At 44.2% G+C, this 72089-nt stretch overlaps 1 protein-coding gene and 1 long non-coding RNA gene across 2 annotated transcripts in view; both read left to right on the forward strand.

Moving 5' to 3' along the window:
• The first annotated feature begins 23582 nt into the window (after positions 1-23582).
• On the forward strand, positions 23583-27247 carry LOC141172710 (uncharacterized). Its single transcript, XR_012252527.1, has 3 exons — positions 23583-23673; positions 26575-26751; positions 26844-27247. It is a non-coding gene; the product is annotated as an uncharacterized lncRNA (long non-coding RNA).
• A 29595-nt stretch (positions 27248-56842) lies between these two features.
• Positions 56843-72089, forward strand: part of QDPR (quinoid dihydropteridine reductase) — an 18007-nt gene continuing 2760 nt past the window's right edge. Inside the window, exons 1-6 of the mRNA XM_073647120.1 lie at positions 56843-57023; positions 58311-58403; positions 60384-60480; positions 63487-63627; positions 66941-67049; positions 70954-71037. Of these exons, the coding sequence (XP_073503221.1) occupies positions 56928-57023; positions 58311-58403; positions 60384-60480; positions 63487-63627; positions 66941-67049; positions 70954-71037 (620 nt within the window). The 5' untranslated portion in view covers positions 56843-56927. The remainder of the gene's footprint in view (positions 57024-58310; positions 58404-60383; positions 60481-63486; positions 63628-66940; positions 67050-70953; positions 71038-72089) is intronic.

Genomic DNA, 72089 nt, shown 5'->3' on the forward strand with positions numbered 1-72089 from the left:
GCTCCAGCGCTGCTGTGTCCTCTTCTGCCGGAGGCCGGGGGAGGAGTGCGGCGCCAGAGCACCGTGCTGTCCGGCGCCATTTTGCTGAAGACACACTGTATATGTGTCTTCAGTAAAATGGCACCGGATAGCGCTATGCGCATGCGCCGATTCCGATGTCTTCACTCCGCTCCCCGTGTCCGGCCAGAAGAGAGGCGCCGCGGCAACGCTCCTCCCGGTCAGGTAAGTATGTAAGTATGGCGCCGGAGATTGCGGTATGCATTCAGTGTCTACGCATACCGCGATGTCCGGCACCATACACTCCTCTTACCTGTAATGGCTCCAAAGCGGTCTTCAGTCTGGAGCCAGACTGCGCGTCACGCATGCGCAGTCTATAGAGGCTTCAGACAGGGGGACGCTTGGCCGATTATATTATAGATATCCATTGGTATTTTGTAGCTACTATCATTATATGGTGGACCCATTAGAATGGAGCGGGAGTACACATGCTTGACCGCTGCTCCATTCATTCTCTATGTGGCTGCCGAGTGCTACACTCAGCCTTTTCCAGCAGTCCAATACAGAATAAATGGGGCAATTGTCGGGCATGTGTACTGCCACTCCATATTGTAACGAGGATAAAAAAAATTCCTCATTCTGCAAATTTTTGCAGGTCCAAACGGCCAGACCATCACCGATCAATGAGTTATCATATCCCACAGACAAATTCTGGTCTAATCATTTGATATGATAGCCTTCATAATATATTCTGAGTTAGAACATACCACTTTGTGCAGCTTCCACTGAGCTCAATACTAATTCCATATACAGTAAGCTAATAAGCTCCCACTAGTGATAACTACAGGCAGACATTTATTATTTAAAGGGGTAGTCACACTAAGTCATTTCTTTATAAATGGTAGCCCGATTTTCGTAACCTGTAGCGATCATCTGGTAATGGCCGGGTCATACAGCCTCTAGTAAGATATGCAATGTATGAACGGGTTTGGTCCGCAAAAGTAGAAGTTATGTCATTACCCACTTAGTTTTCCTGAAGCAAACCATTACACAGCTCTACATTTTGCTTCCCACAAGAGTGTCACAGTGGGGATGGAATGACACGTGCAGAGGTCACTGCAGCCAATCAGAATTAAAGAAGCTGATTTTATAACGGCAGTGACCTGGCAATTTATAACCGCATTCCGATTATAAGGAGTTTTACCCTAGAGAGGCTTCAGGCTGTCAGAGGTATGAGCGCGTCCATATTGCATTACCAGCAATACACTAATAATGTGCAAATCCAATAAAATATGAAATGTTCCGTAATGGTAAATTGAAAACGTTGGGCTACCTGGAATATACACAGTAAGGGCTCATTCAGATGTCACTTCTCATATGAGTGCTGTGCTTTTCAAGGGCCAAGGAGTCCGCTCAAAAGCTAGGAGACTTGTCCGATATTTAATTTTCAAAGACAGTTTGATAGGAGAAGTTGGAGAAACATTCATCTTTTTTTATTTCATCTAAGAAAAACCGATGAAACTCTAACCAAACTCTGATGGTAAAAACTGGCTCACTGATTAAACTCTGATGGCAATCTGATCAAAGACACAGATTGTGCCTAAATTCAGGACTCAATACAAACAGGTACAAAACAAAGCCAAAACCTGATGACTTGGACAATTTATCCATTCCAGACACAGAAGCATCTAACTGTGTCATCAATCCCTCAGATTATAAACCCAACAAAGCGGAGCTGACCGTTCTTTCTAGATGACTCTCATTTTGTCCTACTAAGGCCCTAGATAAAACTGAACTCTGCAGTGATATGGAAATTTTTTTTAGGAGACTGCGCCTGAGGGAATATTTCAATGATACAGAAGATTCAGAACCCACCCGAACTGAAGGAAAAGGGATCTTGACAAAAAAGAGGTCAGACTGGACACCTCTACCTGGCAACCTCATTTGGATACATATATAGACTCCTTCAGACATGTGATAAAATCCACCTTCATAGACACAAACAGGAGACAAACATCCAACATCAGTGCCCAGGAGAGAAAGGCCATACAATCTTTGAAAACCAACAAAGAAATCATCATTAAACTTGCTGACAAGGGTGGTGCAATAGTGATGATGAACACATCAGACTACATGAAGGAAGCAAACAGACAACAAGATACTACAAAAAACTGGAGCCTGACCCTACACAGGACTATTACAAGGAACTTAACAAATTGGTATCTTGTCTGCCTGATGAATCCATATAAGCCGATGACGTGATACCAGAGGGTCCAAGAATAGGGACCTTCTATATGGCTCCCAAAATTCACAAATCTGGAAATCCAGAGAGAACAACTATTTCATGTGTGGACACCCTTACTGAGCAAATTTCTGGATGGGTAGAGAGTGTTCTTAAACCACTGGTAAAGAATACACCCAGCTACATTCAGGACACGACAGACCTACTGAATAAACTAGCAGCAGTATGTCCTCTACCAGAAGGAACCATCCTGGCCACCATGGATGTGGAATCTTTGTACTCTAATATCCCACACCAGGATGGATTAAATGCCTGCAAAATCTTTATGGAAAATACAGGAATTGATGCTGATTCTGTGGTGAAACTTACAAATCTCCAATTTATTTATCGGAGATATTAAAATTTTGGTAACTCTTAATAAATAAATCACAGCCTATTTTCAATCCACTATACTTCTGTGTCATGTGAACTTATTTTAGTAAATAAGTACAGTACAGACCAAAAGTTTGGACACACCTTCTCATTTACAGATTTTTCTGTATTTTCATGACTATGAAAATTGTACATTCACACTGAAGGCATCAAAACTATGAATTAACACATGTGGAATTATATACTTAACAAAAAAGTGTGAAACAACTGAAAATATGTCTTATATTCTAGATTCTTCAAAGTAGCCACCTTTTGCTTTGATGACTGCTTTGCACACTCTTGGCATTCTCTTGATGAGCTTCAAGAGGTAGTCACCAGAAATGGTCTTCCAACAATCTTGAATGAGTTCCCAGAGATGCTTAGCACTTGTTGGCCCTTTTGCCTTCAGTCTGCAGTCCAACTCACCCCAAACCATCTCGGTTGGGTTCAGGTCTGGTGACTGTGGAAGCCAGGTCATCTGGCGTAGCACCCCATCACTCGCCTTCTTGGTCAAATAGCCCTTATACAGCCTGGAGGTGTGTTTGGGGTCATTGTCCTGTTGAAAAATAAATGATGGTCTAACGAAACGCAAACCGGATGGAATAGCATGCCGCTGCAAGATGCTGTGGTAGCCATGCTGGTTCAGTATGCCTTCAATTTTGAATAAACCCCCAACAGTGTCACCAGCAAAGCACCCCCACACCATCACACCTCCTCCTCCATGCTTCATGGTGGGAACCAGGCATGTAGAGTCCATCCGTTCACCTTTTCTGTGTCGCACAAAGACACTGTGGTTGAAACCAAAGATCTCAAATTTGGACTCATCAGACCAAAGCACAGATTTCCACTGGTCTAATGTCTATTCCTTGTGTTCTTTAGCCCAAACAAGTCTCTTCTGCTTGTTGCCTGTCCTTAGCAGTGGTTTCCTAGCAGCTATTTTACCATGAAGACCTGCTGCACAAAGTCTCCTCTTAACAGTTGTTGTAGAGATGTGTCTGCTGCTAGAACTCTGTGTGGCATTGACCTGGTCTATAATCTTAGCTGCTGTCAACCTGCTATTTCTGAGGCTGGTGACTCGGATAAACTTATCCTCAGAAGCAGAGGTGACTCTTGGTCTTCCTTTCCTGGGGCGGTCCTCATGTGAGCCAGTTTCTTTGTAGCGCTTGATGGTTTTTGCAACTGCACTTGGGGACACTTTCAAAGTTTTCCCAATTTTTCAGACTGACTGACCTTCATTTCTTAAAGTAATGATGGCCACTCGTTTTTCTTTACTTAGCTGATTTTTTCTTGCCATAATACAAATTCTAACAGTCTATTCAGTATGACTATCAGCTGTGTATCCACCAGACTTCTGCACAACACAACTGATGGTCCCAACCCCATTTATAAGGCAAGAAATCCCACTTATTAAACCTGACAGGGCACACCTGTGAAGTGAAAACCATTTCCGGTGACTACCTCTTGAAGCTCATCAAAAGAATGCCAAGAGTGTGCAAATCAGTCATCAAAGCAAAAGGTGGCTACTTTGAAGAACCTAGAATATAAGACATACTTTCAGTTGTTTCACACTTTTTTGTTAAGTATATAATTCCACATGTGTTAATTCATAGATTTGATGCCTTCAGTGTGAATGTACAATTTTCAGTCATGAAAATACAGAAAAATCTGTAAATGAGAAGGTGTGTCCAAACTTTTGGTCTGTACTGTATATGGGTCTTGTTCTACCAGGCAGTAAAAATCCACTACGATAAAGTGAGGGTGCACTGGCTGACAACCTGCTTCAAAAATGGCAAAATCTTGGTGGCTGACAGCATCAAGACCAGGAATTTGTCTCCATCCATCTGTGAGCAGATTAATAATATCTACAGTTAAGTAGTTCAAGAACCCCTGAAACATCTGAGGTTTCTCAATGTGGATTAGCAGAAAAACTGTTATGACTACAGGGTATTCGTTATATAGGGGTATTCGCTATAGCGTTTGCAGTAAATCTGAGTACCAGCATAAGCAGATGAGAGATCATGTAATATCCTGCCTGCAGAATGGGAGGATCACCGCATTTCCCCAAAAAGGTCAGAAAGTGACTCTGTGTCTCTTAAGGAAGTCAATTAGAGTTGAAGATAGGTTAAGATCGCCCTGACCTTCAACCGGCCATTACCCAACCATGAGACAGACCAGGATCCTCTATTTCACCACAGACCAGTCTGCCCCAGAAAGTAACCATGGGCTTCACTTAATCACCTTAAAATACTGAATGTAAAAAAATAATGGGGAAGAGGTGCTGCTACTATTGGGTGGCTTCTGATCTTCATTGTTTCTATTTCTTGTTTCATTTGTTATTTTCACTCAGTTCAAGATTCCTGTACCAGGTACATGTGTTTGACTATCAAAGATGGGAACCACATCCATGAGAAGACAATTGGCCTCATTTATCTAAACTGTCCATGTTGCCCATAGCACTAGTATGAACTCAGCTTCAATATCTTAACCAACTCTGGTAGAATGAAAGTAACACAGATCAGAGATCATGTAATATCCTGCCTGTACAATTGTAAAAAGGTCATAAAGTGAGTCTGTGTCTCTAAAGGCAGACACGTAGAGTCAAAGATGGTCTAAGAGATTACCCTGACCTTCAACCGGACATGACCCAACCATGAGACAGACAAGGATCTTCCATATCATCAGAGCTGCTAGTTCTACTTCGCATGACTACCTACATTGACCCCGAGTACCAGTCCAAGGCCCACAGACCAGTCTGCCCCAGTAAGTAACCATCAAGTTCACTTACTCATCTTAATATTCTGAATCTATAAAAATGATGGGGGAGGGGTGCTGCTACTATTGGGCGGCTTCTGATCTTCATTGTTTCTATTTCTTGTTTCATTTGTTATTTTCACTCAGTTCAAGATTCCTGTACCAGGTACATGTGTTTGACTATCAAAGATGGGAACCACATCCATGAGAAGACAATTGGCCTCATTTATCTAAACTGTCCATGTTGCCCATAGCACCAGTATGAACTCAGCTTCAATATCTTAACCAACTCTGGTAGAATGAAAGTAACACAGATCAGAGATCATGTAATATCCTGCCTGTACAATTGTAAAAAGGTCATAAAGTGAGTCTGTGTCTCTAAAGGCAGACACGTAGAGTCAAAGATGGTCTAAGAGATTACCCTGACCTTCAACCGGACATGACCCAACCATGAGACAGACAAGGATCTTCCATATCATCAGAGCTGCCAGTTCTACTTCGCATGACTACCTACATTGACCGCGAGTACCAGTCCAAGGCCCACAGACCAGTCTGCCCCAGTAAGTAACCATCAAGTTCACTTACTCATCTTAATATTCTGAATCTATAAAAATGATGGGGGAGGGGTGCTGCTACTATTGGGCGGCTTCTGATCTTCATTGTTTTTATTTCCTGTTTAATTTGTTCTTTTCACTCAGGACCAGATTTATGTACCCACAACATGTGTTTCACTATAATACATGGGAACCATATCCATGAGAAGATAGTTACCCGTAGCACCAATCTGAACTCAGCTTGCATATGTTAACCAGCTCTGGTAAAATGAAAGTTACGCTTTGATGGGTTGCTATAGGTAAGAGAAAAATTTCCCATCATTGTCATTGTATTCATTGTATATTGACGTTCTGTCATCTGTTTCACTATATTTTTGGTGTTCTCAGTTTTTGTTGGATACAGTGATGACCATGGACTCAACGCAGAGCATTGCAGCAGATCTGATACTCCATTTTACCAGAGTTCTGCAATGGACAAACTGAGGTGCAGAGTCCAACCACTAGAAGAAAAACCCCTGAGTTGCAGCTATAATGAATGTCAGTGTCTTGAGAACCACCCAACTATACTACACAATCACTGCAATTCCAAAAAAAGGTCAGAAAGTGACTCTGTGTCTCTAAATGAAGACATGTAGTGTCGAAGATGGTCTAAGAGATCGCCATAACCTTCAACTGCACATGACCCAACCAGTGAGAGAGACAAGGATCTTTCATATCACCAGAGTTGTCAGTTCTACTGAACCGTGGCTACCTATAACAACCCTGGGTACAAGTCCAAGGCCCACAGACCAGTCTGCCCCAGTAAGTAACCATTGACTTCACTTACAGTGGGTACGGAAAGTATTCAGACCCCTTTAAATTTTTTACTCTTTGTTTCATTGCAGCCACTTGGTAAATTCTAAAAAGTTCATTTTTTTTCTCATTAAAGTACACTCTGCACCCCATCTTGACTGAAAAAAACAGAAATGTAGAAAGTTTTGCAAATGTATTAAAAAAGAAAAACTGAAATATCACATGGTCATATGTATTCAGACCCTTTGCTCAGTATTGAGTAGAAGCACCCTTTTGAGCTAGTACAGTCATCCTCTGCCATTCTTCCTTGCAGATCCTCTCCAGTTCCGTCAGGTTGGATGGTGAACGTTGGTGGACAGCCATTTTCAGGTCTCTCCAGAGATGCTCAATTGGGTTTAGGTCAGGGCTCTGGCTGGGCCAGTCAAGAATGGTCACAGAGTTGTTCTGAAGTCACTCCTTTGTTATTTTATCTGTGTGCTTAGGGTCATTGTCTTGTTGGAAGGTGAAGCTTCGGCCAAGTCTGATGTCCAGAGCACTCTGGAAGAGGTTTTCATCCAGGATATCTCTGGACTTGGCCACATTAATGTTTCCTTCAATTGCAACCAGTCGTCCTATCCCTGTAGCTGAAAAACACCCCCATAGCATGATGCTGCCACCACCACGTTTCACTGTTGGGATTGTATTGGGCAGGTGATGAGCAGTGCCTGGTTTTCTCCACATATACCGCTTAGAATTATGACCAAAAAGTTCTATCTTCATCTGATCAGACCAGAGAATCTTATTTCTCATATTCTGGGAGTCATTCATGTGTTTTGAGCAAACTCTATGCGGGCTTTCATATGTCTTGCACTGAGGAGTGGCTTCCGTCGGGCCACTCTACCATAAAGGCCTGACTGCTGGAGGGCTGCAGTGATAGTTGACTGTGTGGAACTTTCTCCCATCTCCCTACTGCATCTCTGGAACTCAGCCACTGTGATCTTGGGGTTCTTCTTTATCTCTCTCACCATGGCTCTTCTCTCACGATTGCTCAGTTTGGCTGGACGGCCAGGTCTAGAAAGACTTCTGGTGGTCCCAAACTTCTTTAATTTAAGGATCATGGAGGCCACTGTGCTCTTAGGAACCTCTAGTAGTGCAGAAATTCTTTTGTAACCTTGGCCAGATCTGTGTCTCTGAGCTCCTTGGGCAGTTCCTTTGAGCTCATGATTCTCATTTGGTCTGACATGCACTGTGAGCTGTGAGGTCTTATATAGACAGATGTGTGCCTTTACAAATCAAATCCTATCAGTTTAATTAAACACAGCTGAACTCCAATGAAGGAGTAGAACCATCTAAAGGAGGATCACAAGGAAATGGACAGCATGTGACTTAAATATGAGTGTCTGAGCAAAGGGTCTGAATACTTATGACCATGTGATATTTCAGTTTTTCTTTTTTAATAAATTTGCAAAAATTTCTACATTTCTGTTTTTTTTTCAGTCAAGATGGGGTGCAGAGTGTACTTTAATGAGAAAAAAAATGAACTTTTTAGAATTTACCAAATGGCTGCAATGAAACAAAGAGTGAAAAATTTAAAGGGGTCTGAATACTTTCCATACCCACTGTAATCATCTTAATATACTGAATGTATAAAAATGATGGGGGAGGGGTGATGCTTCTATTGGGCAGCTTCTGATCTTCATTGTTTTTATTTTTGTTTTAGAATGAGTCCAAATCGAGTAAATTGGACACTCAAATGCAGGCACAGAAACGGATTGCATCAGAAGACCTTACGAAAGACTAAATCAAGTAAGCTCCTATTTATGCGGGTTCATGAAACATCTCTCTATTCGATAATACAGTATGTGTATATATGAGCAAAGCCGCAACCAAAGATTCTGGTTAATCAGACACCACAAAAGCGTCCCTAAGGCTCAGGGCCCCATAACGTTCATGTGAAAGGGGATTTTTCATTTGTTATTTTCACTCAGTCCCAGATTCCTGTAATAAGAAAATGTTTTTGACTATCAGAGATGGGAACCACATCCATGAGAAGACAGCTGGCCTCATTTATCTAATCTGTCTCTGTTGCCCATAGCACCAATCTGAACTCAGCTTCAATATCTTAACCAACTCTGGTAGAAGACTGCTTTTCTATATATTTAACCTGGATGATAACTTATCTCTTAAATAAAAACTGAACAACCTGGTATTGGGTGAAGAAATGGTCACAGCTTTATTAATTATTTATTGATCAACAACCATACCACAAAACGTTTGACCCAAATTATTTCCAAAAAGCCCAACATGCCAGTCACTGTAGATACGGTGAGCAGGTGAACTCAAGGGCCTAAATTTTCCACCAGCTGTGACAAATTAAACCAAAAGCAAAATATACCATAGAAGGGAGGGAGGGTGGGTGTTTCCTTCAGGACAGAGGTAGGAAGAGGGGCAATCTCTTCCCGCCTTTGTCCTATATACCCCTTTGTGACCCTCCCATTTTACACCTTCGGCCAATTAACTTCCGTGGCTACCCAAATCAAAAATAATCATCCATGGTAACCCTCTACTGCCCAGCGCAGTCCCTGGTCCCTTCATTAAGCATTATGGCGCCTACAATGAAAGTTTCACTTTGATAGGTTGCTAAGGGTAACAGAGAAAGATTTTCCGCCATGTTCATTGTATATTGATGTTTTGTCATCTGTTTCCCAATATTTATGTTTTTGTCAAATTCTGTTGTATACAGCGATGACTCCACGGCCATTAACTTCTGCTCTACATCATAATGTGGTGACTGTCTGTACCATGGACCCAATGTAGAACATTGCAGCAGATCGGATCCTCCATATTACCAGAGGTCTGTAATGGACAAACTGAGGTGCAGAGTCCAACCACTCATGACTTCTGGAAAGCCCTCAGGACCGAAAAGAGTTAGAATTAGTGATCTGACCCAGAAACAAAGATGGGTCACATCGCGCGCACCCAAAAAAACTTATATACGATAAGATCATCATTACATAACGGCCATGGTGCCATATAGTGGTATCACTAAATTCTTTACAGGTGAAATTGTTGAGAGGAGCAGGGACCATTAGTGGGAAATAATCCAAATTCCCTGCATCCCTTCACACAATTCTGATTAACGCCTGACTGCCTGCAGCCGCCACTAGAGGGGGCTCCCATTAACCTCAATATATAGGCCTCTTTGATCTATATGCAGTAAGTGTAACTGCTCCCTCTGGTTGCCCCCAGATTCATAACTAGTGACAGAAAGCAGAGGACTTGGAGCAGTGTGTCAGAAAAACTGAGCTCCAGCCCCTGTAAAAATATATTATGAGGTTAATCAGTGAAGGATTAGAAGGTGTTCTCTCTTATTTCATATTTAGCGATGTGTCTCAGAAGAACAAAGCCTGAGTCGCAGCTATAACAAATGTCGGTGTCTCGGTCATCACCCAATTATACTCCAGGTAAGTGGAATATAATGTGCAGTAGTGACCGGGTGTAAATTTTGTGCATATCTCTTTTATGTGATTTACGGCTATCATTTGTTCTATGTCCTGTATCAGCAGATCACTATTTCAGAGCTGGGGACTCACAGTGTTAACACAATGAAGATGCTGAACAAATGGAGGTGATGACTATGACAAGTCAATGATATGGTGGCCACCATGTCTGAAGCAGATGAGATGTGCTTCAGTACGAGGCAGATTCTGGGCTCGGTCTCTGTTGTCGTTACTTGACTTTCCGCAGGCAAATGTAATCATAGAATAAATGAGTCTTCTGCAGCATTAACCCTGATCTATGGCACCTGACTATATATTTCAGCACAGCACAGGGGAAAAGCAGTCCATCAGCCATGGTTCTCTAGAGGCTTCCTCCAATGGGGTTTTTACTCTCCTGAGTGCTGATGGATGACGACGACTGTTTATGAGCCCAGGACCCATCATCATCAGGGCCACATGACTATTGACCCACAAGTCTAGCGAGAACTTCTACATGTGACAGCTTGAATGAAGTTAATTAAAAAAGTTAATGAATATCAAGCAGCCGTGTATTTGAGCCTTCTTATATATCATAACAAGACTTAGTACAGATAGTGGTAAACCCCATTTGAAGATATACAAGGTTTGAGGACTTTGATGGACTGCAGCCCCCCCCCCCCCCCCCCCCACCGCTCTTCTAGTGCCAGGCTACAGCATACTGAAGAATGCAGTACAAATCTACTACGATGAAGTGAGGGTGCACTGGCTGACAACCTGCTTCAAAAATTGAAAAATCTTGCTGGCTGACAGCATCAAGACCAGAAATTTGTCTCCATCCATCTGTGAGCAGATTAATAATATCTACTGCGAAGTAGTTCAAGAACCCCTGAAACTTCTGAGGTTTCTCAATGTGGATTAGCAGAAAAAGTGTTATGACTACGGGGTATTCGCTATAGCGTTTGCAGTAAACATGAGTACCAGCATAAGCAGAAAAGAGATCATGTAATATCATACCTGCAGAATGGAAGGATCACCGCATTTCTCCAAAAAGGTCAGAAAGTGACTCTGTGTCTCAAAAGGAAGACACGTAGAGTCGAAAGCGGTCTAAGATCACCCTAACCTTCAATTGGACATGACCCAACCATGAGACAGACCAGGATCCTCCATTTCACTAGAGCTGCAAGTTCTACTTCCCGTTACTAACCACATTAACCCCGGGTACCTATCCAAGGCCCACAGACCAGTCTGCCCCAGTAAGGACTTCACTTAATCATCTTAATATACTGAATGTAAAAAAATAATGGGGGAGGGGGGCAGCATCTGATCTTCATTGTTTTTATTTCTTGTTTCATTTGTTATTTTCACTCAGTCCCAGATTCCTGTACCAGGATCATGTGTTTGACTATCAGAGATGGGAACTACATCCATGAGAAGATGGTTGGCTTCATTTATCTAAACTGTCTCTGTTGCCCATAGCACCAATCCGAACTCACCTTGCATATCTTAACCAACTCTGGTAAAATTAAAGTTCTGCTTTGATAGGTTGCTATGGCTAACCGAGAATGATTTCCCATCATCTTCATTGTATACTGATGTTCTGTCATCTGTTTCACTATATTTATGGTGTTTTCAGTTTCTGTTGGATACAGTGATGACTCCATTCTCTTCTGCTCTACATCACAATGTGCTGACTGTCTGTACCATGGACTCAATGCAGAACATTGCAGGAGATCTGATCCTCCATCTTACCAGAGTCCTGTAATGGACAAACTGAGATGCACAGTCCAACCACTATAAAAAAAAAACCCTAGTTGCAGCTATAACAAATGTCGGTGTCTCTGTCATCACCCAATTATACTCCAGGTAAGAGGAAAATAATGAGCAGTAGTGACCAGGAGTAAATTGTGTGTAAATTTCTTATATGTTACCTTCGGCTGTCTATGATCTGTTCTATTTCCTCTATCTGAAGATCACTATTTAAGAGCGGCGGTCTCGCAGTGTTCCCACAATGAAGATGTAGAACTGCTAGAGGTGACAACTATGACAAGTCAATGATATGGTGGCCACCATGTCAAAGGAGATAAGATGTGCTTCAGTACGAGGCAGATTCCGAGCTCGGTCTTTGTTCTCATTACCAGACTATCCACTGTCAGATGTAATGAGAGAATAAGTGAGTTTTCTGCAGCATTAACCCTGATCTATACATATATAAACTTGGCACTCGTATGACTCAAGAGTTATTTTATATATTTGTAACTCGTGTATGTGATTTATTTTTGTAGTACACCGATGAAAGTCCGCAGTGACCGAAACGTCTGTGTTTTTGTTCTTTTTTCTCCTTAAAAATATATAAAATAACTCTTGAGTCATACGAGTGCCAAGTTTATATATTTATGATTCCAGGTTTGGCCCCTACTTGAGCACCAACAACTCCAAGGAGGGCAGTAGTTTTTTTACGTATTATCTGGTACCTATATACCAGCACCCTGGTCTGTCACGACCTCCAACACTTTTTTCTACAACGCTGAGGAAACCTCGAACATCATCTCTCAGTCCCACCTGTCCTGTGACTTCCTAAAAGTACCACCCAGGGAGACAAGAGGACTTCATTGTGCTATCCTGACTGAATATATACACGTCCTACGCTTTTTAGTGATCAAGGAGAATATTGTGCTAAATTCGAACGCATTCTCAAGAAATGTTCATTCGATCTTATGACTTTAACGTTTGAATCTTTACAGACAGCTATTCTTACCTCCAAGGAACAGTTTGCCAACATCGAATCCCAACAGTCCACGACCGTCTCCACGGAAGAATTGGATACCCTAAGAAGCAAGATAAACCAATCGATAGAGCAACACAGACGCGATACAGAAAACAGGAAGAGACTCAAGTTCGTCTGAGACACCGAGGACTACCAACAGGACCGTGTCTACAAATGGAGAGACAACTCAGCCTCAAGACGCATTCCCGCACGCTCTGGCCACTCATCTACCAATCTGTCCATGTCTGGATCGGAAACGGACAGATGGGGACCCACCTAAACCTCTACTCATTTTTTAGGTTACCGCAAGAGAAACAAAAGAAGAAGAGGACCAGAAGGGGTGGGAATAACAAGAGGAAACACGGACTTCATTCGGGTGACACGATCCCAGGTACGGCCCCATTGGTAGTGAATATCTCATCCTGCTCACTCAGTATTGCTGAGCTATTTGTGTTACAAAAGGGCCTGTCCTTTTGTCCCACAAATAAGTGTAACACTTTTACTTTGGATATAGAACAACAGAGATTCTACAGATCTCTCAGACTGAAAGCACACTTTTCAAGGGAGGGCTTAGGGGATATTACATCTCAGACATCAGGTCCCCCTAGGACAGCCCAAATCACAACGGCTGACCTAGGCCTGAAATGCAAAAACCCTTACCGCCCCCCACAAAATAGCCATGCAGTGGAAACATTTATTGGGTTCATTAATCAATCTTTCCAACAATTACGTATGGACATAGACCTGGGTCGACTATACTACCACCAAAATATATCCGCCCTTGACAGACAGGTGCTAAAATCACTTGAATCCGACCCTTCCATCATATTCAAACCCGCAGACAAGGGTGGGGTGATAGTGGTAATGGACAAGTCAACTTACTTAGGGGAAATTTTATGACAACTGGAAGATACTACAGGGTGGGCCATTTATATGGATACACCTAAATTAAATGGGAATGGTTGGTGATATCAACTTCCTGTTTGTGGCACATTAGTATATGGGAGGGGGAAAACTTTTCCAGATGGGTGGTGACCATGGCGGCCATTTTGAAGTCAGCCATTTTGGATCCAACTTTATTTTTTTCAATGGGAAGAGGGTCATGTGACGCATCAAACTTATTGAGAATTTCATAAGAAAAACAATGGTGTGCTTGGTTTTAACGTAACTTTATTCTTTCATGAGTTTTTTACAAGTTTATGACCACTTATAAAATGTTTTCAAAGTGCAGCCCATTGTGTTGGATTGTCAATGCAAACCTCTTCTCCCACTCTTGACACACTGATAGCAACACCGCAGAAGAAATGCTAGCACAGGCTTCCAGTATCCGTTGTTTCAGATGCTGCACATCTCGTATCTTGATGGTATGGTGTAGTATATGGGGTACAAAGATAGTGGGGCCATTCTTCATCAATGAAAACCTCAATGCCACTGGATATCTGAAATTGCTACATGATGATGTGCTGCCCTCTTTATGCACTGATGATGGCGCGTTCCCTGAGTTTTTCCAACAAGATGGTGCACTACCACATTATGGGTGTCAAGTCCAAGCATTCCTACATGAACAGTTTCCTGGAAAGTGGATTGGTCGTCGTGGACCAGTTGAATGGTCACCAAGGTCTCCTGATCTGACCCCCTTAGACTTTTATCTTTGGGGTCATCTGAAGGCAATTGTCTATGCTGTGAAGATACGAGATGTGCAGCATCTGAAACAACGGATACTGGAAGCCTGTGCTAGCATTTCTTCTATGGTGTTGCTATCAGTGTGTCAAGAGTGGGAGAAGAGGGTTGCATTGACAATCCAACACAATGGACTGCACTTTGAAAACATTTTATAAGTGGTCATAAACTTGTAAAAAACTCATGAAAGGATAAAGTTACGTTAAAACCAAGCACACTATTGTTTTTCTTATGAAATTCTCAATAAGTTTGATGTGTCACATGACCCTCTTCCCATTGAAAAAAATAAAGTTGGATCCAAAATGGCCGACTTCAAAATAGCCACCATAGTCACCACCCATCTGGAAAAGTTTTCCCCCTCTCATATACTAATGTGCCACAAATAAGAAGTTGATATCACCAACCATTTCCATTTAATTTAGGTGTATCCATATAAATGGCCCACCCTGTACAGTTTACCGCAAGTTACCTAAAGATCTCACCTCAGATATCAGCAGATCCATCACACATACGCTAGATCACCATCTCTCGAAAGGCACAATAGATTCTAAAACTTGTGAATATCTAACAAAAAAAATGCCCCATCATTCCAGTTTATTATAGTTTATTATACATTACCTAAGATTAGACAATCCCCCAGGCCGAACAATCGTAGCATCCACTGAGTCTATTCAATCCCCCCTCTTCATCTTTTTGGAAAAAATCCTAACACCATTGATAAAAGAAACAACATCTTTCATTCTTGATACAGGTGCCTTCCTCAATATTCTGAAAGACATCAAACAGGTCAACCCTGGGGCCCTTCTAGTCACTTTGGACGTAAATAGTCTATATACTTCAATTCCACATGATAAAGGGATCCAGTGCGTCAAAAACTTACTACAGAAGTCTCAGATATCTCCAGAAACCTGTCATCTTTTTCTGGACCTCCTCACACTTGTCCTGACTAAAAATGTATTTTTGTTTCAGGACTGTTTCTTCTTACAAATACAGGAGACAGCCATGGGATCTAATGTGGCACCTCCATATGCTAATTGTTACATGTCTACCTTTGAGGATGATATAGTTTACCCTAATCCTCTCTTTAAAACACATTTTATTATTTGGAAACGTTACATAGATGACATTTTTTTGCACATGGGGGGTCCACCGTAGCCCCTCAGGGAAATTTTCGAGATTTTAAACTCCTCATGGAGTGGCCTCAAGTTCACTTTAGCCTGAAGTATGGACTCAATACATTTCCTTGACACCATAGTTCTGAAGGACAATTTAGGCTACCTCTCTTCGTACCTATATATTAAACCTACAGATAGGAACGGTCTATTACACTATGATAGCCTCCATCCGAAATCTACCAGGTACGCTGTGCCTAAGTCACAATTTCGCCGGGTTAAACGCATTGTCAGTGATCCCTTGACACGAGACCGCAGACTTAAGGAAATGGAAAAAAAATTCCAGGATAGAGGCTACCCTCCTGATGTCCTATCTCGATCCAGGCAATCCCCTACTCATACCCGCCAATCTACCAACAACTGAATTCCTTTCATACATACATTCCATCCGGCAACCTTCATTATTCATAAAAAGATCAGACAACACTGGAATATCCTTACAACAGCCTATTCATCTGTACCTGAATTTAACTCACCTTTTCTTCTATGCTACAAGAGAGCCCCCAACATTAGGAACCGACTTATTCATGCCGATTTCGGCTCGACAAAAAGCGGACCACGCCAGAGATGTTTGGGAACACCTAAAACAGGGACATTTCCATGTCTCCAGTGCTACCAATGTAGCAATATCATCAGGGGCAGTATGATACACCACCTGCACTCAGGGAAACAATACCATATTAAGGGTTACTACACATGTAACTCCTCACATGTCATTTACCTTATCAAGTGCCCCCTGTGGACTTATTTATATAGAAGCAACTACTCAGGCCATCAAAGATCGAATCTCTAAACACAAGTCTACCATCCGCTGCAAAAATCTACTTTTACCATTACCACACCATTTAATTTCCTCCAGACACTCGTTATCGCAATTAAAGTTTCATGTCATAGAAAATGTCCCTTTCCCCAGGAACGGAGGAGACTGTATCCGCATGTTAAAACTTAGATGGGCCTACTGGATACGAGTTACAGTCGCTGAGTCCTAAAGGATTAAAAAGGGAATATGATCTATGTGCATTTATCTGATTGTTTTGGATCTGACAGCACAGTCAATACTCAGCCACCAATAATGTTCCAATTGGTATCTGTTCTTCTTGGATTGATTTTCACTGTATTTATTATCACTCCTTAGGTTCATCGTGTTTACTGTACGTATGTTCTCTAATACAGTCTGTTTAATAATGTATCTGCTTCTTTGCATATTACTCATGGAGGTTTACATTGTCTGTCTAGACATTATTGAACTTATATGCATGTTTCTAATACATATTTCCTTATTTTTTAGAATCAACCCTGATCTCCGTTCCCTATCCTGAATCCTATTCCTCTGGAGTCTCCCATTTGGGATCATCCTATGCCCCCTTTTGGACCACCTATACCTACTTATCTCTTTCTTTCCCCATATAAATCACTCTGTGAAATTCCTAGTTATGCGTGGAGTAGTTCCATTAGTGCAATGCATACTAGTGTCATTTCCGGTCACTTGACCTGCCGGCAAGATACAGGACCTGGCGGCGTCACTGTAATGTCACTTCCGGTTTCGCAGGTCCTTCGCGATTATAATTCTCGGCGCGCTCTTCATACTGCCACCAATCATATGCCTTCCTACCGCACTGGGAACCCTCCCACTCCCTATAAATTTCCAACATGGGATCGTGCTATTGGCGCCCACAGGAGCAAGTGGCGGACAGCGCGTTCCGACTGCCAGGCATCCCATCTTTCTACCTCCACTTCCAAGGTATGCTCTCTCTCACACTTGCACTTTGGATGGTTTTATTGGTACTCCCTACTCACTCTGATCCTGTGGTATTTTCACAGCTACCGCACCTCCAGGACATCTGTCCCATTCACATCTACTAGTCGCAGCATACTGGTATGTTGTTCATTTTCTCTACTATTCTCCCCTCCCATCCTCCCTCATCCTCCCCTAGTTGTTATTTGTTTCCTCTGTGTCATTTCCCCTAATGTGCCTATATATACATGACTGTATAATTAGACCTGTGCAATTATGTTTTGCAACTTGTGTATGTGATTTTTTTTTGTTATTTTTGTAGTACACCGATGAAGGTCCACAGTGATCGAAACGTCTGTGTTTTTTTGTACTTTTTTCTCATTAAAAAATATATAAAATAACTATTGAGTTATACGAGTGCCAAGTTTATATATTTATGATTCCAGGTTTGGCCCCTACTTGAGCACCAACAACCCCCCTGATCTATGGCACATGCCATTATATTTTAGCACAGCCCAAGGGAAGTGCAGTTCGTCAGCCATGGTTCTCTAGATATTTCCTAAACTGGGTTTTTTTTTCCTTCCGAGAGCGCTGATGGACGACGATGACTCTTTGAGAGTCCAGGGCCCATCATCATAAGGGCCATAGGACTTTTGCCCCACATGTCTAGCGTGAACTTCTACATGTGACAGCTTGAATGAAGTTAATAAAAAAGTCAATGAATATCAAGCAGCCATGTATCTGAGTCTTCTTATATAATGGTGAGCCCCATGTGAAAAAAGATACGGTTTGTGAGCTTTGATCGCCTACAGCACCCACCCCCACCGCTCTTCTAGTGCCAGGCTACAGCGTACTGAAGAATGCAGTACAAATCTACTACGATGAAGTGACGGTGCACTGGCTGACAAGCTGCTTCAAAAATTACAAAATCTTGGTAACTGACAGCATCAAGACCAGAAATTTACTCCATCCATCTGTGCCCAGATTAATAATATGTACAGTGAAGTAGTTTAAGAATCCCTGAAACATCTAAGATTTTTCAATGTGGATCAGCAGAAAAACGGCTATGACCACAGAGCATTCGCTATATCGTTTGCGGTAAACCTGACTACCAGCATAAGCAGATGAGAGATCATGCAACATCTTGCATGCAGAACAGGAAGATCATTGCATTTCCCAAAAAAGGTCAGAAAGTGACTCTGTGTATCTAAAGGAAGACACATACAGTACAGACCAAAAGTTTGGACACACCTTCTCATTTAAAGATTTTTCTGTATTTTCATGACTATGAAAATTGTACATTCACACTGAAGGCATCAAAACTATGAATTAACACATGTGGAATTATAAACTTAACAAAAAAGTGTGAAACAACTGAAAATATGTCTTATATTCTAGGTTCTTCAAAGTAGGCACCTTTTGCTTTGATGACTGCTTTGCACACTCTTGGCATTCTCTTGGTGAGCTTCAAGAGGTAGTCACCGGAAATGGTTTTCACTTCACAGGTGTGCCCTGTCAGGTTTAATAAGTGGGATTTCTTGCCTTATAAATGGGGTTGAGACCATCAGTTGTGTTGTGCAGAAGTCTGGTGGATACACAGCTGATAGTCCTACTGAATAGACTGTTAGAATTTGTATTGTGCCAAGAAAAAAGCAGCTAATTAAAGAAAAACGAGTGGCCATCATTATGAAGGTCAGTCAGTGTGAAAAATTGAGAAAACTTTGAAAGTGTCCCCAAGTGCAGTTGCAAAAACCATCAAGCGCTACAAAGAAACTGGCTCACATGAGGACCGCCCCAGGAAAGGAAGACCAAAAGTCACCTCTGATTCTGAGGATAAGTTTATCCGAGTCACCAGCCTCAGAAATCGCAGGTTAACAGCAGCTCAGATTAGAGACCAGGTCAATGCCACACAGAGTTCTAGCAGCAGACACATCACTACAACAACTGTTAAAAGGAGTCTTTGTGCAGCAGGCCTTCATGGTAAAATAGCTGCTAGGAAACCACTGCTAAGGACAGGCAACAAGCAGAAGAGACATGTTTGGGCTAAAGAACACAAGTAATGGACATTAGACCAGTGGAAATCTGTGCTTTGGTCTGATGAGTCCAAATTTGAGATCTTTGGTTCCAACCACCGTGTCTTTGTGCGACGCAGAAAAGGTGAACGGATGGACTCTACATGCCTGGTTCCCACCGTGAAGCATGGAGGAGGAGGTGTGATGGTGTGGGGGTGCTTTGCTGGTGACACTGTTGGGGATTTATTCAAAATTGAAGGCATACTGAACCAGCATGGCTACCACAGCATCTTGCAGCGGCATGCTATTCCATCCGGTTTGCGTTTAGTTGGACCATAATTTATTTTTCAACAGGACAATGACCCCAAACACACCTCCAGGCTGTGTAAGGGCTATTTGACCAAGAAGGAGAGGGATGGGGTGCTATGCCATATGACCTGGCCTCCACAGTCACCAGACCTGAACCCAATCGAGATGGTTTGGGGTGAGCTGGACCGCAGAGTGAAAGCAAAAGGGCCAACAAGTGCTAAGCATCTCTGGGAACTCCTTCAAGATTGTTGGAAGACCATTTCTGGTGACTACCTCTTGAAGCTCATCAAGACAATGCCAAGAGTGTGCAAAGCAGTCATCAAAGCAAAAGGCGGCTACTTTGAAGAACCTAGAATATAAGACATATTTTCAGTTGTTTCACACTTTTTTGTTAAGTATATAATTCCACATGTGTTAATTCATAGTTTTGATGCCTTCAGTGTGAATGTACAATTTTCATAGTCATGAAAATACAGAAAAATCTTTAAATGAGAAGGTGTGTCCAAACTTTTGGTCTGTACTGTAGATTCGAATATAGTGTAAATGATAGCCCTGACTTTCAACCGGACATGACCCAACCAGGGAGACAGACCAGTATCTTTCATATCACCAGAGTTGTCAGTTCTACTGACCAATGGCTGCCTACAACAACCCTGGGTACAAGTTCAAGGCCCACAGACCAGTCTACCCCAGAAAGTAACCATTGACTTCACTTAATCATCTTAATAAACTGAATGTATAAAGATGATGGGGGAGGAGTGCTGCTACCATTGGGCAGCTTCTGATCTTCATTGTTTTTATTTTCAGTTTTAGAATGAGTCCAAAACGATAAATCGGACAGTCAAATGCAGGCACAGAAAGGATTGCATCAGAAGCCCTTACGAAAGCCTAAATCATGTAAGTTCCTTGTTACGGGGTTCATGAAACGTCTCCCTATTCGATAATATCTGTATATATAACCAAAGCCACAACAAGATTCTGGTTAATCAGACACCACAAAAGCTGTCCCTAAGCCTCAGGGCCCCATAACTTTCATGTGAAAAGGGATTTTTCATTTGTTATTTTCACTCAGTCAATTGGTCACATTTATCTAATCTGTCTCTGCTGCTCATAGCACCAATCTGAACTCAGCTTGCATATCTTAACCAACTCTGGTAGAAGACTGCTTTTCTATATATTTAACCTGGATGATAACTTATCTCTTAAATAGAAACTGAACAACCTGGTATTGGGTGAAGAAATGGTCACAGCTTTATTAATTATTTATTTATCAACAACCATACCACAAAATGTTTGACCCAAATTATTTCCAAAAAACCCAACATGCCAGTCACTGTAGATACGGTGAGCAGGTGAACACAAGGGCCTAAATTTTCCACCAGCTGTGACAAATTGAACCAAAAACAAAACATGCCATAGAAGGGAGGGAGGGTGGGTGTTTCCTTCAGGACAGAGGTAGGAAGAGGGGCAATCTCTTCCCGCCTTTGTCCGATATACCCCTTTGTGACCCTCCCATTTTACACCTTCTGCCAATTAACTTCCGTGGCTACCCAAATCAAAAATAATCATCCATGGTAACCCTCTAATGCCCAGCGCAGTCCCTGGTCCCTTCATTAAGCATTATGGCGCCTACAATGAAAGTTTCACTTTGATAGGTTGCTAAGGGCAACAGAGAAAGATTTTCCGCCATGTTCATTGTATATTGATGTTTTGTCATCTGTTTCCCAATATTTATGGTGTTTTCCATTTCTGTTGTATACAGCAATGACTCCACGGCCATTAACTTCTGCTTTACATCACAATGTGGTGGTTGTCTGTACCATGGACCCAATGCAGAACATTGCAGCAGATCGGATCCTCCATGTTACCAGAGGTCTGTAATGGACAAACTGAGGAGCAGAGTCCAACCACTAGTGACTCCTGGAAAGTCCTCAGGACCGAAAAGAGTTAGGCTCACCCGTCTGGCCCAAAACCAGAGAAGGGTCACATCATGTGCACCCCAAAAAACATATATACAATAAGATCACCATTACATAACGGCCATGGTGCCATATAGTGATGTCACTAAATAGTTTACAGATTAAATTGTTGAGAGGAGCAGGGACCATTAGTGGGAAATAATCCAAATTCCCTCCATCCCTTCACACTATTTTGATAAAATCTTGATTACCCGCAGCCACCACTAGGGGGAGCTCCCACTAACCTCAATATTTAGGCCCCTTTGATCTATATGCAGTAAGTGTAACTGCTCCCTCAAGTGGCACGCAGATTTATAGCCAGTGAAAGAAAGCAGAGGACTTGGAGCAGTGTGTCAGAAAAACTGAGCTCCAGCCCCTGTAAAAATATATTATGAGGTTAATCAGTGAAGGATTATAAGGTGTTTTCTCTTATTTTATATTCAGAGATGTATCTCAGAAGAAGAAACCCTGAGTCTCAGCTATAACAAATGTCAGTGTCTCGGTCATCACCCAATTATACTCCAGGTAAGTGGAATATAATGAGCAGTAGTGACCGGGAGTAAATTGTGTGCATATCTCCTATATGTGAAATACGGCTGTCTATCATTTGTTCTATGTCCTCTATCTGCAGATCAATATTTCAGAGCTGGGGACTCAGTGTTCCCACAATGAAGATGTCGAACAAATGGAGGTGATGACTATGACAAGTCAATGATATGGTGGCCACCATGTCTGAAGCAGATGAGACGTGCTTCAGTACAAGGCAGATTCTGGGCTCGGTCTCTGTTCTCATTACTGGACTTTCCACAGGCAAATGCAATCACAGAATCTTCTGCAGCATTAACCCTGATCTATGGCACATGCCGATATACTTCAGCACAGCACAGGGGAAAAGCAGTCCATTAGCCATGGTTCCCTAGGGGTTTCCTCCACTGGGGGTTTTCCTTTCCTGAACGCTGATGGACGATGATGACTGTTTATGAGCCCAGGATCCATCACCATCAGGGCCACATGACTATTGACCCACATGCCTAATGGGAACTTCTACATGTGACAGCTTGAATGAAGTTAATAAAAAAGTTAATGAATATCAAGCAGCCGTGTATCTGATTCTTTTTATATATCATCACACGATTTAGTACAGATAGTGGTAAACCCCATGTCAAAATATACAAGGTTTCAGGACATTGATGGCCTGCAGAGACCAGCCTGCCCCAAGAAGGAATCTCTTAATCATCTTAATATACAAAATGTAAAAAAATAATGGGGGAGGGGTACTGCTACTATTGAGAGGCTTCTGATCTTCATTGTTTTTATTTCTTGTTTCATTTGTTATTTTCACTCAGTCCCAGATTCCTGTACCAGGTACATGTGTTTGACTATCAGAGATGGGAAACACATCCATAAAAACATAATTGGCTTCATTTATCTAAACTGTCTCTGTTGCCCATAGCACCAATCTGAACTCAGCTTGCATATCTTAACCAACTCTGGTAAAATGAAATTTCCGCTTTGATAGGTTGCTATGGGTAACAGAAAGATTTACCATCATCTTCATTGTATATTGATGTTCAGTCATCTATTTCACAATATTTATGGTGTTCTCAGTTTCTTTACGATACGGTGAGGACTCCATTGTCTTCTGCTCTACATCACAAAGCGCTGGCTGTCTGTACCATGGACTCAATGCAGAACATTGCAGGAGATCTGATCCTCCATGTTACCAGAGTTCTGTAATGAACAACCTGAGGTGCACAGTCCAACCACTGAAAGAAAAACACCTGAGTCGCAGCTATAACAAATGTCGTTGTCACGTGCATCACCAAATTAGACTCCAGGTAAGAGGAATATAATGAGCAGTAGTGACCGGGAGTAAATTCTGTGTATATCTCTTATATGTGATGTTCGGCTGCCTATGATCTGTTCTATTTCCTCTATCCAAAGATCACCATTTCAGAGCGGGGGGTCTCACAGTGTTCCCACAATGAAGATGTAGAACAGTTGGAGGTGACAACTATGACAAGTAAATGATATGATGGCCACCATGTCAAAGGAGATAAGACGTGCTTCAGTACGGGGCACATTCCGAGCTCAGTCTCTGTTCTCATTACCAGACTATTCACAGTCAGATGTAATCACAGAATTAGTGAGACTTTTGTAGCATTAACCCTGATCTATTGCACATGCCAATATATTTCAGCACAGCCTAGGTGAAGTGCAGGTAATCAGTCATGGTTCTCTAGAGGTTTTCCTCCACTGGGGTTTTTTCCCCTCTCCAGAGTGCTTATGGACGACAAAGACTCTTTGTGTGTCTAGGACCCATCATCTTCAGGGCCATATGACTATTGCCCCACATGTCTAGAGGGAAACTTCTACATGTGACAGCTTGAATGAAGCTAATAAAAAAGTCAATGAATATCAAGCAGCCGTGTATCTGAGTCTTCTTATACTGTATATCACACGACTTAGTACAGATAGTAGTGAACCCCACGTGAAAATATATAAGGTTGGTGGGATTTGATGGCCTACAGCCCCCTGCTGCTCTTCCTGTGCCAGGGTACAGCATACTGAAGAATGCAGTACAAATCTACTACGATGAAGTGAGGGTGCACTGGCTGACAACCTACTTCAAAGGTTACAAAATCTTCGGAACTGGCAGCATCAAGACCAGAAATTTATCTCCATCCATCTGTGAGCAGAATAATAATATCTACAGTGAACTAGTTCAAGAACCCCTGAGACTTCTAAGATTTCTCAATGTGGATCAGCAGAGAAACGGCTATGACCACAGGGTATTTGCTATATCGCTTGCGGTAAACCTGAGTACCGGCATAAGCACAAGAGAGATCATGTAATATCCTGCCTGCAGAATAGGAGGATCACTACATTTCCCAAAAAAGGAAGACAAGTAGAGTCGAAGATGGTCTAAGAGATAGCCCTGACCTTCAACTGGCTATGACCCAACCATGAGACAGACCAGGATCCTCCATTTCACCAGAGCTGCCAGTTCTACTTCCCATGACTACCTACATTGACCCAGGGTATCCGTCCAAGGCCCAAAGACCAGCCTGCCCCAGTAAGGACTTCACTTAATCATCTTAATATAGTGAGTATAAAAAAATAATGGGGGAGGGGTGCTGCTACTATTGGGCGGCTTCTGATCTTTATTGTTTTTATTTCTTGTCTCATTTGTTATTTTCACTCAGTCCCAGATTCCTGTACCAGGAACATGTGTTTGACTATCAGAGATGGGAACCACATCCATGAGAAGATAGTTGGCTTCATTTATCTAAACTGTCTCTGTTGCCCATAGCACCAATCTGAACTCACCTTGTATATCTTAACCAACTCTGGTAAAATGAAATTTCCGCTTTGATAGGTTGCTATGGCTAACAGAGAAAGATTTCCCATCGTCTTCAATGTATATTGATATTCTGTCATCTGTTTCACAATATTTATGATGTTTTCTATTGGATACAGTGACGACTCCGTTGTCTTCTGCTCTACATCAAATGCGCTGGCGGTCTGTACCATGGACTCAATGCAGAACATTGCAGCAGGTGTGATCCTCCATGTTACCAGAGTTCTGTTATAGACGACCTGAGGTGCAGAGTCCAACAACTAGAAGAAAAACCCGAGTAGCAGCTATAACAAATGTCGGTGTCTTTGTCATGGAGTAAATTCTGTGTATATCTCTTATATGTGATCGTCGTCTGTCTATGATCTGTTCTATTTCCTCTATCCAAAGATCACTATTTCAGAGGAGGGGTCTCGCAGTGTTCCCACAATGAAGATGTCGAACAAATGGATGTGATGACTATGACAAGTCAATGATATGGTGGCCACCATGTCTGAAGCAGATGAGATGTGCTTCAGTACAAGGCAGATTCTGGGCTCGGTCTCTGTTCTCATTACTGGACTTTCCACAGGCAAATGTAATCACAGAATCTTCTGCAGCATTAACCCTGATCTATGGCACATGCCGATATACTTCAGCACAGCACAGGGGAAAAGCAGTCCATCAGCCATGGTTCCCTAGGGGTTTCCTCCACTGGGGGTTTTCCTTTCCTGAGCGCTGATGGACGATGATGACTGTTTATGAGCCCAGGATCCATCACCATCAGGGCCACATGACTATTGCCCCACATGCCTAATGGGAACTTCTACATGTGACAGCTTGAATGAAGTTAATAAAAAAGTTAATGAATATCAAGCAGCAGTGTTTCTGAGTCTTTTTATATATCATCACACGATTTAGTACAGATAGTGGTAAATCCCATGTCAAAATATACAAGGCTTTAGGACATTGATGGCCTGCAGAGACCAGCCTGCCCCAAGAAGGAATCTCTTAATCATCTTAATATACTAAATAGAAAAAAATAATGGGGGAGGGGTACTGCTACTATTGGGAGGCTTCTGATCTTCATTGTTTTTATTTCTTGTTTCATTTGCTATTTTCACTCAGTCCCAGATTCCTGTACCAGGAACATGTGTTTGACTATCAGAGATGGAAACCACAACCATAAAAACATAATTGGCTTCATTTATCTAAACTGTCTCTGTTGCCCATAGCACCAATCTGAACTCACCTTGCATATCTTAACCAACTCTGGTAAAATGAAATTTCCGCTTTGATAGGTTGCTATGGCTAACAGAGAAAGATTTCCCATTGTCTTCATTGTATATTGATATTCTGTCATCTGTTTCACAATATTTATGGTGTTTTCTATTGGATACAGTGAGGACTCCATTGTCTTCTGCTCTACTTCACAATGCGCTGGCTGTCTGTACCATGGACTCAATGCAGAACATTGCAGCAGGTCTCATCCTCCATGTTACCAGAGTTCTGTTATAGACGACCTGAGGTGCAGAGTCCAACAACTAGAACAAAAACCCGAGTTGCAGCTATAACAAATGTCGGTGTCTTTGTACTGGAGTAAATTCTGTGTATATCTCTTATATGTGATAGTCGTCTGTCTATGATCTGTTCTATTTCCTCTATCTACAGATCACTATTTCAGAGGAGGGGTCTCGCAGTGTTCCCACAATGAAGATGTAGAACAGTTGGAGGTGACAACTATGACAAGTAAATGATATGATGGCCACCATGTCAAAGGATATAAGACGTGTACGGGGCAGATTCCGAGCTCGGTTTCTGTTCTCATTACCAGACTATCCACAGTCAGATGTAATCACAGAATTAGTGAGACTTTTGTAGCATTAACTCTGATCTATGGCATATGCCAATATTTTTCAACGCAGCCCAGGTGAAGTGCAGTCCGTCAGCAATGGTTCCCTAGAGGTTTCCACCACTGTTTTTTTTTTCCTCTCCTGAGCGCTGATGGATGATGACGACTCTTTGTGTGTCTAGGACACATCATCAGGGCCATATGACTATTACTCCATATGTCTAGGGGGAACTTCTACATGTGACAACTTGAATGAAGTTAATAAAGAAGTCAATGAATATTAAGAAGCCGTGTATCTGAGTCTTCTTATAAATCATCACTCGACTTAGTACAGATAGTAGTGAACCCCATGGGAAAATATATAAAGGTTGCAATATTGTAATAGTGTTATAATAGTGTTATAATACTGTCATTTATACATCATTATTAACGATGAACAATCAAGCAAAATTTGGGCGAATGCAGATTTTTGTAAAATTCAAGTAGAATTCAATTCCACTCCAATTTATTTGCTCATCTCCAATTATAATTATACATCTAAATGTTTTTTTTTGTTTTTTTTTAATACACATCTATGGAAATTGTCCACGAATATGTCTGTACTCAAACCGGTTGTACCAGGTTCATATGTTATCCCTTAGGATAGAGGATTATATATTGATCAATGGCCAGTTAGACCACTATCGATCCCAGGAAAGGGGTTATGCTCAGTCTAAACAGAATGCTGTTAGAGCATACACACCTCCACAAAATTGCCTATTGATAACTGCCTATAGGTGATAAGAAAGATCAATTTATCATGAAAGTAACTGCTAGAAAGCACTCGCTAACTTACATGGAAGTGACACATCCCAGTACAGTACTGTTAAAGGGGCTGTCCTAACTTGAGTACAGGGGTCTTTGAAATGTTACTTTAAAAGAAGCTGTGGCTATGCATACTTGTTACCACTCCATTCATTGTCTATAGGACTGTTTTAGAAAGCCGAGAAATGTTTGACTGACCTATAAGCAAGGAATGGAGCGCTGGTGCCCATGCACAGCCACTGATCCCTTCTAACAGTCTTGGGAACAGTGGAAGTCAACAAATTTGGAAGACCGAGTACCAGGTTACTTTCTGGCATCCTGCAAGTGTAAAGTAGGGGAAGAGGGTGTCAGTTACATATATTACAGGAAAGAAGTATACTCCAAATAAATGGGGCAAGTCTCTGTTGTGAGAATACCCTTTTATGATGTAATATCTACAGGGTGGGCCATTTATATGGATACACCTAAATTAAATGGGAATGGTTGGTGATATCAACTTCCTGTTTGTGGCACATTAGTATATGGGAGGGGGAAAACTTTTCCAGATGGGTGGTGACCATGGTGGTCATTTTGAAGTTGGCCATTTTGGATCCAACTTTATTTTTTTCAATGGGAAGAGGGTCATGTGACACATCAAACTTATTGAGAATTTCATAAGAAAAACAATGGTGTGCTTGGTTTTAACGTAACTTTATTCTTTCATGAGTTTTTTACACATTTATGACCACTTATAAAATGTGTTCAAAGTGCTGTCCATTGTGTTGGATTGTCAATGCAACCCTCTTCTCCCACTCTTGACACACTGATAGCAACACCGTTGTTTCAGATGCTGCACTTGGAAAAACTCAGGGAATGTGCCATCTTCAGTGCATAAAGAGGGCAACACATCATCATGTAGCAATTTCAGATATCCAGTGGCATTGAGGTTTCCATTCATGAAGAATGGCCCCACTATCTTTGTACCCCATATACCAGACCATAACATCAAGATACGAGATGTGCAGCATCTGAAACAACGGATACTGCATGTGTTCTGCAATGGATAGGCAAAATAAAAAAAACAATTATGTTTTATTCTGCTCTGCAGCCCCTATTACATTGTGTGTCCAGTTCAACATGAAAGATTTAGGGAAAGGTCCTTTATAAGTGAAATAGCTAATGAGAAAACAATGATATAGGTCACATTTAATTAAGCAATATTGTCACCATTAGAGAGTCTGATAGTGATGGTATCTGTGTCCAGATGGAGATGCCTATGAATGATGGCAAGGATAGGTATTTTTATCTGGGTATACAGTATTTCCTCTAGGACAGTGACTATGAGAATAATAATGAAGCATGTGTTGGATTTCATTGTGCGACACTGTCATTGGCATAGTGTATGCATCAATGCAAGGAGATATACTGTTAAGACATTGACTAGGCGTTTACTTGTGCTTCCCCTTGTTGATTGGAGCAGAGGAATTTTAATTTATTTACTGGCTGGGTCCATCTTAATACAGTTAGCAGAGTTACCCCCATACATGGAGGTAAATAATGGAGAATTTTCATGTTTATGGGAAAGAGTAGGATGACAGACAGAGAATGATGGGGCACTTGGTGGGTGATCACAGGTTTGATGTCTGCCGCTACATATAAGCCTGGTGAGTCCTGAGTAGTGTTGAGCGATACCTTCCAATATCAGGAAATATCGTATCGGATTGGATCGGGCCGATACCCAAAAAGTATCGGATATCGCCGATTCCGATACCGGAAACCAATGCAAGTCAATGGGACACAAATATCGGAATGAAAATAAACCCTTTCTTTCCTTGTAGGTTAATTCTACATGAAGTAAAACAACTAAGAATAATGTAGAATGACATGAAAAGCCGGCAATTCATCAGCGGCATACACCAGTACCCGACAATTTACAACAGAAAGAATAGAGCTTCACACATAGATTAGGTAGATAGAACCATGTCAGTCACATATATATGAAGTACTGTGACAGTGTTGCTTACTGTACTTGTCATTTAGTGTAAAGGATTTATTTTAAAAAATATTAGTGTTTTCGTGCACCGTCTCTTTAAGAAAGCCGGCCGGCAATTCAGCATCTGTACCCGACAATTTATAATAGACAGAATAGAGCTTCACACATAGATTAGATAGATAGAAACATGTCAGTCACATATATATGAAGTACTGTGACAGTGTTGCTTACTGTACTTGTCATTTAGTGTAAAGGATTTATTTAAAAAAATATTAGTGTTTTCATGCACCGTCTCTTTAAGAAAGCCAGCCGGCAATTCAGCAGCGGTACCCGACAATTTATAACAGACAGAATAGAGCTTCACACATAGATTAGATAGATAGAAACATGTCAGTCACATATATATGAAGTACTGTGACAGTGTTGCTTACTGTACTTGTCATTTAGTGTAAAGGATTTATTTAAAAAAAATATTAGTGTTTTCGTGCACCGTCTCTTTAAAAAAGCCGGCCGGCAATTCAGCATCTGTACCCGACAATTTATAACAGACAGAATAGAGCTTCACACATAGATTAGATAGATAGAAACATGTCAGTCACATATATATGAAGTACTGTGACAGTGTTGCTTACTGTACTTGTCATTTAGTGTAAAGGATTTATTTAAAAAAAATATTAGTGTTTTCGTGCACCGTCTCTTTAAAAAAGCCGGCCGGCAATTCAGCATCTGTACCCGACAATTTATAACAGACAGAATAGAGCTTCACACATAGATTAGATAGATAGAAACATGTCAGTCACATATATATGAAGTACAGTGACAGTGTTGGTTACTGTACTTGTCATTTAGTGTTAAAATAAAGGATTTATTTAAAAAAAAAATGGCGTGGGGTTCCCCTTAATTTTAGGCTCTAGCGGAGGTTAAGCAGACAGCTGGGGCAAATGTTTGAAGCCTGGGAAGGGGGTAATACCCACGGAGCTTCCCAGGCTACTAATTTCAGCCCCCAGCTGAATACCTAGCCTTTACTAGCTATTAAAATGGGGGAACCCCCCCAAAAAAATAACGTGGGGTCCCCCCTAATTTAATAGCTAGCACAGGCTAGGCAGACAGCTGGGGGCTGATATTAATAGCCCAGGAAGGGTGCCATGAATATTGGCCCCCTCCCAGGCTAGAAACACCAGCCGTCAGCCGCCCCAGAAATGGCGCATCCATAGGATGCGCCAATTCTGGCACTTAGCCTCGCTCTTCCCACTGCCCTGTAGCGGTGGCAGTGGGGTAATAGGGCTGGGGTTGATGTCAGCTTATAATGCCAGATGACATCAAGCCCAGGTTAGTAATGGAGAGGCGTCTATAAGACACCCCCATTACTAACCCCATAGTCAAAGTTAAAGAAAAACACAAACACCCAGAATAAAGTCCTTTAATTGAAATAAAGACACAATTCTTTATTGTTCTAAATTAAACCATACTTACCATCACGCCCATTCCAGCTGAAGCCAACGATCTCCTGCAATAAAAGAAAAATAATAAAGCAACATCATCCTTACCTTTCAATGGTTCCCAGGACAGCTCCAGCTCTGCTACATCGAGATGACAGGCTGGACCGCAGCAGAACGCTGCCATCCAGCCTGTCATCCCGCAGACACTGAGAAGCGCAGGCATGCTTGCGCTCCTCAGTGTCTCTCTGTGACGTCATCCAGATGAGCCGAGTTCATGTCCAATGAACTCAGCTCACCTCATGCACGTCACTGACAGCGTGGGAAAATTCTCCTGCACTCAGCGCTTCAGCGTGAGAATTCTCCCACGCTGTCAGTGACATACATGAGGTGAGGTCATGTCCAATGAACTCAGCTCACCTCATGCACGTCACTGACAGCGTGGGAAAATTCTCACGCTGAAGTGCTGAGTGCAGGAGAATTTTCCCACGCTGTCAGTGACGTACATGAGGTGAGCTGAGTTCATTGGACATGACCTCGGCTCATCTGGATGCCGTCACAGCCAGACACTGAGGAGTGGAAGTATGCCTGCGCTTCTCAGTGTCTGCGGGATGACAGGATGGATGGCAGCGTTCTGCTGCGGTCCAGCCTGTCATCTCGATGTAGCAGAGCTGAAGCTGTCGTGGGAGCCATGGAAAGGTAAGGATGAGGTTGCTTTATTATTTTACTTTTATTGCAGGAGATCGTTGGCTTCAGCTGGAATGGGCGTGATGGTAAGTATGGTTTAATTTAGAACAATAAAGAATTGTGTGTTTATTTCAATTAAAGGACTTTATTCTGGGTGTTGTGTTTTTTTAAATACTTTACTAGAAATTCATGGTGGTCATGTCTAATATTGGCGTGACCCCATGAATTTCGGGCTTAGGGCCAGCTGATAATGCCAAGCTGGCCTTAACCCCTTTATTACCCAGTGAGCCACCGCACCAGGGCCCTGGATGAGTTGGGTACAGCGCCAGAAGATGGCGCTTCTATGAACGCGCCATTTTCTGGGGCGGCTGCGGACTGCAATTTGCAGCGGGGGTGGCCCAGAAAGCTTGGGTCTCCCTGCGCTGCGGATTCCAGCCCCCAGCTGCCTAGTTGTATCTGGCTGGGCACAAAAATAGGGCGAAGCCCCACGCATTTTTTTTTTAAATTATTTCATGAAATTCATGGAATAATTAAGAAAAAAAGGGCTTCCCTATATTGTTGTGTCCGGTTAGGTACAAATAGGCAGCTGGTGGTTGGGGGCAGCCCGTTCCTGCCTGCTGTACCTGACTGGACACAAATATAGGGCGAAGCCCCACATAATTTTTTTTTAATTATTTCATGAATTTCCTGAAATAATTAAAAAAAAATTGACGTGGGGCTTTGCACTATATTTGTGTCCAGCCAGGTACAGCAGGCAGGAACGGGCTGCCCCCAACCACCAGCTGCCTATTTGTACCTGGTTGGACACAACAATATAGGGAAGCCCTTTTTTTCTTAATTATTCCATGAATTTCATGAAATAATTAAAAAAAAAAAAACGTGGAGCTTCTCCCTATTTTTGTGTCCAGCCAGGTACAACTAGACAGCTGGGGGATGGAATCTGCAGCGCAGGGAGGCCCAAGCTTTCTGCCCCCCCGCTGAAAATTGCAGTCTGCAGCCGCCCCGGAAAATGGCGCGTTCATAGAAGCTGGATGCTGTACCTGGCTGGCATACAAAAATATGGCGAAGCCCACGTCAAAAGTTTTGGGAAAAATTAATTAAAAAATAAATAATAATTTAGGGACTGCATCTTTATTAACTCCTCAAATGTCATTTAGTGTTAAAATAAAGGATTTATTTAAAAAAAAAATGGCGTGGGATCCCCCATAATTTTAGTCTCTAGCGGAGGTTAAGCAGACGGCTGGGGCAGATGTTTGAAGCCTGGGAAGGGGGTAAAACCCACGGAGCTTCCCAGGCTACTAATATCAGCCCCCAGCTGAATACCTAGCCTTTACTAGCTATTAAAATGGGGGACCCCCCCCAAAAAAATGACGTGGGGTCCCCCCTATTTTAATAGCTAGCAAAGGCTAGGCAGACAGCTGGGGGCTGATATTAATAGCCCAGGAAGGGTGCCATGAATATTGGCCCCCTCCCAGGCTAGAAACACCAGCCGTCAGCCGCCCCAGAAATGGCGCATCCATAGGATGCGCCAATTCTGGCACTTAGCCTCGCTCTTCCACGCTGCCCTGGTGCGGTGGCAGGGGGTAATAGTGGTGGGGTTCATGTCAGCGCCAGCTGCCATGAAGCCCAGGTTAGTAATGATGGGCGTCTATAAGACACCCCCATTACTAACCTACAAAGTGTTAAAAAGAAAAAACACACACTACACCCAGAAAAAAATAATTTATTTGAAATAAAACACACAATTTTATTTAATTCTTAGTTTACTAAAAATAATAGTTACCTGTCCACGTTCCTGCGCTGATCTCCCATGCACAGCTGTCACATCTGGAGATGGTGACAGCTGTCATGGCTGCTGTAAGCTCACGCTGCCGGGAACACGTCCGCTCCCGGCAGCGGGAGCCACTGACTGAGGTCACCGGAGTGCATTCAGGCAGCGCAGCTCCGGAGACCTCCTTTACGGCACTGCTGTACCGTGGGAATTTCTCACGATACAGCAGGGCCGTAAAGGAGCTAACCGGAGCAGCGCTGCCTGAACTCCGGTGAACCCTTACGGCCCCGTCATTCTAGCGGCGGCAGCGGTTCAGAGCGGTCACATTCTATGTGGCTGCTCTGAACTGGAGATCTTCGTGGGACACTCGTGGACTACTACGGAGGGGTAAGGATAAGGTTGTGGTTTATTATTTTATATTTTATTACAGGAGATCGATGGCTTCGGGGAATTAGGTGTCTAGGTGAGTATAGGTGTAGTTTTTTATTTTTTACTTTATTTTAGGTGGCGATCGGCGGGGACAGGTAATGTATGAACTAATTTCTTTTAGGTAACCACTGGCCACCAATGACATGTATTTAACATTTATTGGGGACACAGTAGGGCAATTTAAATAGCAGGATCAGGCTGATGGGAACTACTGCTCCCATCGAGCTGATCCTGCTGGCAGGAGTGGACGGGGGACAGACATAGGCCGATGGGAGTAGTAGTGTCACATCGGCCTATGTCTGCCTGCACGCACAGACACTGCGCACACCTGCACAAACATCGCACAGACACCCCGCACACACACCCCGCACACATCGCACAGACACCGCACACACCCGCACAAACATCGCACACACACCCCGCACACACACCCAGCACACACACTAATCATGACGGGTCTGGGAGGTGAGGCTGACCTGTGCGGCCGTGGGAAAGTTCATGTGAGTTCATGCAGTCAAGCATGAACTCACATGAACCCTCTGAGGGCACCGCGGCGACTTCAAATGAACAGCTGATCGGCATCACCTGATACCTCAGCTGTTCATTTGAAATAACCGGCGGGAAAGCGCAGCACAGAACGGGAAAGCCGGCGGTGAAGTCTTTTCACTGCCGGCTTCCCCGCCCGGGTCCTTCGCTCCTTGGTGCTGCGCTCCCCGCCCGGTCCTAATTTACGATTGGGATTGGAGGTGGCGAGGGGAGCGGAGGATCGGGGTGGGAGGCTGCGGGGAAGCAGTATGGGGCTGTGTGATTGTTTAAAAGCCGCCGGCTTTTAAACAATCAGGAGAATTCTCCCCCGCTGGGATGGCATTCTGATGACAGGCTGGATCGCGCTGCCATCCAACTTGTCATCCTTCACAGACACTGCAGAGCGCAGGCATTATGGGAACTTCCGATTCCGGTATCCGATATTGTAAAAGTATCGGAATTAAGTATCGGAATTCCGATACCGCGAATATCGGCCGATACCCGATATTACAGTATCGGAATGCTCAACACTAGTCCTGCGTGTTTAATAATGGCGAGTCCCTGCTCCAGGATTGGTCAATGGGAGTGATATTAAAGGATGTGGGGGATCGTTACCGCTGCTGAACACGGTCAGCGACCTTGCCAATATAGGCTGACATTGAGCATGTGTTCTTATCACTGTTCTGAAATAGCATCTACTCCTATACACTGCCAGCTTCTGATGCTTCTGAGCGGTTAATACAGAATTTAAGAAACGAGTAGGATTATTTCTTTGGGGCAGATAGTTGGTGCCTAATTTAGTCAGCTAGTGTGCTTTTCTGTTTCTTTGGTACCTCTACTGTATCAGTTTTCTACCTCCTTTCATTGCTATCTAGTGAAAGAGAAAGTAACAATAATTAAGACAGTGAGCAATAGTGATTTAGGGAGATAGAAATGAACAAAGAATATGAAGATAGAGTATGGAATCATTCACACTAGCGCTGCTATCTACCTTAGAGAGTTTTCTCTTTAATAATTGTATGTTTTATACATTAGCTCGTCGTTTTATCCCCTTTAATGAAGCAGCAAATTTTTGTTTTTGCGTTTTCATTTTTCAGCAGCAGAAGGGAAGGAAGGGAGACACAGATTCTCTACTTCGTGGGTAGGCGGAGCCCCATAGGATAGTCACCTCAGATTGGAAAAAGACGACCGGCCCCTCCAGTATATAGGCTCCTCCTACTCCCATGTTCATCAGTCTTTTTATCTGAGGTCTCAGAGGATAGTCGCTGCTTCGGCAGCTCCTCAGAAGAGTTGTTATTTTATATCCAGCGAGTCCTGGACCCCCCGTGGTCTAGAGGTCTCTGGGGGTCTCGGCGCTGCTGAGACCCCTGACCCTCCCCTGGCAGCTCTGTCTACCCCTTGAGGAGGTTCCCACTTATGCCTGCCGGCCCCGGGGGATACAGGGAGCTCCCTGGCGGAGGCGCACACCACACATCTGAGAGGGTCCCTGCGTGCTCCGCCATAGGGGGGAGCAAAGGGCCATGGCGCCACACATCCCTGAGGATCCCTGTGGCGTTCAGCCGGGTAAGTGCTCATTGGTCTAAAGAGTATCTTTGACGGCTACGGCAAGTGTACTGCCTGTGTGTTTCTTGTCTATTTCAGACGCTGCCTTGACTGGGGAGCAGAGACGGAGGCCAGTAATTTTTATTTTTATTTTTTATTTGCGCATGCTTTTTCGTTTTTGCTTCCTGCCTTCATTGAGGCAGGAAGCTCCCTGTATTGGCGCGCGTTTTCTTGCTTTTATTGACTTGCTTCCTGCCTTCATAGAGGTAGGAAGTTTTCTGCCCTCATTTTTGTCCACACACTTAGGAGGAGCGGTCGCCGCAGTACCGGTGAGTCCCCTCTGCCTCTGGCAGGGGTTCTTTGTCAGTGCTAATGTAGCACCCTGAGGATTCGGCTGCTACAGGGGTATTGCACCTCAACCCAGAGGTGTGATATTCCACTCCCGGGTAAGGATGGAGTGTGGAACTGAGCTCAGAAAGCTGCATGTACTACACACATCCCATTTCCGAGGGGCAGGCCGACGGTACTCCCACTTAGAAATGTGCAGGTACGACCGAGTCTGTTCCTGGCTGGAGTGGGAGGGGGGTGGTACATCCCAAGTAGTGTAGGGGCAGATAGGGGGAGCAGCCTGGGTAAAGATAGGAGCTCATTGGGTGCTGGTCACCTGAGCTCACACATAGAGGGTGTATATAAGGTGGGCACCATCAAAGAACAGGGTCAGTCTGTCAGAGTAAGAAGCAGAGGTCCAGATGAGCCTGCAGAGAGAGAGTGGAGCAGAGAAGGAAAGACCCAGAGGGGACAAAGAGAGGACTCTGAGAACCCAAATTCAATCCCCGGGTGAAGAGTCGGCAATAGGGTACCGGATCCCAAACTGGTGCGGGCAAAAGCACACCCTAGCCAGAGACCGGAGGCCGTGGGCAGCGTCTGCCACGGCCACCCACCACATCCACCCCGAAGGCAAACCACGTGGAGGGTCAGGGAACCCAAGGCCAAGGGTCCCCCAACAGAAGGCCCGAGGGAGCTGGACCTAGGTGGATCACTAGTGGGGACGGCCAGAGGAAAGGACAGAAGGAGGGCTCAGGGACACGCTCCGGACTTGCTTGGGGGTTGGCTGAATCCAGGACCTGGTGGACGCAGCACGGCTCGGGTGGTCACTTGAAGCTGGAGTGACCGGAACATCAGCAGTGAGTAAATACCCTAAACTGCACAACCCGACTCTGTCTTCACTTAACATCTATGCTGCACCACCACAACCCCCATCCTCTGCACCTGACCCCCTGAGGCTATACCCCACCCGTTGGGGGTTATACTACCAAAAGCTGCACCAACACCATCAGCCTCAGCGGACCCTGCTGCAGCGGCGGCCATAGTGACCGCAATACAACGGGTGGCGTAGTCGACATTAAGAACTTTGTAACATCTGTAGGACTGCCACATACTCTGAGCTTGACACCCTGGGCACGGACCGGGTCACAGCCACTCGGAAGACTACAACCCCCATCTGATCCGGCTCCGGGTATTCCCCTAAAGAATATGGCCCAGGGGGCGCGTCAACTTTGGCGTAGTCGGCAGGATTACGTGCCCGCAACACCCGGGTACTGCGTGCCTGAAGAAAAGAACGAGTTTACCTCAAAAAGAAGTCTCCTGCCGGTTCCGGAGGGTCCCCGCCATCGGACTCCATCACAGGTCGATTCCCGCCGGTTGTCCGCCATTAACAGCTTTTTCCCGCCATCTGCAGAGTTTCCCGCCACTGGGAGACGATTCCCGCCATTTCCAAAGGTTTCCCGCCTTGGAGGAGCGGACGCCATTATGGGCGTGCCAGAGGATGGCAAGAGGCCACCTCCCATCGTGGGCCAGGACCGAAAATGGCGCCAAAAGTGGAAACCGCCCCCACCAACAGAGACTGTGATGCTAGAGGTGTCTGTCAGCGTGAAAGAACTGCCCCTGGAGCTGACAATCACCAAGTGGCCCCGGGACCGCCCTCGAAGTGGGAGGACTGAGAAGAAGAGAACAAAGATGGGTGTCGCTTGGAGCAGTCTGGAGCGAGCACACCCAGAGGCAAGAAGCCTGGAGAAGAGTTTCGGAGGAGCTTACCCGGAGATGGCGAGAAAGCAGAGCAGCACCGGCCCGTTGGCCAGGAGCCTGCTAGAAACAGAGGAGGGAGAGCAGAGCAGCACCGGCCCGCTGGCCAGGAGCCTGCTGGAGACAACAGAAGGAGAGCAGAGCAGCACCGACCCGTTGGTCAGGAGCCTGCTGGAAGCAACGACCCCACTAGGCCTAGTGGAGGTCCTAGCACAGCTCCCCCGAGACCGGGAGTGTGCACAGACCGCTCTGGAGGGCCTCGCAAGGAGGATGGCCCGGGTGCAGCGAGAGACGTTGGCAGAGTGGAGCCGTGAGATGGCCCAGCAGACCGAGACCTGTCAGCGGAGCACGCCACCCAAGACGAGGAGACAGACCGCCTCTGAGGATGGCGCGGGAGGACTGAAGGCCGGAGACGGCGCCGAGAAGGGAGCCGAACGAAAGGAGGCAGGTAAAGGGGACGTCTCTACCCCAAACCGGGAAACCGCGTACCTGCCCCAGCTCCCCGTCGCAGAGCCCGAAGTCTATCCTGCCGTGCCCGTCGCTGCAACGTCACCGCCGCAGACTAGGCCTCAAACGGGAGCCGCGACCCCTGTGACGTCACACGCCTCGACCCCGAGCGTGACCAAGCAGGAAGTACCACCAGCCTGGTCGCAAGGCCTAGTACCCCCGGGCGCCGCAATACCAACAGCGCCCCCTACCTCCGCGGAGCCCCCGGCCTGGTCGCAGGGCCAAGAAGCCCAGGGCGCCGCCGTCCTTACGGTGCCCTTCACCTTCCAGATACCCCAGGCCTGGCCGCAAGGCCCGGGCAACCCGGGCGCTAACACCACCGCGCCCATAAGACCAAGAGTGCCGCATCTGGGAGAGGACCTGTTTACCCAACACACGTGCCCGGATGGGCAGCCTTTCATCTGGCCCCAGGAATATCATGAACTGGAACGGCAGAGGAAGGCTGGGGCCATGTGTGCACCCCTGATCCCGGCTCCAAAGCCCGTAAAGAGGATCTCGCCCCCGCTAGAAGAGGCCCAATTTGAGTGGGACCCCACAGGAGAAGATCTCATGGGGTTCACTCAGGAGACTCGGGCAGCTGCAGCGGAGCGTGCTGAGTGCTGCCGCCAACAGCTCGAGGTCTTCGAGAGGGAGCGGAGAGAGAGGCGGGTCCGGGAACAGCAAGCTCAAGTAAGGAGCGCGGAGCAGAAGAGCCGGGCCAGGAGAGACCCCCGTGCAGCGCATAGTCCCCGCACCACCGGGACTGTGATCAAGTTTAACATGCAGCATGGGTGGGGCTTCATCCGAGACCACCGCACCCTAGGCGACGTCTTCGTGACCAGGAGAGACGTTGAGTCCCACCTACCGGAGGGACACAGAGGTCGTGACCTTTACATCGGGGACGAGGTCACCTTCACCCGGCACAAGTGTGCCAAAGGACCCTACGCCCTCCATGTGCATCGCCTGACGGAGGAAGAGCTGCGGTGTGAGGAGGAAGAACAAGAGGACCCGGACGGGTCTGAAGCTAAAGGAAACCATAAAGAAAGAGCAGGAGGACGTCGTCGTTAAGTACAGCGAAGCAGAAGCTGTATATAGTTGCCCGTCGGGGCACCGTGAACTGTTACTGCTGCTATCATAGTCCCCGTTGGGACCAGCAAGTGTGAACTGTTTACCCGTTTATCCCTTAAATCCCACTGACCGAGGACTGAGAGCGGTCATTCCTCCCTAATACCTGGCCGAGGACTGAGAGCGGCCACTACCCCTTTTGTATATAGTTGCGCTTCCTAAAGCGCCCCCTACCGGTTTTATAGGAAAACCATTTTTCAAGAAAAGACTGTCGCACTTTACCCGGTCACACGTTGCACAGTGACCGGAGGAGGAACTAGAAGCGAAGAAAAGTCTACAAGAATGTTTTATATGAAAAGTTTTATTGATATATATATATATATAATGTTTTGTATGATGTTTTATATGTTTATGCAAAAGTTTGTATGTTTTGTGGTGTTTTGTTCTTACAGCCCGAGGACGTGCTGTGATTTACCAGGGGGGAATGTAGCACCCTGAGGATTCGGCTGCTACAGGGGTATTGCACCTCAACCCAGAGGTGTGATATTCCACTCCCGGGTAAGGATGGAGTGTGGAACTGAGCTCAGAAAGCTGCATGTACTACACACATCCCATTTCCGAGGGGCAGGCCGACGGTACTCCCACTTAGAAATGTGCAGGTACGACCGAGTCTGTTCCTGGCTGGAGTGGGAGGGGGGTGGTACATCCCAAGTAGTGTAGGGGCAGATAGGGGGAGCAGCCTGGGTAAAGATAGGAGCTCATTGGGTGCTGGTCACCTGAGCTCACACATAGAGGGTGTATATAAGGTGGGCACCATCAAAGAACAGGGTCAGTCTGTCAGAGTAAGAAGCAGAGGTCCAGATGAGCCTGCAGAGAGAGAGTGGAGCAGAGAAGGAAAGACCCAGAGGGGACAAAGAGAGGACTCTGAGAACCCAAATTCAATCCCCGGGTGAAGAGTCGGCAATAGGGTACCGGATCCCAAACTGGTGGGGGCAAAAGCACACCCTAGCCAGAGACCGGAGGCCGTGGGCAGCGTCTGCCACGGCCACCCACCACATCCACCCCGAAGGCAAACCACGTGGAGGGTCAGGGAACCCAAGGCCAAGGGTCTCCCAACAGAAGGCCCGAGGGAGCTGGACCTAGGTGGATCACTAGTGGGGACGGCCAGAGGAAAGGACAGAAGGAGGGCTCAGGGACACGCTCCGGACTTGCTTGGGGGTTGGCTGAATCCAGGACCTGGTGGACGCAGCACAGCTCGGGTGGTCACTTGAAGCTGGAGTGACCGGAACATCAGCAGTGAGTAAATACCCTAAACTGCACAACCCGACTCTGTCTTCACTTAACATCTATGCTGCACCACCACAACCCCCATCCTCTGCACCTGACCCCCTGAGGCTATACCCCACCCATTGGGGGTTATACTACCAAAAGCTGCACCAACACCATCAGCCTCAGCGGACCCTGCTGCAGCGGCGGCCATAGTGACCGCAATACAACGGGTGGCGTAGTCGACATTAAGAACTTTGTAACATCTGTAGGACTGCCACATACTCTGAGCTTGACACCCTGGGCACGGACCGGGTCACAGCCACTCGGAAGACTACAACCCCCATCTGATCCGGCTCCGGGTATTCCCCTAAAGAATATGGCCCAGGGGGCGCGTCACTGTCTCTCCAGGCTACCTATTAGGAGTCCTCAGGAGCACTGCCGCTTTCTCTCCTAAAGCTATTTACTTCACTGACCTTTTAGGCTGTGTAGTATTATAGTTGCTGTGATGTTAACCCCTTCTGAAAAAGTGGAACTTTAGGGGAAACACATGGTGTTTAAGGGAGTTTCCCCCTATTGATTTTTTGCTCGGCATTTCTGGGGTAGCTCTTTTCTAAGGGTGAGCTTTAACCCTTCAGAGCCTGTCGCATATATAAAAAAAAATAAAAAAAAATAAAAAAAATAAATAAAATAAAAAAAGTGAGTTTTGAAAACAGGCTGTGCAGCTTTCACACTTTTTTGCCATCCTTGTTGTACATCCTGGCATCTGGTGTGGGTGGCATGTCGGATCAGGGGCCTGGGAGTGCGGATCGGTCTCCTGATCCGTTTCAGGTTCAGTCGCACGCCTCTGATACACTCAGGCCTTCTACTACATCAAGTTCAACGCTCAGTGATGTTAAGGTGGAGGCGCTCACTCGCTCCATTGATAGTCTCTCTAGTCTCCTGGGACAGTGGGTGTCAGCTAGATCACACCCAATGCCACGAGGTAAAAAGCGCCGCAAGACTATGGTGGCGTTGTCTCCCTCGCAGAGCGCATCAGAGGCTTCGGATTCACCAACAGATTCGGTTGATGAAATTTCTGAGTCCGAAGAGGAGGATCAACAGGATCGCTCTGTTTCTCTTTCTGGTCGTGTAGATGGGCTTATTAAGGACATGCGGGAAGTATTAGAGCTGTCTGAAGAGCCGACAAGACCGTCTAGGTCGGGCCGTCTGTATCAGAAGACGCGCCGTGTTCGTTCTACATTACCTGCGCATGAGGAACTTAACGAAGTGGTGGCGAAGGAGCGTCAGTGTCCGGATAAACGCTTCCGAGGAACGCGTTATTTTGATGCCCTATATCCCTGTGCCAAGGAGATGGTTACTAATTGGGTTCCCTCTCCTGAGGTGGATATATCTCTGTCTCAGCTGACCAAGTCTTCCCTGCTTCCTGTTAAAGGGAGAGCCAATCTTCAGGATCCTTGGGACAGAAGATCGGAGTCAGCAGCGAAATCCATCTATGAAGCCGCGGGTCATGGTTTCCGAGCGGCCTTGGGGGCCATGTGGGCCGGTGAGGCTTCTCTGCGGTGGTTGGATCAGCTGCGTGCGGCGTGGCAGGATGGGACTTCGCGTTCAGAAGTGGAAAAGCTTTTTCAGCGAATGGAAGAAGCTATGTGTTATGGCAGAGATGCAGTACTGGACACTGCTTCAATTCTGTTCAGAGCTCAGGCTTCGGCAGTCACGATTAGAAGAGCTCTGTGGCTTAAACAGTGGACCGGGGATGCAGTATCCAAACAGGGATTGCTTAGTCTGGCATATAAGGGCGGTCAGCTCTTTGGTTCAGATCTTTCGGAACTAATTGCCAAAGCTAAAGCTAAGGATGTTACTCTGCCTGGGAAAAAGGCAGTGGCATCCACAGCCAGCAGGACAGGGCCCGGCAGAGGTCTTCGGTCCTTTCGGGCCAGGGGACGATTCAGTCAGCCTTCTTGGAGATTGGGTCGTCCCTCATCCTCCGGCAGATCCGCCCAGAAATCTTGTACTCCTTGGAAGCAACGGTCCCATCAGGACAGACGGGAGGTTGATAAAAAGTCCGCTAAGGCTGACTGACGCCAGGGATCCCCCCAAGGGCTCTCGGGTGGGAGGTCGTCTGCTACAATTCGGGTCGATCTGGGCATCCCACATAGCAGACGCCTGGGTGACACGGGTTATGTCGGCAGGCTATTTCATAGAGTTTCATTCACTGCCTCCAGACAGGTTTCGTCTGACGGGCATTCTGTCCGTGCCAAGACTGGCTGCCGCACTGTTTCAGGAGGTCGACTCTCTCCTACAGCAGGGTGTGGTGGTTCAGGTTCCTCCGGAAGACCAGGCAAAGGGTTTTTATTCCAACCTTTTTGTGGTCCCCAAAAAGGAGGACAAGTTTCGTCCGGTGCTGGATCTCAGGGATTTGAATATTTACGTCCGGACACGGAAGTTCCGCATGGAGTCTCTCCGAACGGTGATAGCGACCCTGTCGCTGTATGATTTCTTGGTGTCCATAGACATCCGCGACGCCTATTTGCATATCCCTATCGGCAGGGCTCACCAGCGTTTCTTGCGTTTCGCTATAGGTCAAACCCATTACCAGTTTGTGGCCCTGCCTTTCGGGTTGGCCTCAGCTCCCAGGGTTTTTACAAAAATTCTGGCTCCTCTCATGGCGCTTCTTCGAAGACAGGGGGTTACGATCCTCCCCTACCTGGACGACCTGTTCATAGTGTCACCCACAGCGGAGGAGGCAATAGCGGCTCGCGATCTCTCCCTTCAGTACCTGATGGACTTCGGGTGGCTGATCAATTGGAAGAAATTGTCATTGGAACCAGCACAGTCCATTCTTTTCCTGGGGATGCAGTTCGATACTGTTCGGGCAGTTGTGTCCCTGCCTCCTGTCAAACAGACGAACCTTCGTCTTCTGGTCCAGGCTATGAGGTCGGCGCTGTCAATGTCCCTTCGGGAATGCATGCGCCTTCTGGGTCAAATGGTGGCAACTATGGAAGCAGTACCATTTGCACAATTTCATTCCCGGGATCTCCAGAGCCTTATTCTGACCCGTTGGGATCGATCGCTAACTTCTCTGGATCGCTCGGTCATTATCTCCCGCAGGGTGCGAGAATCTCTTGGATGGTGGTTACGTCCGGAGACTCTATCCGTGGGGAAATCCTTCCTTCCTCTGAGATGGTCGGTGGTGACAACCGATGCCAGCCGGACAGGCTGGGGGGGAGTTTGGAACAACCTCTGGATTCAGGGAGTCTGGTCGCCAAAGGAGTCATCTCTCCAGATCAACATTTTGGAGTTGAGAGCAATATTTCTCTGCCTCCAACATTGGGCAGTCTTATTGAGCGGTCTACCGGTCCGGATCCAGTCGGACAACGCTACGGCTGTCGCGTACATCAACCACCAAGGCGGGATGAGGAGTTCCAGTCTCATGTCGGAGGTCTCTCGGATCCTGGTCTGGGCCGAGTCCAAAGTTCCAGCAATCTCTGCAATTCACATTCCAGGGGTGTTGAATATCTCGGCGGACTTCCTCAGTCGCGAGCAAGTGGACCCTGGGGAATGGAGTCTCCATCCAGAAGTGTTTTCTCTGCTGTGTTCCCGTTGGGGGACTCCTCAGGTGGACTTGATGGCATCCAGGCTGAACGCCAGGGTTCCGACGTTCATGTCCAGGTACAGGGACCCGGAGGCGGTGTATGATCTAGTGGCCCCGTGGGGTCAGTTCAAGCTGATCTATGCGTTTCCGCCGATATCCTTACTACCTCTGGTGATCCGACGGATCAAACTCGAAAGGGTATCAATAATCCGGATAGCACCAGACTGGCCGCGGAGGACATGGTATTCGACGCTGGTGTCTCTTCAGGCGGCACCTCCGTTTCCGCTGCCCCTTCGCCGGGACTTGCTCACTCAGGGGCCCATTCATCATCCGGACCTGAGGTCCCTTCGTTTGATGGCGTGGCTCTTGAGACCGAGATCTTGACCTGTCGCGGTTTTTCGCCCGAGGTCATTGCTACCTTGCGGGCGGCCCGGAGTCCAGCTACGTCCAGGATTTATCACAGAACTTGGGAGTCTTTCTATTCATGGTGTTCTGGATCCTCAAGAAACCCGAGGGTTTTTTCCATCCCCAACTTCTTGGCCTTTCTGCAATCTAGTCTGGCCAGGGGTTTGGCAGTTAGTACGGTGCGAGGACAGGTATCTGCTCTTTCCGCACTTTTTAGGAAGGCTATTGCCTCTCGTAGGGATGTGCGCTCTTTTGTTCGCGGAGTCGCACGTCAGTTTCCGCCACGGAGGGCAGTTGTGGCTCCATGGCGGCTTAATCTAGTCCTGGAAGCCCTTCAGCATAGGCCTTTTGAGCCTATGGATTCTGCTAAACTTTCACTACTTTCTTGGAAGGTGGCCTTCTTGGTGGCAGTCACCTCTTTGAGAAGGGTATCGGAATTGGCAGCACTTTCTTGCTCACCTCCTTTTCTGAAATTTTTTACGGATCGCGTGGTGCTTCGTACTCGTGAAGATTTTTTGCCTAAGGTAGTGTCACAATTCCACATTAATCAGGACATTGTGTTGCCTTCTCTTTGTCCAGGACCTAAGAATCAAAGGGAGCGGGCCTTGCACTCGTTGGACTTAGTGCGGGCATTGAAGTTCTATCTTACGATCACCCAAGGTTTTCGGAAGTCGGACTCTCTTTTTATAATTCCGGCAGGCCGTCGGCGTGGTCAACGTGCTTCCAAAGACACGATAGCTCGGTGGATCCGTTCAGCTATCCTGGAAGCGTACCGGCTCAAGGGCGAGCCTTGTCCGGTTAAAGTTAAAGCTCATTCCACGAGAGCCATTGGCTCATCGTGGGCTTTTCGTCAGGGGGTCTCGGCAGCGCAGCTCTGCCGGGCGGCCACCTGGCGCTCCGTTCACACCTTTACTAAGTTTTATAAGGTGGACGTAAGTGCTTCAGCCGATGCGGCCCTGGGACGTAGGGTCCTGCAGGCGGCGGTAATTTAAGTTATCCCTTTACTTAGTTTTCCGTTATTTTAGCGCGGTTTGCGCTCTTGCCTAAGTTTTGGGGTATGGAAGCTTCTGCCTCTATTTCCCACCCTTAAGTAGGTACTGCTTTAGGACGTCCCACGAAGTAGAGAATCTGTGTCTCCCTTCCTTCCCTTCTGCTGCTGAAAGCCGGATTTTGGTAAGAACTTACCTGTAAAATCCTTTTCAGCGAAGGAAGGAAGGGAGACACAGCACCCTCCCAGGGCAGAAGTGTTTTTTTTGTGTTTCTAGATGCAGCGCGTCTCCTTCCTGATGTCGATCTTCTGGACTGGGTTTAGCGCTCTACGGCTCTCCTTCCAGTTTTGCCAGCTCTACACAGTTGTCAGGTCCAATGGGGTATGCCCAAGACTGTGTGTTTCTATTACATAACCTGTTTTCTCTCATTTCTGAAATTTCAGAAGGGGATATGTTGTTCCGCTGGTGTTGTCTGCTCTTCCTTAGCTTGTGTACGGACTGATGAACATGGGAGTAGGAGGAGCCTATATACTGGAGGGGCCGGTCGTCTTTTTCCAATGTGAGGTGACTATCCTATGGGGCTCCGCCTACCCACGAAGTAGAGAATCTGTGTCTCCCTTACTTCCTTCGCTGAAAAGGATTTTACAGGTAAGTTCTTACCAAAATCCGGCTTTTTCTCCTTTTTCAAATAGCCATAACTTTGTTTTATTTTTGCACCAACATAGACGTATCACGGCCTGTTCTTTGCAGGATGGGTTGTAGTTTTGAGTGACACCATTCATTTTACTATATATAGCAAGGTAAAATGGCAGAAAATTCCAACTGCAGTGAAAGAGTATAAAAACAAAAATGCCATCGTTTTTGGGGTTTTATTTTTCTGGATTTAATTTTGCAGTAAAAATGGCCTGGAAACATATTTCGATCGGTATGATTATAGGAATGCAAAACATGCATAGTCCTACTATTTTATTGGCTTAAGAAAATTCTGAATTTTTAAAAAAAAATAAAAATAATAATAGTAAATATTTTATTATATTATTATTATTATATTTATTATATTATATGGATTGTCTCCCCCCATTTACCAAGACCTGTGGAGCTGTTAGGGAGCTTGTTTTTGTGCACGGTGAGCTGGTCTCTTTATTTATACAATATACAATTTTGGGGTGCATACTATGTTTTGATCGCTTCATATTGAGGTGACCCAAAAAGACACAATTCTGGTGTTTTTATTTTTTGCATATGAGTTCTATCTGTGTTTTTCATAGATAGCATTCGTACCTATGATATTCTGTGGGGCTGTTCACATTTGATTTTTTTTTGCCAGGCCATTTGTCTTTTGGCTCGCAGATTTTGGTTTGCAGGCGCCATGTTACATTCGCAGAAACCCTGATGTGCTAAAACAGCAGTAAACCCAAAAAGTGACCCCATTTTGGAAATGACTCCCCTTATTTATCTAGGGGTGAAGTGATCAGTTAATAAAAAAAGATATTCTTTTAAAAATATTTTGTTTTAAATATTCTTTTCTATTTCCTTAAGAGGTAATATGAGAAAGAGTACACCCCAACTTTTTAAGGTATGTGCACACGATGCAGAAATGAAGCAGAAAATTTCTGCATCATTTCTGCATCTCCCTGGCAGAAAAAAAGCATGCAGATTGTGCATGCGTTTTTCCTGCAGAATACATGGGGATCCACATGCGGATTCACATGCGTTTCCGCATGCAGATTGACAAGCGCTTTCCAGGCGATTTGAGCATCACCTGGAAAGTGCTTGACAACTAGGTCACACTATATAAATCCATGCAAACAGCATGGATTTATATAGTGTGACCCGAGAGAGTGTATATACTTACCTCCGATGGCCCGCGCTGTCCTGCTTTACACTCCGTTCTCCCGGCAACTTTGAATTGAAAGACCTGCCGACGTCAGCGTCACGTGACCCGTCACATGACTCTGACGCCAGCGCAGGTCCTTCAACTCACTGCAAGTGCCAGGAACCAAGCACGAGCGCTGCGCGGGCCGACAGATGGTAAGTATATATATATTTTTTATTTTATTCTTTTTTACAGCTTTTTTAATGGTACCTGGGTGTGGAGGAGACTCTCCTCTCCTCCACACCCGGGTACCATCCGCACATTAGAACGTGCCAATAACGCAAGTACAGATGCAGTCTTGTGGAATTGGCGCGTTCTAATGCAACTCAATGGCGGCGAAAACGCCGCGTTTACGCAAAATTAATTGACATGCTGCGGATTTTTGAGCGCAGCGTTTGCGCTGCGGAAAAATCCGCATCATGGGCACAGCACATGCGGATTTCAATTGGGGAACATTGCTGCCCTTCTACCATGCGTTTTTCATGCGTTTCCGCGGCGTTTACGCAACTGCAAAAACGCCGCGGAAACGCATTAAATACGCATCGTGTGAACTCAGCCTTACACAATTTCTTTATCTGTCGCCTATGACAATGAAAAATGACATTTGTTCAAATATTTTGTACATTTAGCTCAACAGTTTTCCTTTTAGAAGCTGCAATAAGAATAAATGTACCTGGAATTTATTACGCAATGTCTCCTGAGTATGGAAATATCCTATACTACTGTTTGGGACAGAAAAAACAACAATTCTTGCCTTGTGGGATTTTTTTTTTGGTGGGGGCTTAGGTGTTTAGTGGGCAGGACAGATAAATAGCGTGGTCACTTTATAGTATGCATTATGGACACAGAGACGACGAATAGTTTAGTTTATTTATATCTCATTATTTTTGTGCAATAAAATCCGATTTTTTTCAAAAGAATTTACATTTCAGAGTGTTGCAATATAATAAAAGTTGTAACTTTTATTTTTTTCATTGATGGCGCTATGTGAGGCTTGTTTTCTTGGAAGGAAAGTTAACTTTTCATTGATATCATTTTGGGGAATATTTTGCTGTTTTGATCAGTTTTTATTACAATTTTGGAGGCGAGATGAACAAAACTTATTGAGGTCATTCTGTCATTGCTTTTTTTTTTTTTGGCATTCAGCAGGAGGTATAAACAAAATAATCAATTTACAGTTCAGGTTGTTCTGGATGCCGTGATATCAAGTATGTATATTTTTTATATTTATTTACCTTTGCACATCAAAATCTCTTTTTTTAACCCTTTCCCAACATGGCCATAACTTTTTTTTATTTTTCTATCCACATAGACATATGAGGGCTTCTTTTTTTTGCAGGACGAGTTGTACTTTTGAGTGACACTTTATATTTTACCACATAATTTATTGGAAAACAGTAAAAAAAAGTGCAGTGAAAATAAAAAAAAAAAAAAATGACATTGTGTGGCAAAAATGACTTGGAAATATGATTTTCGCCATCATATTATGGCGATATCAAACATGTCCAGTTTTTTTTATTATTATTTTAGTGGTGACAACAAAATTAGAAATTTAAAAAAAAAAAAAAAATTTTTATTGTGTCACCATTTTCCAAGACCCATACCGCTTTAATTGTTTGGTTGATGGAACTGTGTGAGGGCTTATAATTTGCGGGGTGAGACATTTTTATTGCTATTATTTTTGGATAGAGATGACATTTTGATCGCTTCTTACAGCATTTTTTTCGCTACTGTGGTGTTCAAAAAATATTGTTTTGCCATCTTTTCATTTTTTTCTTTTTACGGTGTTAACCGATAGGGTTAGTTAATTTTATATTTTGATAGATCTGATTCTTCTAGACACAAAAATACCACATGTGTGCATTTTTTTTTAAAATATTATCTTTATTGTTAATGGTGGAAAAAGGGGGTGAATTAAAAAAAAAAATTCCCTTTTTTTTTTTCCTTTTCACTGTATATAGTCTCCTTAGACCTGCGATTATCTGATTGCTTCTACTATATACAGCAATATCACAGTATTGTTTTATGCAGGATGTAGTTTTGATTATTATAAAAAAAATATTACAGGCACCATTTTGGGGTACATGTGATTTTTTTGTCGCTTTCTATTACATTTTTAGACAAGCAATGAGACTAAATACATCAATTTTGGCTTTGTTATTTTTCATTATGTTTACTGGGCAGTATAAATAGCATTCTCATTTTATAGTTTTGGTCATTACAGACACGGAAAATACTAAATTTCTATAGTTTACGGAGATTTTCTTACATTTTTTGCAATAAAATCTCATAAAAATGTAATATTTCTTTTAAAAAATGATGTATCGCTATCTTTTTAGAGCTATACCTTTTTTATTTTTTTTTTGTTGGGAGCTGTGTCAGGGATTTTTTTTGCAGGATGAACTGTAGATTTTATTGGTGTAATTCTTGTATTCATGTGACTTTTATTCAATTATTTTGAGATGAGAAAAACTCAGCAATCCTGGCTTTGTTTTTAATATGTTTTACAGCATTCACCAGCTGAGTTAAATGACATATTAGTTTTATAGTTTAAGTTACTACAGTTGCGGTGATAACTAATTTGCATTTTTTTTTTTTTTTGTTATTTTTCTAGGAATAAAGGACCTAAAACCAAGAAATGGCAATTTATTTCTTAAAAAAAACAACTTTTTTTTCATTTCAGAAGCGTTTTTTTATGGTTTTTTTATTTAGTCCCAATGTGGAATTAATCATTTAACAGTTTGATTGCTGGTATACAGTAAAACACTGCAATACTTTTAATACTGGGGACAAAACTTCTGAAATCGAAAAAACCCTTTAATATCAGACCGCACACCAGTACCCCAATATTAATCTCAGATTCCACATCAGACGGAACTAAATTAATATCAAACATCACCCCTATATTAATATCAAACATCACCCCTATATTAATATTATACCTCCCACCAAAGCCTTATATTTATATTTGTCCCCAGGTCGCCAAATTAACATCAAACCTCACACTGGACTGATATATTAATATTAGATCCCACCCCAGACCCCCATAATAATATCAAAGCCTGCAGTGTATGTGTAACCAACAGTTGCGACCTTCACAACTGCAGAAAATCAGTCATGTACAGCTAAATTAGATTACACTAGGCCGCAGTTATTAAAACTGTCTTTGTTGCCTATAGCAACCAATCAGAGCTCAGCTTTCAAATCCCAAGAGCAATTTAAGAAATGAAAGCTGTGTTGTGATTGGTGGCCAGGGTGAAAATTAAGAGATTTCTAACTATTAATTTTAATACAGATTATGATGTGAAAGACATATAAGTAAAAACAATATATTTTACACAAAAACCTGGTTTAAACAAAAGGCCATCTTCTGATAACACATTTCCTTTAAGACTTTCCTGACTACATTGCAAAAATGTCCTAAGATTCCCCTTTAGGTCCTGGGTCTTGGTAGAGAGACGGCCTTTTAGTTGAGAAAAGTGTAAAATAAATAATTTTCCGATATGTAACCTGGTAACTTCTGGCAGCATTGTGAAGGTGTTGGCGGAGTGAAGTTTCATCCTATGAAACAATATTAAATTAGGGAGTCAATTTTAATGCGCCTAATTAAAACCTCTACACAATCCCTTTAATAATTGCAGACACCACTGGCGGCTTTTATTTCTACATAAATGCATGCATTCTTGGCTAAAAAAAAATTTTGCAATAGGGTTTTGGCCTCAGGACATAGAAGACGGCAGAATGAGTTAACCCCTTTCTGACACCCACAACTCGTTCCGCAAAAAGCAAGCCCTCACATGGCCATATTGAGGGAAAAATAAAAAAGCTATAGCGCTAGGAAGAAGGGGAGCAAAAAAAGAAAGCACAAAAACCCAAGGTGGTAAAGGGGTTAATATTTGTAGAAACATGACATTATACTGCAATTGCAGCTGCTAGTAAGCACTGGCCAATGTACATTGAAGTAACATGTCCCAGTTGTGGCACTATTAATGGGATTGTCCTAACCTAAGAACAGGGCTTTGAAATACATATTTAAGATGGAGACTGTACATACATATTACAGCTCCATTATAATAATAATAATTTTTATTTCTATAGCGCCAACATATTCCGCAGCACTTTACATTTTAGAGGGGACTTGTACAGACAATAAAAGACATTACAGAATAACAATAATCACATAAATCAGATACCAAGAGGGGAGAGGATCCTGCTCGCAAGCTTACAATCTATGAAATTCATTGTCTGCAGGACTATTTTATTTCATACAGCCACTAAATGTACGATGGACCCATAACCAATGCGTGGTCTCTGCTCCATTCTAATGGGTTAATCCAGAGATCAGTGTGGGCTCCAGTTGTTGGACCCTCAGCAATCAACCAGTTTGGGAGAAAAGGGGTCTAATATAATACTCTGATTTCCTGCAGGTGTAAAGGGGAAAACGGGGGAAGGATTCCATTTTTCTATATCAGCATATATAAGACCCCCCCATACCATGACTCTATATTTCAGAATATCTCTCTTCTGATGTCCTGTCTGGTGAGGGGTTTTCCCATCAGATAAACCCAGAGATGTCCAGTGGGGAAAAAGTATTTAGTCAGCCATCAATTGTTCAAGTTCTCCCACTTAAAAAGATGAGAGGCCTGTAATTGACATCATAGGTAGACCTCAACTATGAGAGGCAAAATGAGAAAACAAATCCTGAAAATCACATTGTCTGATTTGGAAAGAAATTATTTTTTAAAATTTTGGTGGAAAATAAGTATTTGGTCAAATACAAAAGTTCTTCTCAATACTTTGTTATATATCCTTTGTTGGCAATGACAGAGGTCAAACATTTTCTGTAAGTCTTCACAAGGTTGGCACACACTGTTGCTGGTATGTTGGCCCATTCCCCCATGCAGATCTCCTCTAGAACAGTGATGTTTTGGGGCTGTCGCTGGGCAACACGGACTTTCAACTCCCTCCAAAGGTTTTCTATAGGGTTTAGATCTGGAGACTGGCTAGGCCACTCCAGGACCTTGAAATGCTTCTTACGAAGCCACTCCTTCGTTGCCCTGGCGGTATGCTTGGGATCATTGTCATGCTGAAAGACCCAGCCACGTTTCATCTTCAATGCCCTTGCTGATGGAAAGAGGTTTGCACTCAAAATCTCACGCTACATGGCCCTATTCATTCTTTCATGTACAGTACAGACCAAAACTTTGGACACACCTTCTCAATTAAAGATTTTTCTGTATTTTCATGACTATGAAAATTGTACATTCACACTGATGGCATCAAAACTATGAACTAACACATGTGGAATTATATACTAAACAAAAAAGTGTGAAACAACTGAAAATATGTCTTATATTCTAGGTTCTTCAAAGTAGCCACCTTTTGCTTTGATGACTGCTTTGCACACTCTTGGCATTCTCTTGATGAGCTTCAAGAGGTAGTCACCGGAAATGGTCTTCCAACAATCTTGAAGGAGTTCCCAGAGATGCTTAGCACTTGTTGGCCCTTTTGCCTTCACTCTGCGGTCCAGCTCACCCTAAACCATCTCGATTGAGTTCAGGTCTGGTGACTGTGGAGGCCAGGTCATCTGGCGTAGCACCCCATCACTCTCCCTCTTGGTCAAATAGCCCTTACACAGCCTGGAGGTGTGTTTGGGGTCATTGTCCAGTCGAAAAATAAATGATGGTCCAACTAAACGCAAACCGGATGGAATAGCATGCCGCTGCAAGATGCTGTGGTAGCCATGCTGGTTCAGTATGCCTTCAATTTTGAATAAATCCCCAACAGTGTCACCAGCAAAGCACCCCCACACCATCACACCTCCTCCTCCAGGCTTCACAGTGGGAACCAGGCATGTAGAGTCCATCCGTTCACTTTTTCTGCGTCGCACAAAGACACAGTGGTTGGAACCAAAGATCTCAAATTTGGACTCAGCAGACCAAAGCACAGATTTCCACTGGTCTAATGTCCATTCCTTGTGTTCTTTAGTCCAAACAAGTCTCTTCTGCTTGTTGCCTGTCCTTAGCAGTGGTTTCCTAGCAGCTATTTTACCATGAAGGCCTGCTGCACAGTCTCCTCTTAACAGTTGTTGTAGAGATGTGTCTGCTGCTTGAACTCTGTGTGGCATTGACCTGGTCTCTAATCTGAGCTGCTGTTAACCTGCAATTTCTGAGGCTGGTGACTCGGATAAACTTATCCTCAGAAGCAGAGGTGACTCTTGGTCTTCCTTTCCTGGGGCGGTCCTCGTGTGAGCCAGTTTCTTTGTAGCGCTTGATGGTTTTTGCAACTGCACTTGGGGACACTTTCAAAGTTTCCCCAATTTTTCGGACTGACTGACCTTCATTTGTTAAAGTAATGATGGCCACTCGTTTTTCTTTACTTAGCTGCTTTTTTCTTGCCATAATACAAATTCTAACAGTCTATTCAGTAGGACTATCAGCTGTGTATCCACCTGACTTCTGCACAACACAACTGATGGTCCCAACCCCATTTATAAGGCAAGAAATCCCACTTATTAAACCTGACAGGGCACACCTGTGAAGTGAAAACCATTTCCGGTGACTACCTCTTGAAGCTCATCAAGATAATGCCAAGAGTGAGCAAAGCAGTCATCAAAGCAAAAGGTGGCTACTTTGAAGAACCTAGAATATAAGACATATTTTCAGTTGTTTCACACTTTTTTGTTAAGTATATAATTCCACATGTGCCAATTCATAGTTTTGATGCCTTCAGTGTGAATGTACAATTTTCATAGTCATGAAAATACAGAAAAATCTTTAAATGAGGTGTGTCCAAACTTTTGGTCTGTACTGTACACGGATCAGTCGTCCTGGTCCCTTGGATGAGAAACAGCCCCAAAGCATGATGTTGCCACCCCCATGCTTCACAGTAGGTATGGTGTTCTTTGGATGCAACTCAGCATTCTTTCTCCTCCAAACACGACGAGTTGTGTTTCTACCAAACAGTTCTACTTTGGTTTCATCTGACCAGATGACATTCTCCCAATACTCTTCTGGATCATCCAAATGCTCTCTAGCAAACTTCAGACGGGCCCGGACATGTAATGGCTTAAGCAGGGGGACACGTCTGGCACTGCAGGATCTGAGTCCCTGGCGTCGCAGTGTGTTACTGATGGTAGCCTGTGTAACGTTGGTCCCAGCTCTCTGCAGGTCATTCACTAGGTCCCCCCGTGTGGTTCTGGGATTTTTGCTCACGGTTCTTGAGATCATTTTGACCCCATGAGGTGAGATCTTGTGTGGAGACCCAGATTGAGGGAGATTATCAGTGACCTTGTATGTCTTCCATTTTCTAATAATTGCTCCCACAGTTGATTTCTTCACACCAAGCTGCTTGCCTATTGCAGATTCAGTCTTCTCAGCCTGGTGCAGGGCTACAATTTTGTTTCTGGTGTCCTTCGACAGCTCTTTGGTCTTCACCATAGTGGAGTATGGAGTGTGACTGTTGCGGACAGGTGTCTTTTATACTGATAACAAGTTCAAACAGATGCCAGTACTACAGGTAATGACTGGAGGACAGAGGAGCCTCTTAAAGGAGTTACAGGTCTGTGAGAGCCAGAAATCTTGCTTGTTTGTAATTGATCAAATACTTATTTTCCACCAAAATTTGAAAAAAAATTCTTTCCAAATCAGACAATGTGATTTTTAGGATTTGTTTTCTCATTTTGTATCTCATAGTTGAGGTCCAGCTATGATGTCAATTACAGGCCTCTCTCATCTTTTGAAGTGGGAGAACTTGCACAATTGGTGGCTGACTAAATACTTTTTTCCCCCACTGTAACTCTGCAAGTCTATCTACAAAACCCTCCAGTACATAGCGGAGAGGTGGTCACATCCATTTCAGAGCTGTGGTCATCATGGGCTGAGTTCTAGCTAAATAAAGGTGGTCTCAAGCGGAGGACCCCCTTTACAACATCCATATGACCCAATAAGCTTCTCGTCATGGGATGATTACCATTTATAAAGCATTATCATGCGATTGGGCAAATATTATTTGACGGTCCAGAGAAGTTTGCTGGTGGAGGACCAACATCCTGGACTCTCACTGATGCTGAGGACATGAGGCTGCAAGATAGCTCCCGCCGCTTTAGTCCTGCTAACACTGGCTGCACGTGAACAGTTCTCAGCTTGAGAATGAGAACGTGGGCCCCCCAGGATCAGTATCTGCCGGGCTCCATCTGCTGTTATGGTCGACAAATTGCTTGAGATATTATGGGGATAAAGGGCTGGAAGGAAAAATTTGGCATAGGAGGAGTCGACCCAAAGTCCGGATCGGTGCATGGGGGGCATGTTTGGAGCAGGGGCGGACATATGATTGGTGCAGCCTGTGCTGCCCTACAGGGTCCCGGTGTCAGGGGCCACTACCTCCTCCACTGCAGGTGGTATTGAGCACTGTGATGAGTGATTGGCTGGGCCCATACACGGTCCTCTTGTCGTCTCTGGTTTGGGGTGTGTCACCTCTTTTGAAGGAAAATAAATTCCAACTGAAAAACATACGATTTCACCATTGCTTTGTGCGGTTTCTTTCTCCATGTAGGTAATATGGCTGGTGGATAACGCACCCTGCAAAAAAAACAAGCCCTACACAGCTAAATGGAGGAGAAATGGTAGAGGAGGGGAAAAATGTCCCTGATGTGGAGGGGCCGCACCCTGCCCACAATCCATAGAGTGCACCCTGGTCAGTGAGTGTGACACACGAGAGCCACAGCCTGCACCACTGAGTGACGGAGGGACTAAGACACTCACAGACACTAAGCAGCTGGTCATGTGACCACTCTACCAATTCAGAGCAGCTGCCCCCAGCGTCCAATCACAGCGCGCTACGTCACAGCTAGGTCACTTTAGCTTCTGCCCGTGTTTGACAGGAGGGGTGGTGACGTCAGAGGGGCGGGCTCAGCGCTTGGCTCTTGTATGACAGTCTCTGGCGCGGCGCTGCTTTCCTCTCCCGGCTGTGCAGATGGCTGCTGCTAGTGAGGCTCAGCGTGTGCTGGTGTATGGAGGCAGAGGCGCCCTGGGCTCCAGGTGTGTGGACTACTTCAAGTCCAGGAACTGGGTAAGTGGCTTTATGTTCTCGTGTCCTCTGTGTATTATAGGGTTAGTATGCACTAGGAGTAGGACTGCTGGGCAGGTACAGTGGTCACCTGTGTACAGAAGTCACAGACCAGATGCATGTGTAGGTAGTAGAGCTGGGGCTGCATTTCATGTATTGCAGTTAGATGGCAACCTGCAGTCCTGTATAATAAAAAAAAGTTGTATTTTGGATCATGGGCTCTGCTGCGCCGCGGGCGACCCGCCGGGCTCTGCTGCGCCGCGGGCGACCCGCCGGGCTCTGCTGCGCCGCGGGCGACCCGCCGGGCTCTGCTGCGCCGCGGGCGACCCGCCGGGCTCTGCTGCGCCGCGGGCGACCCGCCGGGCTCTGCTGCGCCGCGGGCGACCCGCCGGGCTCTGCTGCGCCGCGGGCGACCCGCCGGGCTCTGCTGCGCCGCGGGCGACCCGCCGGGCTCTGCTGCGCCGCGGGTGACCCGCTTTACTACATTCAACTTTAATTTTCTATTGCTGGGATTCAGGAAACCTATTCCATACAAAAAAACATGCGTAACAGCTGAGAAACCATATCTGCATGTAGACACCGGTATTACTTATAATACAGGGTGGTCCAAAAGTAGGTGGACAGAAACTTTTTTTCACAAGTCTCTTTGGGTATTAATTTCTTGAAATGCATCTCTTATGTAATTTTTCAAATCACTGACACTTTGGTTTTCGACTATAAACTTTGTCCTTGAGTACTCCCCAAAAGAAAAAATCCATTGGGGTCAAGTCTGGTGAACGTGCCGGCCAATCAAGTGGGCCTCTTCGGCCAATTCATTTATTAGGAAATGTTTCATCAAGATACTCGCGGACCACTCTTGAATAATGTGGAGGGGCCCCATCTTGTTGGAAATAAAGGTCATGTGAATTAGGCTGTTGCTGTAACTGGGGAACAACTTGATTCATTAGAACTTTGAGATACTTATCTCCTGTGACTGTTCCATCAAAAAATATTGGTCCTAAAACACCAAAACTTGAAATATCACCCCAAACATTGACACCAGGCTCATTTAGTTGTTGCTCTAATGTTAAATGCATGCTCTCATTATACCAGTAAATACAATTGTCTGTTAATATGGCCGGATAATTTGAAAGAAGCTTCATCACTCCACATAATCACTTTACACCATGTTTGATAAATCTCCCCCTTCATAACCTTATTACACTTTGTCCAACTACTTTTGGACCACCCTGTCTATAATGTTGACTTTTTTTTTTCTTAGCTTTCTTTTTCTCCTTTTTCTCCTTGCAGTGGGTGGCATCCATAGATGTAACAGAAAATGCAGCTGCAAATGCCAACGTTGTTGTCAAACCGTTTGATTCATTCACAGAGCAAGCAGAGGAGGTGAGTCAGCGGGCGGCCGTCTCTCCTCATCACGTCTGCACAGCACCAGGTTACTGGATGTCGACTGATCTGTACAGTGACAGCCGCAGTCAGGAAATAGAATGGAAGCGCACTGATCATTTAATTTCCTAAGCAAAGGTCAGATGTAATTACTGTAAGAGCGAAGTAACAGCACCTGATCAGCATTACCTGGTCTTCGAGCACATACATCTGGCTGTGGCTCCATATGATGTCTCCTGAGGGTGGATATATCTGGCACTTTCCCCTTTTATAGGCTGTACATGTTGTTTGATGGAGATCTGCCATTTAATAGAGCTGCAGTATGATGTGCTCAGTGCATTAGGCTCAGCCAGATGATGTCTGGGGGGCATTAGGTCCCTAATAAATTATTTTAAACCTGGCCAAACACCTTCAATAGCTGCCGGTTATCTGATGATTGTCAGGAGTTTCTGGAGATGACCGAAGTGCTGGCATCATTTAGCGAAACGGGTTGCTCAGACTATCCTCTAAGTTTTATTTACATGGTCGTAAAATCCATGTGAAGCACAGCATGGAGGTGTGTACATCTGTCCGCCATATATTTAGGAGGTTATCTTCAGGCGATAAAGTCCTCTAACTGCTCTTGTACTTGTGACGTTCATGTATGTTCCATGTTGGGTACAGGCTGTGTTATACAGTTGGCACCTGCCTACTAACAGCAGTGGCGAGAGCTAGCTCCTATCCCTGCTGTTTAATCACTTAAAGGCCACTGTCAATCTCCGACAGTGGCATTTAAAGAAGCACTCCTGCCATTAAAGTGTTTACCCTCTTAATATATTGCAGTCATCATATTATATAGCTCTTTGTACTAACAATTATTCATTTTGCCTTTCTACCCAGCTAATTCTTCTCTTTTCTCTGCTCTATTTAGAAACAGGAAGTCTCTTGTCCCTGCATTTATCATTCCTCTCTTCAGCTCTTGACCCAGCTGCTCCCTCCTCCCCCCTGCTATTGACTTTTGCAGTTACTTATGACTCGTACAGGGAAAATTGACCTCCTGTTTCTACATAGAGCTTAGGATTCAGCTGGTCAGTTTTTAATAACGTGATGTCATAGACCTAATGAAAAAGAGAAGAATTAGCTGGGTAGAAAGGCAAAATGAGCAATTGTAAGTCCACAGTGCTGTATAATATGATGACTGCAATGTATTAAGAGAATAAAAGCTTTGATTGGAGGAGGAGGAGTGCTTAAAGTGGAGCATTAGTGTCATGTGACCGTTCCAGCACTCATCTGCACCCGACCATAAAGTTGCCAGGAACACATAGGTTTCCAAATGTTTTAAAAACAAAAAACTAAATATAAAAGCACAGGCCCATCAACAAGAAATAGTTATGGATCTTGGAGAAGATATAGTTTGTAGTATAGATCTTGCAGGAAGAATGCTGTTGATAATGGAAAAAACTGACAAAGTTGCATTATTTTTTTTTTTTTTGCTATTTTATGACTTAGAATTTCTTTCACATTTTCAGTATACTTTATGGTAAAATAAATTAGGCTTTCATAACCACAGCACGTCCTAAGACAAAAAAATAAGAACCCCCTATATGGTTATGTCAGCAGTAAAATAAAAAAAAGGTTTATTTCTCTTGGAAGAAAGGGAGGAAAAAAAGAGCACAAACAATACAGTAAAGGGGTTAACTTCCAACGACAATTAAAGGGTCACGCTGTAAGGATCGGACATGTGTTTTATAACTCGATGGTGGAGCTTGTGATAATCTTCCAAATCTTTGTTTTAACAAAGGCAGGAGGATTACATGACCTCTCGGGATCCTCGGACTTTGAATATCTGGCTGCTTGTAATGCAGATAATTATTATTTCTATGTAAATGTGTGGCCTGTATTCTGATTTACCATTAGATCAGTGTTAGTTGTAATGTGACTTGTTCTGTCACGTGGCTGGCGGTCACCATTTCTTCTTGCTTTCGCCCATCCTTGCATCAGGTCACCTCAGCAGTGGATCAGCTCCTTGGTGGCCAGAAGGTGGATGCAATCTTGTGTGTAGCCGGAGGCTGGGCGGGAGGATCTGCGAAGGCAAAATGTAAGTAAATGCTGTTTCGCTATGGAGGGTTTTCATGTTGCACCTACAAGTTTTCACGAACTTATTAGTGATGTTTACAATGGAAAGATCCAAATATGAAAGCTTCTTCCTTTTCCTAAAATGTGGTGGAAAGTACTTTAAATGGAACATATGAATCTGATTCTTGCTGCCTGAATGGGGTCTTATACTCCAATCTTAAAGGGGTTATCCTCTGTTTATAGAACAGGATTTGCTGATTGTTGGGGGCCCACACCCTGAGAACTGAGGAATTCTGGATGGGACAGCAGCACATAGATGGAGCAGGATGGGGGTTGAGGGTGATGGTAGCGCTCACCTGTGGGGATTGCGCGAAGACGCAGCACCTATAGGAGCCTAGTATGCCCTGGCTGAAAGAGCTTTTTTCCAGGTAGCAGTTTACCAGATCCGAGGTTATCACAATGTGTGGGCTGCGCTTGCTGGATTATTTATATCCAGAGAATATAAACAAGGTTCTTGATTCACACCAACGCGTTTTGGTATCCTCTTTAAAGGATGCGCTGCAGGTGGAGATGGAATCAATCAATGGAGTTTTATTCTCAACGCGTTTCCAGTTTATACAACGTCTTCAGGAAGAATCACAAATTTAGCCCCATGACTCTGCAGAGCCCTGGCTTGAATAGTGGAGGTGCCCATGCTCAACCTTTCCTCCATTCATTGCCTATGGGACTGCTAGAGAAAGCCAAGAGCAGCTCTCTATTTCCAGCACTCCTATAGTCGTTGAATGAAGTGGAGGTTGACCATGGGCGGCTACACTCCACCAAGCCAGGGCTGCAGAGATCCTTGTACTGTGCTGTTGGTGGTCAAAGAGGTCTGCATTGGGTCTTGTAGGCATGAGTCTGAAGTCAGGTTAGGAGACCTGCGGCCTGTCCAGAAATCACGGCCCACACGGACTTTGACACTGGGATGTTTAAAGCGGGCCTTAGACTTTGTCAAGGCTTTGTCCTATCCTAGTATTAGATAATGTAACAGGTTTTCCTCCAATTTTCTGGCATCTAGCTGCCTCCTTATGTCCTATGTGACATCAAAGGGACAATACCAGTGTTACCTCCAAGAATGTATTAAAATATCTACAATTCAGAGTGAGTCAGCTCTTTTAACCACACATGCTCCTGCTACCAATTTATGCTAATTGTTTTCATAAAAGCCAGATGGGAACTATTTGGGTTATATTTTATGACGTTCCTGAAACCACATAAGTTCAGTGGAGACTGTACATTTTTCTTTTTTTCAGCAAAATTGAAAAAAAAAAATTATGATTTCTGATCACTCAGTGTAGCCAGTGTATTTTCTTTTAAGGTTGATATTAGTTGGGACCATTGATAGTAAATGTGCAATGTATTGTATCACTGAAAGCCTGAAAATTGGACATTGCTACAGAGATCCGTGTCTTCGGTAGTTAATCATTAGTTATCAGGAACGATAACCCATGTGCATTTGCTCTATTGATCTGTTCTGTAAAAGGCAAAGTATTCTTGCTTTTTTTATCTTTTTTTTTCTATTTTGATTTGTCATTGATTTAGAGGGATTTTCCATAAAATAATAAGTGAGATGATTTGCAGGACCCCGGTCCAGTCGATTGTGCCTGCTGGAAGAGAGCCCTGCGAGCTGCTTCCTACCTGCCGGAGTCCCCGGCGCCTTGTCTGAGTAGTAGACCTGAGTCAACGTCGTGCCTATATCACTTAACGATGTTGACCTAGTGCCGGGCCTACAAATCAAGAGGTGCCGAGGATTCTGGCAGGCGGCACCTCGCAGGGCCCCGTTCAACTGCCACGGACCACTGATGTTGCAGCGGAACCAGAGTCCTGCAAATCTACCTGCTTTTGTTTAGCTGCAAGATCTGCTGCTGGTCGGGAAGTCCTTTCTTCCAGTCCAATGAAGGACTCTATGTACATATGTAGCCTCTTTTTTTTTTTTTTTTTTTTTTGTGAGCTTGGTTCCCCACTGTAAACTTTATTTGTTTTTGTTTTTTTTAAAGTCAAAAACTTATCAAGAATATCAAGTTATCCATGTGTCATATGAGAGTGGATAACTTTGATCGACCATTCAGATCTCCAGTGATCCCGAAAGTCATAAATGAGGAATGGAGGCAGGGCTGCAGAATCCCTACCTGAAAAAACCCCAAAACTCTGTATTCCGCTTTTTCTGTCAGTCTGAAAATAAATGGAGCACAGATCAAATATAAGTGCACCCCTCTCCATTCTATTGGGAATACCCCTTTATATTGAAGCTATGTGATGCTTTCTCACCTGTAGTGGAGATCGCTGGGTTACCTACAGGTTTTACCAATCTCTGGTCTTTGGAGTAGTCTTATAATTATGTCTACACTAGTATTGATCGACCTTCTATATCACAGATGCAGCCCAACCAGGAGCTCCACGGGCCAATCAATGCCTGTGTTTTACACTTTAATTACATAAGCATCAAGACGCAGTGATGAACCCAGTAAAGTATAGCAGGTGACCACTGCGGCCAGTGTTTGGCTACAACCATCAGCTAACTGGCTTGAAAAAGGAATCTGTCATCAGCTTTTGTTTAATCTGAGTGCAGGATGATGTAGGGGCAGCGATCCTGATTCCAGAGCTATGTCACTTATTAGGCTGTGTTCTGTAGATTCAATACAATCAGTGTTTTATCAGCAGAAGATTAACAATACAGGACTAGGTGTCTCAAGCACTGCAATCCAGCTAATCTGTGTAACCCCGCTCCCACCACTGATTGGCAGCTTTCTGTGCACATATTTAGGAAGATGCCAATCAGTGGTGTGGGTGGTGTAATACACAGCTCAGCATTCAGAGCTCGGCTACATCAACAGCAGAGAAAACAGATTCTATCAAAACTGCTCCAAGCAGCCCAGTAAGTGACTCATCGCTGAAATCTGGGTCTCTGTCTCTACAGCTTGCTGCTCTCGGTTTACATAGCAAAAACCTGCTGACATTTTCCCTTTGTTTCGGTTTTCTTGATTTTCAGCTTTTTATAAGAATTGTGATCTCATGTGGAAACAGAGTGTGTGGACATCGACCATTTCCAGTCACCTAGCTACGAAGCACCTGAAAGAGGGTGGTCTGCTCACCTTATCCGGGGCGAATGCTGGTCTATCCGCTACTCCAGGTAAAGACAGATAGGATATTGCCCATAGGAAAAAATACGTACACGGCATAACATATGAATAAGCATATATTGTAAGGAGAAAAGTATTGGGACACACATCTTAATCATTGAATCTGGTTCTTCATTTTCCCTGGTGTATAACATCTGGCCTCTTGCCATATCGTCTGCGTTTACTGTTGTGTTCGTTGGGACAGTGGCTCAGTGGTTAGCACTGTTGCTTTGCAGCGCTGGGGTCCTGGGTTGAAACCCACCAAGGACAATGTCTGCAAGGAGTTTGTATGTTCTCTGTGGGGATTCTGCTTTCCTCCCACACTCCAAAGGCATACTGGTAGGGGATTTTTAGATTGTGAGCTCCAATGGGGACAGTGGTAATTTCAGTGAAGCGCTGCGAAATATGTGACAGGATGGCTTATGAGCTCACTAATACCAGTGCTGTCCTGTATTAAGTGTAACAAGTCCATTCATGAATTTCTTCCTCCTAAATCTTCCCCCATCACCTGTCTATTATTGAGACGTGGGAGGAACAGCAGCAACTCAGCCACGAAGTGGAGACGCTGTGTTTAGAGGGGGGTCACCGAATGCTGAGGAGCCGAGGGCAGAAAAGTCACCAAAGCTCTGCTGACTCCATAATTAGAGAGTCCAAACCTCTTCTGATATTAACATCCGCACAAACACTGCGCCCCCACCGGGAGCTTCATGGCCGAGCAGCTGCATGTAACCTCACGTCACCAAGCACAATGCCGAGCATCAGGTGGAGAGGTGTAACGTTCCCACCACTGGACTCTGGAGGAAACGTGTTCTGTGCAGTGAAGGATCAGACTTCTCTATCTCGCAGACTGCCGGACAAGTCTGGATTTGGTGAAGACCAGGACAATGTCACCAGTCTGACTGCATTGTGCCCGCTGTCCAGCTTGGTGGAGGAGGGATAATATTATGGGGTTGTTTTTCAGGGATCGGCATATGCCCCTTGGTGCCAGTGAAGGGAAATCTTAATCCTTCAGCATACCATTTTAGACAATTTTAGCTTCCAACTTTATGGAAACCGTTTGGAGAAGGCCCGTTTCTGTTCCCCATAACGCTGTCCAGTTTACAACGCAAGGTCCATAAAGTCATGGTTTGGGGAGTTTGGGTGGACGAACCTTGTCCATCATCTTTGGGATGAAGTAAAACAGAGATTGAGCCTCACAAATGTTCTTCTGGATCATTGGGCAGAAATGCCTACAAACTTCTCCAAAATCTTGTAGAAAATCTTCCCAGAAGAGTAAATGCTGTTTATAGTTGCAAAGGGCAACCAACTCGTAGTGATAATTATGGATTTACTATGGGATGTCCTAAAAGCTTCTGTAGCTGTAATGTGCAGGTGTCCCAGTACTTTTGTCCATATAGTTTATATTTTAACTTATTTAAAAATAAATATAGGTTTTCTTGGCATGAGACTTGCTTTAATTTGCAGCATTTTAAAAGATTATTTCTGTGCATTGGGGCGTAGCAACACCATTACCATCTCCAGATTACTACCATTTGAGGACCTGGCCTATATGTAGTATCTGTGGATCTCGGCTTCCACTATTTCTCCACTTGCATAGTGAATGTGTCCTTGTCCTAAGTAAAGAGACCTTTGCCTCCTGATAGATTCAGCCCTTTGCCCTATGATTTCCAGCTTCACAAAGTTGCATGGACTTACTGTAGTTGAAAAAGTTTGCAAGACTGGAATGAAGGAGCGGAGACCTAATAATGTCAGGGCCATATGTGTTTGGTGTGTGACATATATAATAATGTCAGGTTGTCGCATCCTGGTAACCACATCCGGGGCCCTCAGGAATGTCTGTGAATGTCTATGGGACATGTGTGTCTCATTTTGGAGCAGACAGTATGTATTACACATGAGTTGGGCAATCTCCTCCGCAGGGTTGACTGGTCTAATTAAAACAAATTGCATAAGAAGAATAGGTCTAATTACAATATCCATGGTAATGATTAAAAAAGCAAAAAAACAAAGTCTAGTGCGCCTGAGCCCACCACATCATGGGGGCTACCATGCAGACTTGTACCCAGATGAATATATATTCATGATTTGTTATGCCCATGTAGTGAAATTATAATTTGTGCTGCCCTTGTTCGGTGTCCGGTCCTACGTTGCAGCTGTCTTCACTCCTGCGGCTGCACCCTTGGTCTGGCATCATTGGCATCTCTGCACTTACTGGGCCCTGCAACAACATGGGATGAACAGACCCGTGGAAGTTTGGGTTCTGATACCTGACCTTTCTTCCAAAGTTCAGTTTGGGTACCAGAACCCGAACCCCATTGAAAACAATGGAGACCCAAACTTTTGAGCTAGAAAATTCCCAATTTTGTCGCTCCCCCTTTTTTTTTTTTTTTTTTACACTCTCGTTCCAGACTTCCTTGAACTCCGAAAATTGCAACGGACTTCCCGGAGAAATCAGTGTTTGGCGATTAGCATCGGACACTAACTGTCCGGTACGAACCATGAACTTTTAAGTTTGGGTTTGCTCATCTCTAGTCACGGCACAATGCATATCATGATATTGTGTTTTTTTTTTTTACTGTTCTTTACAGATTTTTAAGATGTTTGGAATTTTTAATATATATCTATAAAGAAGATTTTAATGTCCGGGGTGCTGGATCTCTTCTCCTTGCTTTAATGTCATGATGTTGCAGGGACTGGTATGTGCAAGAGGCACCTAGGATGCCAGGACAAGGATGCTGCTACAGAAGTAGAGCCTACTCTGGTCTGCCTACCATCGAAGACTGGACTCTACACTGGACCAGAGCAGCGCAAATTTTCTTGCCTAGGTCTAAGTAGCACCTCTGAAGCTGTTTATGTATGCAGCTCCTGTGCAGACCTATGTGCATCACATTGATGCATTTTCTGCACTATGCTTACATTCTACTAACCTTTTGTGTAGTCTGATTTGGTAATGTTATATTGCTCCACTGCTAACCTACTCCTGGGCACCGAGGCTGCTATGGGTAGAGTAGGTTGGTATTAATCACACTTATCACGTTGGTTTCTTTGGAGTAGCTTTCCTCTATGCATTTTCTCTTTGAAACACACAATGGTATGAACTGTGCTTTGAGGCTCGCAGACTAGAGCAAAGGGAGAGGAAGAAGAGACACGTTCAGAGAGAACGCCCACTGAGCTCAGAGCCTGCAGTTTCACAAACAGACATGGCAGAGAAAACTGGTATTAAAAGTTAAAATGGCATATCATTCAAACAGAATTACAAGTCTTTTATTATCATGTGTGACATTTGTAGAGGAAATGGTGACTTGCATGATGTGTCCTGTTTAGGAATGATTGCCTATGGAATGGCGAAAGCTGCAGTACATCAGCTGTGCCAGAGCCTTGGTGGAGAGAAGAGCGGGTTGCCAGTGAATTCTGCCGCTGTAGCCGTCCTCCCGTAAGTTGCTTCCTGCTTTGTCTGATATTGATTTTCTGTGAATATGTTCCTGATACTTGAAGCAAATAGTGAGGAGCCTCTCCACAGTGTCTGTGAGGCTCGAGTATATTGATTGTGAGAATGGATAAACCCTCAGCGGATCTGAAAATGGCAAACCTGATTGTACATTTAAACTAACCATTATGATCGTAGACTTGCTTTACAATGCAAGTAATTATCCTGCATGACATGAAGTGTATGGGTACTGTGCAGAAAAACCTCCCAATAAATACCCCGAAACACAGTCCAGTGCAGATTCCTGGCTACTAACAAAGCTGTCTAACAGTAAAACTGTCCTTTTTTTCCCAAAACAACCTATAACTGCAATTTTCATATTTCCAACTTTTTTCCCTGTTGCTCTGTCCTTGTTCTTTTCAATAGACACAGCTTTTTTTTATCATTCCTTTCCATAAAAATAATCATAGGGGTACATGCACATGTTCAGTTTTTGCAGCTGAAAAAATTTCTGAAAATCTGCTTCAAATGTAGACATAGTAGAAAAAGACTTGGCACTCAAATAATGAATACAATTCCGTTTTTTATTTATGCATTCAGGTAGTTAAACGTTTTCAGTCTGAAAGAATAGACCTTCATCAGAAAAATAAAAAACAGGAACTGTATTCATTATTTGGGTGCAAAGTCTTTTTCTACTATATGTATGGGTTGGATACCCTACTTGTGCACGAAGACGAGTGAAGTAGAGTGCTGTATATCTTATTTGATCAAATGTGGACATGTTAGGAAAAACGGCATAAAACTTGGTGTTTTTACCATGTGTTTTTTTCTTTTCCCATTCATTTAAAATGAGTGAATACCACTGCAAAGAAAGCTGAAAAAATTGACATACAGCTTCAAATCTGCAAGGAAAAAATAAGCAGATTGTGCATGAGACTTGATGAATCTCATTCACTTTATTTTCCTGTTGATGGAGCTGTGTGGGCTTCAAATGGTTTTATTGGTGGTACATTTTTTTGGGGGGGGTAAATAGGACTTTTTTTTTATGCTCTTTATTTTATTTCTTTAGGGAAGTAAGGTGACTGAAAAACCTCAGTTCTGGCTTTTTTTTTCCCCCTTGTGGCTTTACCGTATGGGTTGGTTAAGCTTTATCTTTTGATACAGCAGGCTTTTATGGATTCAGCATTACCATATATATATATATTTATATTATTATATTATATTATATTATATTATATTACTTTTTCTTTTTAACAGGGTAATAGAAGGGTGATTAAATTATAGATATATAATTAATAATAATATTTTGTCCCCATAAACTACTTGATCGCCCTTTGGAGACAGACAATACAGCATTGTTATATAGTGGTAATCATGGTCACCTATGTAGCTCAACCAGTGTCAAAGCTTCACAGAAGCACCACATTGGCAGCCATGGGTTCCTTCAGCAGGCCCTTGTCTGCATTAGTAACTAGTGAGTGAGTGTGCTTGGGTGTTATCCGAGTATCTCAGGCGTACTCAAGTAATATGTTCGAGTCCCCGTTGCTGCGTGTTTTGCGGCTTTTAGACAGCCGCTACACATGTGGGGATTGCCTAACAAACAGGAAATCCCCGCATGTGTTACGGCAGTCTAACAGGCACAAATCATGCAGCCGCAGGGACTCTAACATATTAGTCGAGCGTGCCCAAGATACTCAAATAACACCTGAGCATGGTCTGATAACACGATATCCGAGCACACACACCTGATCACATCCTGGGTGGTTGAAAGCTGACATGCACTCGCACCAGCGACCATGCCATTTAGATACTGAAGTCAAACTGCAGTGATTTTGTGCTGGCTCCTATTGCTGCTGCTGGAGATGCATGCCGGCTGTATAACAAATTCAGACCTCAGTTCGGACGTTCATTTGTGCTAAGAGGTTATAATTGAGCTCATGGTCCTATTGGGTGAAAAAAGATTCGGATCTATCAAGTTCATTCGGTAAAAGATCTTGATTGCTGAGGGGCAACTAAGACAGTTTTACTGCTAGACTGTTTTTGATGAGGTCTGATGTATATTAAAATGTCATTACTGTCGGTGCTGGGCTGTGTCTGTCTTCGAAACCTTGGGGTGAAATTAATTAACTTTACCCCAAGAAACTGTAATTACAATGTATTTTTCTCTAGCTCCGCCAATTTTTTGAAATGGAAAAAAAAATAAATATATATATATATATATAATATATGCTGCTCAGAAAAATAAAGGGAACACTCAAATAACACATCCTAGATCTGAATGAATGAAATATTCTCATTGAATACTTTGTTCTGTACAAAGTTGAATGAGCTGACAACAAATTCACACAAAAATCATCAATGGAAATCAAATTTATTAACCAATGGAGGACTGTATTTGGAGTCACACCCAAAATTAAAGTGAAAAAACACACTACAGGCTGATCCAACTTTGATGTAATGTCCTTAAAACAAGTCAAAATGAGGCTCAGTATTGTGTGTGGCCTCCACGTGCCTGTATGACCTCCCTACAACACCTGGGCATGCTCCTGATGAGGTTGCGGATGGTCTCCTGTGGGATCTCCTCCCAGACCTGGACTAAAGCATCCGCCAACTCCTGGACAGTCTGTGGTGCGTGACATTGGTGGATGGAGCAAGACATGATGTCCCAGATGTGCTCAATTGGATTCAGGTCTGGGGATCGGGCAGGCCAGTCCATAGCTTCAATGCCTTCATCTTGCAGGAACTGCTGACACACTCCAGCCACATGAGGTCTGGCATTGTCCTGCATTAGGAGGAACCCAGGGCCAACCGCACCAGCATATGGTCTCACAAGGGGTCTGAGGATCTCCTCTCGGTACCAAATAGCTGCCAAACCGGTCATGCTGAAGGATGTTGCAGGCAGCAGATCGCTCTCCACGGCATCTCCAGACTCTGTCACGTCTGTCACATGTGCTCAGTGTGAACCTGCTTTCATCTGTGAAGAGCACAGGGCGACAGTGGTGACTTTGCCAATCCTGGTGTTCTGTGGCAAATGCCAAGCGTCCTGCACGATGTTGGGCTGTGAGCACAACCCCCATCTGTGGACGTCGGGCCCTCATACCACCCCATGGAGTCGGTTTATAACCGTTTGTGCAGACACATGCACATTTGTGGCCTGCTGGAGGTCATTTTGCAGGGCTCTGGCAGTGCTCCTCCTGTTCATCCTTGCACAAAGGCGGAGGTAGCGGTCCTGCTGCTGGATTGTTGCCCTCCTATGGCCCACTCCACATCTCCTGGTGTACTGGCCTGTCTCCTGGTAGCGCCTCCAGCCTCTGGACACTACGCTGACAGACACAGCAAACCTTCTTGCCACAGCTCGCATTGATGTGCCATCCTGGATGAGCTGGACTACCTGAGCAACTCTGTGGGTTGTAGAGTCCGTCTCATGCTACCACGAGTGTGAAAGCACAACCAACATTCAGTGACCAAAACATCAGCCAGAAAGCATTGGTACTGAGATGTGGTCTGTGGTCCCCACCTGCAGAACCACTCCTTTATTGAGGGTGTCTTGATAATTGCCAATAATTTCCATCTATTGTCTATTCCATTTGCACAACAGCATGTGAAATTGATTGTCAATCAGTGTTGCTTCCTAAGTGGACAGTTTGATTTCACAGAAGTTTGATTTACTTGGAGTTATATTCTGTTATTTAAGTGTTCCCTTTATTTTTTTTTAGCAGCAATATATATATATATATATATATAATTATACACATACACACATTTTTTTTCAATAATATACGCTGATCTGATTATTTATATAAAACTGTTTTCTTACTACATATCTTAGTTCCAGAAAGGGTTAATATTACAAGTCCGCACTTGGATGTATTCTCTGAGTTTTTAATAAACCTTATCTCCTCCATGGCAGTGTTACCTTGGATACACCAGCAAACAGGGCCTCCATGCCTGATGCAGACTTCACGTCCTGGACATCATTAGACTTTATCGTGGAGTGAGTACATGATATCTGATGTGGTTTTATTATTTTGCTCACCTTGGGTTTAAGAAAACTTCTGTCTGTTCTGCAACAAGGGGGTGGGAGTCACAATTCAGTTCTGTAGCTTTGTCATGATTATGAAAGTTTTGACAAAATTATGAATATGCACCCTATAGACCATGTTTGAACATTTTTTTTTTTTTTTATGCATTTCTTTTCAGGATTATATCAATTTATGTTTTTAAAGTAACATCTTCACGACCTCTGCTGTCATGTACGGCGCACGTTTTAAGCTGGTGTATGGAGCGGGCTCATACCTGGCAGGTCATGGCTGTGTTGCAGCCAGTCACCTCGGGCAATCACGAGTGGAGTGGTGCTCCGTCCGCCACTGTTAACCTGTAAAATGCCGCTGTCAAATTTCTAACAGCATTTAGCATGCGCCAACATGGGGCTGTGTCATTCAATGTACTCATCAACGCACCCGTGATGTGATCGTGGGTCGCCCATGGCTTGCTGTGACAGCCGGGGGTTTACTGAAGACACCCTTGCTTGTCATTACGGAGCTCCTTTGAAACCCTGCCTGTGGCTGGACTTCAAAAGAGACCGTGATTTTTACTATCAAATCAGATGATCGCAGCTTCAAATCCTCTAGGGGGACTAATAAGAAAAGTGGAAAAGTTAAAAAACACAAGTTCAAATCACCCCACTTTTTCACCATTAAAAATAAAGATATTAAAAAAATACACTTATATCGCCGTCTACAGAAAAGTCCAATCTATCAAAATATAAAGATTATTAATCTGATCGTTAGACACTGTAAGCGAAAAAAAGTCAAATAGAAAAACTGCTTTTTTTGGGGGGGGGGGGGGGGAGTGGGGGGAGCAGGTGGGTCTCCTGCAGTTCCACAAAAATGCTGTAACAAGCGGTCAAAACTTCAACTGTACCAAAATGGTATCAATAAAAACATCTTGTCCCGCAAAAAATAAGCCATAACAAAGCTTCATCCACCGAAAAATAAAAACATTATAGGTCTCGGAAAATGGTGACACAACCTAAAATTTTTTTTT

This window comes from Phyllobates terribilis, unplaced genomic scaffold (assembly GCF_046119375.1).
Source record: "Phyllobates terribilis strain yellow unplaced genomic scaffold, ASM4611937v1 Scaffold_1__5_contigs__length_1240528914, whole genome shotgun sequence".
Classification (NCBI taxonomy): Eukaryota; Metazoa; Chordata; class Amphibia; order Anura; family Dendrobatidae; genus Phyllobates; species Phyllobates terribilis.